Source organism: Mercenaria mercenaria, chromosome 1 (assembly GCF_021730395.1).
Source record: "Mercenaria mercenaria strain notata chromosome 1, MADL_Memer_1, whole genome shotgun sequence".
NCBI lineage: Eukaryota > Metazoa > Mollusca > Bivalvia > Venerida > Veneridae > Mercenaria > Mercenaria mercenaria.
In genome coordinates, this window is record NC_069361.1 from 106,577,577 (window position 1) to 106,634,011 (window position 56,435).

The 56,435-nt window shown below is 34.7% G+C and overlaps 2 protein-coding genes across 13 annotated transcripts; one reads left to right on the top strand and one right to left on the bottom strand.

The window, feature by feature from the left end:
* The first annotated feature begins 6,585 nt into the window (after nucleotides 1–6,585).
* LOC123527582 (homeobox protein OTX2-like) lies at nucleotides 6,586–18,508 on the top strand. 3 transcript variants are annotated; one of them, XM_045307162.2, is made up of 5 exons: nucleotides 6,586–6,890; nucleotides 10,795–10,948; nucleotides 12,426–12,665; nucleotides 14,791–14,960; nucleotides 16,628–18,508. In XM_045307162.2, the coding sequence occupies exons 2-5, from the start codon at nucleotides 10,795–10,797 to the stop codon at nucleotides 17,153–17,155; spliced, it is 1,092 nt and encodes a 363-aa protein (XP_045163097.1). In that variant the 5' UTR covers nucleotides 6,586–6,890; the 3' UTR covers nucleotides 17,156–18,508. The 3 variants fall into 3 exon arrangements, with proteins under 3 accessions (XP_045163097.1, XP_045163103.1, XP_045163088.1); XM_045307168.2 differs by lacking the exon at nucleotides 6,586–6,890 and adding an exon at nucleotides 7,309–7,564 and having other exon boundaries at nucleotides 10,877–10,948; XM_045307153.2 differs by lacking the exon at nucleotides 6,586–6,890 and adding an exon at nucleotides 7,311–7,564.
* LOC123527552 (serine--tRNA ligase, mitochondrial-like) lies at nucleotides 18,418–55,525 on the bottom strand. Of its 10 annotated transcripts, none has more exons than XM_045307091.2 (17): nucleotides 55,444–55,525; nucleotides 52,250–52,447; nucleotides 51,272–51,372; nucleotides 49,048–49,083; nucleotides 47,146–47,223; nucleotides 43,908–43,962; nucleotides 40,776–40,848; nucleotides 38,559–38,664; nucleotides 37,949–37,996; nucleotides 35,899–36,007; nucleotides 35,231–35,276; nucleotides 34,962–35,049; nucleotides 33,948–34,060; nucleotides 30,372–30,465; nucleotides 26,806–26,898; nucleotides 26,431–26,496; nucleotides 18,418–20,567 (listed from the first exon to the last, which is right to left on the bottom strand). In XM_045307091.2, exons 2-17 carry the CDS (start codon nucleotides 52,410–52,412, stop codon nucleotides 20,448–20,450), a joined length of 1,389 nt encoding a protein of 462 aa, XP_045163026.2. In that variant the 5' UTR covers nucleotides 52,413–52,447; nucleotides 55,444–55,525; the 3' UTR covers nucleotides 18,418–20,447. The 10 variants fall into 10 exon arrangements, 9 of the variants coding, with proteins under 9 accessions (XP_045163026.2, XP_045163016.2, XP_045163035.2 ...); XM_045307081.2 differs by having other exon boundaries at nucleotides 52,250–52,661; nucleotides 55,444–55,495; XM_045307100.2 differs by having other exon boundaries at nucleotides 52,250–52,450; nucleotides 55,444–55,492.
* Nucleotides 55,526–56,435: the final 910 nt, after the last annotated feature.

Genomic DNA, 56,435 nt, shown 5'->3' on the forward strand with positions numbered 1-56,435 from the left:
GTTATGGCATAATCTTATGTAGATTTACAACTGATTTGCATTTTTGGTAATAGTAATACCCACGGTTGAGTGTTCATTTAAATCTTTTGTGAAACTGTTGAATAGAATTGCTAATGTGTTTCCCACATTGATAGAAAAATATCTATTAGAAAACTCATGTGTGAGGAGTCACACTATTTTAGAAATAGCGACATGTACAAACTTACGAGTGGCAGCTCGAAACAAGAAACCCGAAGCCTGGCTGAAACTGTTTTTTTTCTTCTAGTGTTTGCCTTAAATGCGCTTCTTTATTGGAACTGGACAATGTCCCTATTTGTCCACTGTATCCAACAAATTTTTCTGACACACGTGTGTATATAAATTTACCCGGGTTACCAATATTGGCGACTCTATACTAAGACTATTAGTTACTTTAGGTTATCTTTCTTCTTTTTTTCAGAGTAGCTGAGGTACTGGAGATGATCCAGTTCCAAAAGGTTCGCCTGCAAAATGTAAATCACCCACGAGGGACCTTGACTTGAGACTGCATTGATTGTTCCGTTAAATAATGCCCATGCTCTGATCCTTGTTGTATTTGATAGCTATATAGAGAAATCATGTCGTACATGGTATTTACATAAAGGGAAAGCGAGTGGGAGTTTTGATTGATTTATTTCAACATATAATGTATCAATATAACAAGATACAGTATATGTTGAAATAAATCAATCAAAACTCAAAAAAATCAAGTTTGATTCTGTTTAGTATCGACGGCGTCTCGAAACTTGCGTAAGCGATGTAAATGATATATTCCATCATAGAGCCATATGTTGTTTCTTTTTTAAGGTGTGGTGGGTGGGGAGGAGTATTTTGAATTTTGAAGTTTGTTGACCTTTAGGATTTTTAAAATCGATTCTCTTTTATGAAGATATATCTTAATTTCTACATGGAATAACATCCCCAAAGCGCTTGAAAGGTTGAACGTTCATTGTAGTTGTTAAGTATATTCGTGCACTGTACTGGCAGACTGAACATTCAAGAAGAACTTACACGAGCATTTCTATGAAAAGACAGCGATGGAAAAGATGTCCTATCCGATTGACAAACATGTGACCTCAGATTTTAGAAAATGATGCAAAACATTTCTTTTTATTTAAAAACTAAGTAGTTTCCATCATTTAGCTTAAGAATTATTTCTGTTAAATCTATTTCTGTAGTTTTTTCCTCAGATCTGCATAGCAAACAAATTACTAGTAAGCAGGTTAGCATTTAGATTTTTTTGTTTCAGACAAGACAGCTAATTCTATACATCTGCCCTTAAGATCCTAACCCCTGGAATTGACCCCCGGAGTCCCGAGGTCATGCAGCGAGAAAAACTCCAAGAACGATACATTAAGGTCGCAGATGTCCGTGGCGCTAGAAAATCCTGGAAAATTGAAAAGACAGCGTGCGGCTTGAATTATTTTCAAGTGCTTGGGAAAACTTTTAAATGATCTTAACAAAGATTGAATGTGGCAAATTTAAGTCTGAGCATATTGACTGAGCCTCGTATTTTCATGAAACCACATCCAGGGTCAATATTTTAATATTTGGAATTATACTCGGGTTAAAGGCCGAGTGATTCTGGGGACGCCTAATCAGTAGGGATTTTAACACTTTTCTGCCGCCACAGTGTTTGATCTTCCTCTATATTTTCCGTGTTAGATAACGGTACTTTTTCAGTCGTCACTTTGTAATCAAATTAATTACGACCGCCATATTTGTCAAATCCGTGGCAGTCAGGTGCACCGTAATTTTTGTTTCCGATTAGAATCACAAATTGTGTAAAACTCTGTAAAATCAATGTAATTTCTGCTTTGTAGTCGCCGTCGGTTCATCAACGAGGTAATGAAGTGAAGGAATATTCTAATTAAGTCCAGCATCTTACAGATACGATGAAACCTTGTTCATTTAGATATAACCCCACGTGACTTCAACTTTCTTGGAAAAAAAATAAATTCACCAAGAACTACACAAACACTTGCAGACTGTGTACCTTAACAGATTCTGCGCAAACACTGATGGATCATCGGTGTAAAAAAGTAATATATAGAAAAAGGGCATCAAAAGCAGTTATTCAAATATAAGAATTAAACAATTTATAGGTTTGCAATATAGAGATGGTAAACATCGATTTTCATATATGAGGAATTGATTAATGGGGTGTCCAGATTGTTGGGACATACAGAGAGTAAGACGATGTCCAGTAGTGTACGTCGTTCTACAGATAAAAAGTTCACATTTCATACAAATAGCTAACTTACTATTTCAGTCATCTTATTTTTATATAAGTTATTTATAGTCGCCATCGGCAACCCATATGGGCGACTCCTCCAGAAGACTGTTAGTAATGTTAGTGGGAGGATAGTGCAAGATACAGACAGCTTCCCTGGTTCTTAAGTGTACCAGGTGTAAAGCACCCATACACGGGACTCTTATCCCAATGTTAGAAATTTTTAGTTGGAGAAGCAGGGCCTCGGACTCACGACCCCTTGTTTCGTAGTCAAACAGTGTTACCACTGGTCATCTTGCATTCTAATGATTATCGTGTTCAAATGTTATCATGTTATCAAAATTTTGTACATAATTTGTGTAAAGCCATTCCACGCTATACATACACTTTGTTTTGTAATGTCATCTTTGCTGGCTTCATGTGATGATAGCACAGAAGACAGCTCTTACCTTATCCCAGACATGAAGGGTTATTCATATAGGTTGAATTACTCTGTCACTTCCAAAATAGGTGTTCTTATCTCTTGATGTATCTATGTATACCGCATTCTCGCATCCAGACGTCTACCATGGTTCGTCTCGGGATTTTGACGAACCTCTGATGGCTGAGAATGTGTATACCGTTAATTGACTTGAACTTGAAAACTTAGCAAAACTCAAAATTGGAGTGTTTTGTGTAATAGGAATAGATAGTCTAAAAACTTTTGATCAGAAGGACCGAAATAAATGCGTTCTTTATACGCATTCATTAGACATGCTGCAAAAAAAAATTGTGCATTGATCATATTTATGTAATAATTTTGTTGCCAAATAAAAAGAACGATGTAATATTATAACTCAAACATAACTAATTTGCAGAACATATATATCGGCGTAAAAGTCAATAAAATACTTCAAAAACTGGCACCAAACTTTATATAATTTGATATTAAAAATGGGAAAATTTGGGGACACATTTATTTAGCAACGAATATATATAAATGTTCATGAGCCAGAAATGGCTTAAAACCGAAATAAAAGTTATATTATTTTACGCTTAACAAAATTGTTACTATTTTGAACGTTTTCTGTACAAAAATTTCATTTCCATACCAATATAGACCCTGTTTTCCATTATTTTCTTCCATTTATAGAACCGCTTTCTGGTGTCCCCCATTTTAGTTGTAATTCAAGCTCAAGAAATAAAAGAAGAACAAAATGACAAAGTTGAAACATGACGGCAACTATAAATATACATGACATCTCCCGTCGCAAATTGTAAAGTCTGTTAACTTGTTACCATTTTTGTACCTCAGAATATATATTTATAAAGTTATACTTTATTTAATAAAGTTGAGATGGATATTTCTTCCAACTACAAAATTAGCAGCATGGACGTTCTTTGCTAGAACAGAACAGAACAGAAGAACACATGAGGGAAACTATTTCCATTAATCAAATTACACTTCTTCTTTAGTGCTTACTATAACAAATTTACAAAAGTAAAAAAAAATACACGTTTTTTCGTCAAGCACGGGGAGAGGGGATTTTGTCTTGCTTTTTTCCAGATTGTATATCGGCTGGAAATTTTTGCGGTCAGATGAAACACAAGCCGACAAGATGCAGCATGTGCCGACATTTTTTGTCCGTGCTTAACAACTAATTTTTAATTGTAACTTTGTCTGTTAATACGCTTATTAAAATGATAACGTAATCCTCAATGAAGAAAAAATAGTGTTGACGACCACGTATCTAGTGCGGATAATATCTTGACGATAATCCGCCAATAATCCAGTGATAATCCGACGGCAGACCTATGGATTATCTGAGTAACATGTAGGGCGCGGTACTTTATGGAATAAAACATATTCGAATTGTCTTAATTGGTAAAAGGACATGAAAAAACTTGCTGTCAAAAGACAACCTGCAGATTTTGGAAATTTATTATCCACATTTCTTTGATTTAGTTCACATTCTTATTCGTTTTGCCCCCCCCTCCCCCCCCCCCCCCCCCCCCCCCCCCTCTCTCTCTCTCTCTCTCTCTCTACCCTCCCCCCTCTCTCTCCCCTTTGGTTTTCACATAATGTATATAATATGTGCATGAAAGGTTCATTGAAAAAGAAATACAACAAAATATGTAATACGAGACCCAAAACAATAGATTTTGACAAATATTTGTTTCTTGATCTTATCATCAGTTTTACGGCAAAACATGAAATTCCTTTTTATTTCTTCCTAATCAAAGGTGAGAACATATAACATAACAACCAAACAATACGAAATTTAGCACCTTCAGTCTGAGCTCTGGGCTTCGCAATGTTGATATGTTTCGTCACCTTTAGAAGAATATAATTACGTATCGTTTTCAAACTTTTGTAAAAATATTTGCAAACCACGCGTTCAGATTGCAAACTAAGTCGGCAAATTTGCAATCAGCTTTTGGTCGTTTAGTACGGGCGAATGTTTACTCTCCAAGTGATGATTGGTGAAGATGGAGACCTAAAAGCGGTACCCAGTCGGCGTGTTTACAGTCTGTACGTGTTAAAATCTTGTTGAGAACCACTCATCTAATATGTCTGTTCTGTTTTCACAGGAATTGTTACGCATTTTTTTAATCTACGAATCTTTGTCGGTGTATGATGTACCTGACAAATAGTCCAATACACTAATAATTAATCATCAAACATTACTCTTTGATGTTCCGCTTTATGGGCTTTCAAAGAAGTCAATATTTTGGTACCTGTAGCGCTACTCAAATTTTGTAACGGTGCATTGAATAATAAACAGATAAAGATAATTTTAATAGAAGCAATATGAACAAATAAGGAAACTCTCCCACATCTCACACAAAAAAAGTAATAACGAAATCAAGCGCGTAACATTTCGCTACCATTTTCACCGCTCTCCCTCCCCACCCCCATCCTCTACCACAGCCCAGCTTATCATGATTAACTTTTAATACACCAGAAAATGGACATTCCCAGTGAAATATGTTTTCTTTATTTTGTATGATCTGTATAGATTTAGGCAATGTCACCTTAAAATTCTCCCTACCAGTTGTATAACAAATGCTTTCTCATATTTTTTTCAGAAGCTAATAAAAATTCTTAGATACTCTAGAAAGCAATTCTAAACGGGCGTTTCCATTGTCCTTGCCCATACATCGTATTGTTACAGTGGACAGTTTCCCGACAGTCTCTTCAAGGACCACAGCGACTGCAGGGAATCAACGCTCTCCACACTCCGGTTTTGTCCATCCCTTTCAGTATTTTTACCCATTTTTCGGAGGAAATTGAAATTACAATTGCCATTATTATGTTAATACCACTTCACTTTTTCCATTTTTGAAACATTTTCTTTCATCAGAGAATGTCAAGATGTGATCTGCAGTGAAAAGGGTTTCATACACTTTCCTCTCTGCATCCATGGGAAAACTAAATTGATGCACTTTTTAAAGTTTAGAATCCGTATTAATTTGTTTTATAGATTAAATAGTGTCTTCTTATAAATGAACCATGTCTATATAGTAAAATATTTTCACTTATTACTTGCAGTATGTTACTAGAATATGTCAATGAATATTTGTTTAGAATACGACTTAGATGATGGATTTTTTTTAAAATATATATATGATCAAATGTCTTCTTTAATAATTACCAGGTAAATATCGGATGCCCTTTGCAAGAAAATGTTACCCATTTCAACAGAAAGGATCACATACAAAAAGAGATCAATCCTGTGGATATGCTATCAGAATGTTCGCTTAAAAAAAAATAAAATCCATTTTTAGAAAAAATATCCATATGAAACGAAAAGAAATTAATTAACAATATATGTTCACTTCGCGTTTGATGCAGATAGCAATGAACAATATTAGCTGAAAATGGCTTTATATATTCGGGTAAATCTTCTAAACATATTTATATGATTTATTAAAATCTCTAAATATCCTAATGCGTATTTACTTTAATACTTCCAAAGACGACTTTCGTGATTTACTTGTAAAATGCAAAGTTATAAGAAGTGATTTAAGATTGATTTAAATTCATTTGTACAGCCCCATCTTTAAATCGGATCAAAAACTTTAAACATCATTACGTGTTATTAAGTGGCTTATTAAAATTTGTCGTTTAATATTTATTCAAATCATTTTACCGATTTAACATTATAGTAACTTCGGAATAAAAAAAGGAAGAAATTATCTCTGTCATGCGATTGTTTGTTTATCGCGCTAATCAAGGATTCACCATTGATTTTTTGCCGTCGCTTTAACCAGTTATCACTGAGTTCTCTGGCAACGCAGCTTTTTCATTGGACAGCGGCCTGTCAAAGAGGCCGTCCCGATTATTTATTCTACCGTACTTAGGAGCTTAAACCATATTGTGATCTATCAAAAATTGTAGTAACATTTTTGAAGACATAAGCTTTCTTAAGCCGTTATTCCAGGACTAAGGTAATTCTCTATAGAGTTACAGAAGAATTTGCGGATCAAAAATCCAGGAATAAGACGTTCTGAGAAGCTTAGTATTAAACAAAAAGCCGAAAATACTTAATAAATACGCTGCTAAATAGTTTTAACTATCTAAGTGTAGAAAAGACACGGATTAAGCAAAGCTCATTAGCAGACAAGATAAGAAGAATATAAATCAGAAGTTAATAAGGTAAGCTTCTACTTTCTAAAATTATCTGATCAAGCAATTGTGTATTGCATGTTGTCGTTTGTAATATCAAATTCTAGTTAAATCAGCCGAAAATAAATTAATTTATATCCATCCAACATATATTTAATAAAATTAAAATTATTTTATTCTTTATTATCATATCTAGTTGAAAATGCACAAGCCGTCGCATTTGCACGAGAAAATCAAAGCGACGATAACGGTAATTCGCCTAATTTGAAAAGAATTCGATTTATTTCTACTGTTATACCGTATCATTTACACTCAATTTTCGTCAGCTGATAAAATTGAAACCACTCAATTAGGATAAATCATAAATGCCGTTATTTGAATTATATTCTATTTACAAAAAAGGCAAGAACACGTTTTTTGATAAAAAGGCCTTGGGGAGAAATTTTGAATGAAACGAGAACAAATGGTTGAAAATGAATCATATATTGTCAACACAGTCATATCATTATCAATTGGTCAGTTGTTGAATTGACCCTAATTTTCGCATCGTGAAATTCGAGTGACCACTTGTATAGCCTACACATTTTGTCCACATATTACCTAAAGTTCACATCCAAAACGGAAAATGCCTGTCGAGGTCGTGAATGATTGTGATGATATTAAATATACATCAATAAAACTCGAAAGGAGTTGTTCGGATTCTGGTATGTTGTGATTTTTGTTACTAACTTCTCATTTTTCATAATTTTGTTTTCATACGAGCGTAGCATGGGCACTTTTTGAATAGGGAAATGTATCTGTTTGCACCTGTGCTATGTAAATTTTCATCAGAAGGCGTGTTTGTTATTACAACTATACATGGTTATGATTTCATAGCGTGAAACGGGTTTCGTTTGAAGTTGCCTTCTTTAAAATTCAAATCAGACTTTGGTAGTCGAAGTTTGTTTATTTTTCTTGATGAGGTATAGTGAAAAAAAGAAAGACTGAACTGAAGAAATTGCTTGATTTTGGAGTACCATCTCATGTGTTAATTTTATATAATATTGCACCCGTTTGTCTCTTTAACATAAAAGAAATGTAAATTGACTGGCAAAATAAGTAAACGTGACTATTTGTAGGTTATGAAAACTATCTTTTACATTTTTAAATTCTTTCACCTTCGAAATTATTTTGTTTTCTTCCATAGTCCTTTCATGAAAAATACCTCTAGTTCAAAGAATTGAAGTCTAATTTATTGTTCTTAATTTCGTAATGTGCACGTGCCGTAAATCCCAGAGATACTCCTGTCCTATCAAAAGAAGACACTGAGACAGGCCTGTCGTGTAAAACAGGTGATACACACCTTTTAAATTAGCGAAATGATCCAAATCTCCTAATCCGAGAATTAAAATAGCAAGTAGTTGAGTAAATATCATACAGCAATTGACATTTCTTCCTAAATCATTTTTAATAACTAGTTACAACAGCTTAATGTAATCTTAAAATATAAACATCGTAGTGTGTTTCCCTAAAGATAAACTAGTGTGTTTGATTACTATACTTGATAGTAATTAAATCATTAAATAGTTTAGCCTATTTAAAATAAATTTCATTTTAAACTGATTATCTCTATCTGACCCTATTCGATGATATCCTTATCTGAATTTTTATTTGACTTATGCTTAAATTTTATTTGATTGTTTTTCTTAAGTCTATAAATGCGGGGTACAGCCTCATCTGCTTAAAACAACACTGCCCTGCTTGCTTGATACTGATACGTATATAAAGTGATTTTATTGAACATGTACTCTTTTCATTTCTACATATATGATATACATATTTCGATAAAAATGGAAGTTCTGTAGACGTTATTAACACAGCTTTTTAGATTATATTAAACGAATGTTTCAGTCATATTTTCGAATAAGAATTATATTCGATTTGTAAAGTTTTATTGAGAAACTAGTGCCCCCAATAATCTTGGGTGGAGGAACGTGCCAAATTAACCGAAAACTCCTCAGAAATTTATATGATATCTTACAATGATAGTTAAATTACCAAATAACTTCGATTTTTAAAACTGTATTCTCAACAAACTCGATCGAAAACAGACAGAAACACCCCTCTTGTTTGACATACAAAGATAATTTGCCCCATCTGACCATTTGAAATGTAGTTTTAACCATTTGTCCGAATGCGTCTAATCGAAAATTATGTCACTACGTTTGCATTGCAAAGTTTTTATCAGATGTGTTTATAGAAATTTAGTCGTAAGCAAATACCATCGCCTCTTCAAATTATCTAAATATCTACAATTGTTTTTACAATGAATTTGTTCGATACCATACATTTGCTTAGATAAGTGGTTTCAAAATTTATCAGCTCTGACTTAATTGTTGTCTAAAAAATGGTATCTTTTTAGAGTAAGTTCGGTGTGAAAAATAGATATGAACGGACTACGTTTGATATGACATTTAACCAGCCTAATAATAATAATAATAATAATAGTAGTTGTAATTTTTACAATTCTAACTGGAAAATAGTTACTATTGATGGTCGAAAATCTAATCTGAGAAAACAATATATATTATCCTACATATGGGAATGCGTAAATAAGGAAAGACATGAAGATACTCAAGCGTAATATAACCTTACGTCATAGCTGGCTGTCTGAAACTTATCAAATATTTACCCTTGAATTAATAAATCGTCACGTATCTAATTGATTCTAACGCCATATGTAACCGATTCTCACTAAATATTTGAACAATTTAGACAAATATGACACCATTGACTGTCAAAACTAAGGATAATTTTCAAAATCAGAAACAAACATTGTTAATTTTGATGGCACAGTTTTATTTATCCAGTTTTGTAATAGTTGAAGTATAGTTTCCGGAAGTCAGCTACGCCTAATTTATTTTTCTATATTTGCAGTTTGTAATTTTTTTTATTTTATAAATTTGAATTTTGCATAAAAGCACTATATTTTCCTTGTTTTGCAGTATTTTCGAAATTTCTTACATCAAATTATTTTATAAGAATGAATTTAGTGTGGATCTACAATTTCATTCATTTGAAATCAAGAACGTTTATTGGTATATTTGATTTAGGACAGAAAGTGTTTTCTTTTCTTTCAAACAAATTTGACTCAGGATATCCTTATAAAAATACACAGACTGGATAAACAAACTAAATATTTCCGATCCAATTTTGTAGCGCAAACATATTTGGTCAGACCAAAACTACAGAGTGTGTAAAATGTTGTTCAGCCCAATTTTTCTGCCGCCAATCTTATGCTAACATTATAAAACAAATACAAAATTCGTGACACAAATAGAATATTGAAAGCATTTCAAATAGATCTCTTCATTTATTCGTGGGGGTGTATTGTCGAAAAATTCACTCAAAATGTAAAAAGTAACCGGGGAATTTTTCATCTAAATTTTCATGTGCTTTATTATTCTTAACGAAAATCAATGTATTTTGAACGGTATCTGTAATACTGGACAAATGTGCGGCATATCAAAAACATTTGTGTTTGAAATGATCTCACTTTCAGAGGTCAAAGTTTGAAAACTTTTTTACAAGCCTGAAACTGTTTTGTAACAATGTGACAAACAATAATGACCAAACTGCCAATTAGTGGGTGGGATTGTGGGCGGAGCAAAATTCTACCCGTATAACTGCGCATGCGTATGACTATTTCCCTTACTGTTTTAACTACGGATTATCGTATGTAAACACGAAACCACGTGTTGGGATTATCATAAATCCAGGGATTTAGAATAGAAACGGTCACTTCTAAATCTTACATTACACTTTGCGAATTAAACATTCTTAACATTATTTTTTCTGTTCGTAAAGTCAGGCTTTAAGAGTTTACTCAAATAACTTCGGTGATCATAATATAAGAGATTAAAATTGCTAATTTCTAAAATTACCCGGATTCAAGATGCTGGATACTGAATCAAGACCGGGAAACGGTGAAATGATGATGGGGTACATGTATAATCAACAACTCTTGTCAACTTCAGAGGACGTGGACAAGGACGTTAACTCTGTGGAGGCGCTGCATCACGTGGATAAATCCCCAGCCAGCAGCCCAGGTAAGCTAAAACTTCCATATTCTCTTGCGGATTTAATGTATGTCATATACTTAAATCACAAACTGGTATACTGCTAAATTTATATAGAAAATGATGAAGAAAAAAATATTTGTTCAATCGTTTAAAATTGGAGTATACTTCATATATGAAGCGATGATAAAATTATTTTATATTCATATATTTTTGTACTTTACACATATATTTACATAATTATTTAAAAATAAAATCGATAATTTCAAATGTCAATTGATACAAAATCTTCAGATCAATTTTCACCACAGTTTGCCAGAACCAGTAGTGAATCTATGTTACAAGTGCCGGCTAAAATGATAACAAATATCTTCAAAAAGTTTGAATAAATTCTTAAATTTCAGTTAGTTCCTTGTATTAACTATAGATTTAGACCTGTAATCAGCTTTATTTTATTTGTTCTTAAGATTACACAGAAAAATATGAAGGTAATAGATTAGTGCTTTAACACATTACCTGAAGTGCTCCAAGTATATAACTTTAAATCAAAAACAAATATAACAAGAAGTGCTGAGGCAATATGGATTCCTCCTTTGTCAAGCTTTTTCCCAGTTATTAACATTAACTAATTTTATTACATGTAAATAAGCGATGTATCCAGAAAGTAAGTAAGTTTTAAATTCACTTCATTGCGCTTGAATATTTTTCACAATTTTGTTTCTTCACATTCTTTCAATGATAAGATTTTTTTTTTGGCTTCTTTTGGATTTACTTTTTTATTTCCAAACAAGAAAATATTCTTCAAATGCACTTTGTAAATATTTTTTCAGGCATGAAAAAAAAAAAACCCCAAAAAACCGTGGCTAAGTTGAACATGCTTTTCAAATTTGACACAGCTAATTTTATAATAATTAGAAATAAGATGTAAGATCTAGGGAAAGACTTATGTTTTTCAGTTGAAGATAATTCCACATTAAGTATAATTTTTAAGGGAAGTGTTTAAATGAAAGATAATTAAAAAATATATATATATAATGCTAATAAGGAAATAAATTTTTTGGAATCGATAAGACACATCGCTCATTTTCTCATGTTTTGTCTCCCTCACGTCACCGCATATTTTTCCATCAAAGAACACGAAGTGCCAATCACCTCGACTTGATTGTTCCATTAACACGTCTTTAGAAACACACTGCTATGGTGTTTCTACATGAATAGGAAAGTCATTGCTGTCAAATGAAATATGCTAATGAGAATAATACAGAGAATGCATACATTTTTACACATAATAAATATGTTTATTTAGTTCCATAAACATGCGTTATTATTTCGTCTTAGCGACACGCTGTTTATTTTGGTAATTCATCACCTAGTAAAAAAAAGATGTCATATTGTGTGCAATACTTTTTAAGTAAAAATAGTAGTATTTTTCATATTTACAGTTATTTATATCATTTGAATTTTAAGTACTTGAAAAAATGCAACTAAGAACATTTTTTAAATTCAGATACTGGCATCGGCCTTCAAGAATCGCCCTATTCGAAACAAGATTACGGAAAACCAGATTACATCAAGCCAGAGTACCCAACTCCATCCGAACATCACCAAATACCACAACTTCATCCGGATATGACGTCAATGGCATACCCACCCGTCAGCTCGCACAAGCCCGGGGCCTACAGTGTAAACGGCATAAGCCTGTCCTCGCCCAATGTAGACATGATGCATCCAGCTATGGGTTATCAAAGTAAGTTCATTTTGCCAAACTTCTACCACAGATAACGGTTATGTGGAAATTTCGGCGATATAAGCACATGATTTATGTGTACGAAGGATAACAATAACTCAATTCTCAATAACTGAAGCCCATTTACGATTATAAACTAACGTTTTTCGGGTAGATAAAATGAAAAATATAAGGTGTGTCTTATGACAATGTATATATGATGAGAAACTATGATGATTTTTCATATATCCCACACACCTGGTACCGGGGGAATGTATGTTACGAGCGCACGACCAACCACGCTGATAAAGTACATCACAACCCTTTTTACAGCGGGATGCCGTACTACCGAGCGCTTGGCCAACCACCGTGAATACCCGGTTTTGTGAGACACGGTTGGAAGTCGTACCCAATTAATTGTATTTCACTAATGTCACGCTGGGACTCTTGTACGATTTAGGTTAATCAAAAACATTTTCGTTTTTATTAAACATAGTGAAATTGTCGCGTTCATTTAAATACAGCAACATTCAGTAAATTTTCAGATTGAAAATAAATGTTTTCTTCATACTCCCTCAGTCCTAACGAACGCCCGGTGTAAAAGGACAGAAAAATTATCATTCTAATGGAAATTAGCTCGCCAGCGTTTTTCTTTTAACAGTTTCCATTTCGTATTTACATTTTATGTCAGTCTTGTAAATGAAGCGTATGAGAGAAACCACATTTCAATAATAAAACTCTAACATTTTATTTTATGTACGCCGATAAAGTTGAAAATTTAAATATTGAAATGATAGAAAATCAAACAAGCTCGTTTCCGTTAACAGTTAAAGTTTTCACTAAATGGCTTCTAGTTCACATAGACACAACCCAACATCATTCTCAAACATGAACATAAATAAGTTTGTCTGACATTAAACTGTCAAAAACACATTATTTCTGCCCGATGTTGCTCCTCTAAAGACATCCCTTTGATGGTAAAACTGTCGTCTGCTGAAAGTCAAAGGAAGGAAAGACTTGAGGAAAATATCGCTATGGTCACAATGTTAAGATGGGTGGGCGAAAGTAATGGATTTTTAGTGGTGACAATGAATCGAAGGGGATGGGTCAAATACTATGGAACTGGGAACGATTTTTTTTTTTTTTGCGGTATCTGAGGGAACAAAATCGCTCTTGTAGTCAAAAGTTTAAGAACCCGACCAGTTTTCATGCGAATAATCTTGTACAGCTTTAGGTTATCTTTTGTCACTCGAAAATTGAGACGTGAACATCGTGTTCATCACTTACCCTAAATACAAAATAATTCTGTCATTTCCCGAACGCAACCTTTTCATTTAGTCACGCTCCGTTCGCATTTTGTGAACATCGACCATGCTCTACACTGACCTTTATGTTTTGCACTTAAATGAAAATTCATGTAGTATGTGCATTGAATTATTTATACGTAGCTGTTTATATGTTATACAGGTTTATGAATTATTCACTACAATATTCACATACTTTCGATTTTTCATAGTGTGGGTATTTTTAATAGAAATACATGCAGTTACAATACAGAGCAATCCTTCATAAAGGTCTTATCATTTTTAAAGAAAGTGGCACACTTTGTTGACAAATAAGTTTTTTTAAAAGCTATTATGAAGTAAAATATTTTGTATAGGGTACATAGTGGAATTTTATCCTTTAAGAAGATTAGCGACGATTTCTAACTTTAATACTTATTAATTCTTTGTGATCCATATGTATTTCTGTAATGAAAGTTCATTAGTATGGTCATATTCCACCTCTGACAAAACAATTTCCCACTTGACATGTCAACGTTTTTTCTTGACCAGGCATGTTTTTATACATTTATGTTAACTTTTTTTTCTTTTATACAAATGTACAATATGTAGTTATGCACCTTATATTGGCGCGGCGTATTCGAATTTGTTGTTCAAAAGCTTGCTTCACCTTTCTCATCCCCAACTATGTATATGAAATATATTAACTTTGTTTTGGCGAATAGTTCTTATTTTTATATACTCTAATAGTAATATATGATTCTCAGTTTCAAGGGAGACAAAATATTGACCTGTCATTGTTTTCTCCCGCAGATATTTCTTTGCTGAATTTATTTCATTATTAATATATTTCATATTTTCAGTGTCCCCATACTCTTCTGGCAACCCAAGAAAACAAAGAAGGGAAAGAACTACTTTTACACGCGCACAGCTAGATGTGATGGAATCACTGTTTCAGAAAACTAGGTACCCAGACATCTTCATGCGCGAGGAAGTTGCGCTGAAAATTAACCTCCCGGAATCAAGAGTACAGGTAATTTATATTTTCTTGGAGAATAACCTATTTTGACAATTTTCGTAAAACGATATATGCAGCTAAATGACTTAAGAATATTTCCAAAACTCGTTGAAAACGATCGATTACAGCAAATGAAAAGAAACCTTCGCACAAAATCAAGGTATGCACACTCAATTATAGGGAATTAAACAAACTCTAATGAAGTGGCTAATGGAGGTATTTTCTGCGGCTATTTGAATTCATTATTCGAATCAATAATGTGAAGGAATTTTGCGTCTTAATTCCAAAGAAATACAAAATGAACGCCATCATGGTACCTTTTGAAATATCCTTGCGAACCGTACTTGGTTATGAAAACATCGCATATTTGGAAAGAAAATATTTTCATTGGCTATTAATACGAGACTTTTTTAAGAAATTGTAAGAACTTTGCCAGCGGCTGTTTTTGTTCTCTTGTTGACATAACGGGTAAACAATATGGTGACACGCTGTAAAAGAAAAACCAAACGACATTTTCTCCTCACTTTTTTAATGATTTACAATTGATACTTCCGAAATTGGGCATATTACCGTCTATTTCATATTTTTCTTTTGCAACCAAGAAATGAAAACAAACTAGGGACTTGGATAAAAAGACTTCAGTTATATATAATTATATTGCAGACCAATTCTGTATCAGTATCATAATTACTCGCGGGTGAAACATCTCCGCATGAAATTGAGAATCTTTTCGATTCTGTTGCTTTTATCTATTAATTAAGTTGAAAATTATCGGGAAATTAACTCCCGATTTTAATCCCAAATCCATTAGCTACGATCTTTAAGTGAAGCAGTGTCGTGGCCATGTCTCTATTCAATAGAAAAAAGTAAACGCTGGGCTAATGAAAGAAGTTCATATGCCTGTTCACAAAACAGTTGTTTCGAGCAGACGAACATCTCGCGTTGTGATAAAAGCAGACGGAGGAAATGCCGCCATTGACATCCACCGCTCTTCCGATCTTTTCATGTTTCAGTAAAAACAAAGTCAACGCCAGGCGTTCGTTTACATCGAATGCCAATTTACGAAACTAAGGTAGCGAAAATTCGCGCCAATTATATTGCAGTAGCATTTCTAAGACACGGAAACATGCAAAGAAAATATAACTTCTTTCTGAATGGAATTAGTTATAGATTGTTTCACTTTTTACAAAAATAATTAATTTTCAAGTCATTCAAAAACACTAATACATTTTTGATAGCCCGTTATCACACAGGTGCGTTTTTTAACCAGATGACATTTCAAAAAAAGTCAAGCGGTACACGCTCTAGGTGGTTAGACAATATTATATTCCATAGGAAATGATACAGAAAAATCGATTTCCACATAAATTATGAATCAATATTAAATGATATTTCAATTTCAAATACCCCAGATAGATTTGGGAAAGTGACGTAAATTACTTCTGATTCACATTTATATGCAAATTAAGGCCACATAGAGGTCGACTGGTTTCAGAAACAGTTTTTTAGGAGCAAGAAAATCGATTCAAAATATCTCGGACTTTACAACTTTACAATACAAGCAGTGAACGATATTAATTAATTAATACCTTAACTGACTGCGTTGAATTAATCCATTCAGTCACAATGCATCCATCACAGACGGAAATAAATTATTAATACGACTATCATTTCATTTTCAGGTCTGGTTCAAAAACAGACGTGCCAAATGTAGGCAACAACAAAAGGCCAAGGAGGGAAACAACAACAAATCGCCAACACCAAAGAAGGCTAAAAGCCCACCCCCTCCTCCATCCATATCTCCCGTCGGAAGTTACACGAAACCAACGCCGGTATCCAGCCCACTAACAAATGGAAGTATGAACGCACCGACTTCAATCTGGAGCCCGGCTTCTATCTCGCCAATGAATGATCTAATGTACCAGAACAGTTGTATGCAGAGAGCCGGCAGTTACCCAATGAGCAACATGCACACCGGATATTCTCATCAAAATTATGGACCATCTTCATATTACGGAAACTCGGATTACTTGTCACCAATGCAACTTCCTGTTATGCATTCTAACCAAGCCAATACAATGTCCAACTCATATTCTAACCAGTATTCATCATTGCCGACGGCGCAGGGCCTGTCCCGACCACCTGTGGCCGGCGGCGACTGTTTAGAATACAAAGACACTTCATCATGGCCAAAATTTCAAGTTTTGTAATAGTGACATCATATGTGTGATGCAACAATCACTGTGATTATTTATTACCGCCGGAGGATGGAATAGTCAACAGACATTCGGTATATTCCGTGTAAGAGCGCGTGCAATTCCGGAAAGTGCCGATTCTGGGAAAACTGTCGTCTGCAGACTGTTTGACATTACATAGGCAAAGAAAAATGTATGAAGCGCCAAGAGGGGCTGGCATTCAAGGTGCAACATAATATTTGCATGACATTCGAAAGTGCTTGAGCAGTTGTGAAGCAGAGGAAAGAAGACATTTACAAATTTATGACAATCAATAGTTGTTGTTGTTTATTAGTCACGATGTTGTACAGAATACAACAAAGTTACGGAGGTATACTCGAGATAAACTGTAAATTATATTTCTCCACATTCCAAAAATTGTTCAAATTTTTATATTTCAACGTCATTCCTTACATTGAAACTTTCATTGTATCACCTTTTCGTTTATTTTCTATCTAAAACTGAAGTTACTTGCCAAAAAAAAACCTACATTATTTTGTATTCATTTTTTTTTTCAAAAAAAAAAAAAAGTCCAGTTTGATATATATAAAATACTGAAAAAAATCTCTGGTCATTTTTCGTTTGTTTCATTCCATTACTCAAAATCATTGTCACATATTGATTGGCAAAAACGCAATATAAAAGGATCTTATTATTTGAAGGATTCAGTGGCATTAAAAGTGTGTTTAAATATTTGATTTTTTTTTTCTAAGTGATAAATATATTTAAATTGTTTAAAAGAATATTTATTAAACAGCAGTTTTCTGAACAAGGTAATTGCTTTTAAAGCAATACTTTAACTGTGGAATAAAGTCTTCAGCATTTTTTTTCCTTGATTATATAAGTTTGTGGTAACTTCCTTTTTGACTTGACTTCTTTTGAATGGCATTTACTACTTTCACTTTGAGATTTTAAAAAGGAAGTATATGATATTAAGTATTCAAAATTTGAGGATATATTAACTCAGTATAGGAACAGGTATATTAAAGATAATGAGATTGTAGTATAGATTAAATAACTTAATTTTTGTACAAAGTGTAAATTCATGTAAATGTTTAAGTTCACTTGTTGTTGTTTTGAAGATGAATTTGTTTTGCACTGTATACAAATGTTGTAAAATGTACATGTATATCTAAATACAAATTATCAGTTTAAATGTACAGTAAATTCAGTCAGACATGTTTTGAATATTCTGTTATGTATAATTATTTCATAGAAAGTATCACAAAACGCCAAAACAAGTCTAATATAGATTTATTATTGACAAATTTTATGTTCACAAAATATTGCAAAATATTGAACATATTGGGAATAAATGCAATAATTTCACTAATGTTTTCTTTTTTCACTATATTGCCTATGGTTATCATCTATAGATGGAATACAGAAATAAAGTAACAGTTTTGCTATAATCCCTCGAACCTCTCCAAAATGTTTTTCAAACAATTTCAGTTTTATCTCGTATGACATATGTAACTTTTACCTACAGACTTGTTTCCTTTCATGCCATGCCAGGCTAAGCCTCTCATCAACCAGAACTTCAGAATGAGTGAGGCTTGAATCTATGACCTTCCATTCCCGAGGTGGATGCCTAAACCACGAGGCCAAGGTGTACAATATATTTGGATGAACACGTTTGGAAGACTTGTTTGTTAACATAATGTAGCATACTTTAAACCGCTTCAATTTACCTGCATTTCCATCTATGCTTAAAATGATTCCAGATGCATGAAGACCCAGTCAAAAATTTATTTCTGAAGGGCTTATATTCTTTTCCTATTATTTGACTCATCTGAATTTCATGACCGTAAGCTAAAAAATATGGCTAGTTTTTTCAAGCAGATTTAGTAAACATGTGGCCCCGGATTTCACCCAGTCTTTTTTTCTTTTTACTCCAGATGATCAAGTTTTAAAACTGAAAGACAAAGATTTGTTTAGGTTTCATGTAAATTAGGTAAAAACGAGACTATTTGGGCATTAACAACAATCAATTATGACTGGACCTAGTGACTTATCTTTTTACCCAAGATGATTCAGCTTGGAACTTTACGCAGACAAAAAATCTGCCGTGTTTTCATTGTCATAAAATTATGGTTAACAAGAATGCCACTGTCACAAAATACGCCCGTCATTGAACTTGGCCTAATTCAAGGACAATAATCTAAGAGTGCCTGGGGCGATTTGGCTGGTTATCGAACTTGTCCAAGATATTATGCCCACAAACATCATCTGCAAGTTTGGTGAAGATTGGATGAAAACTGTTCGACTTAGAGAGTGGACAAGGCTAAATTTGCAGATTTCTAGTAATTCAAGAGCCATAATCCAAGAGTGCATTCTACTAAAATAGCAAACCATAATTAGTTTGGTATGGCAAGTTTTTATTTTAATATTGTCATCCCTACTGAAAAGAATAGCACTTTTGATATATGAATTCTTCACTTTGTAGACATACAACATTTACTTACAGAATCATTTCTTTTCATGCCATGCCAGGCAGGAATTCAATCTGTACTAGAAAGCCTCTCAACAACCAGCACTTCAGAATGGGTGAGGTGTTAATGAACATAGATGATTTTTACATACCATAAAGAACAGTACATGTGTATATATAAAAACAAATTGCATAACTTGTGTCTACATCACATTTTCGATTAATTTCATTTTTCTGCTAGAGGTTACAAGTCACGAGAGTACAGAGAGGCAGCAATAGTAAGTTACTGAATGTCACAAAGCAACTAACAGAAGTACTTATGTGTAAACTTTTTGAATACTTTTATTTTCTTTACAGCTATGTGTTTTCTGTAAGCTTCCAATTCTGTTTATAAGGTTTGAACAACTTCAGTTTATGGTGTCCATAATGTAACACTCATGACAACATGGAAGGTTTAGCCTAAACTCAGCCTGCAGGGTAATTAGCACAATCTTGAAAGCACAGAATCAAACCTCTATACTTTGTTGGCTTAGTTGACCTGTTTATTTTGATGCACCAACAGCATAACATCTAGAGTGTAACTTCAGTTATGTGTTCATTCTGTCGTACCAAGAGAGTAACATCCAGAGTTTAACTCCATTTAAAAGTTCGTCATGTTGTACCAACAGTATATGATCCACAGTGTAAATTCATTTATGTATTCACCTTTTCATCAGCCTGTGTCTAGAGTGTAACATCCAGAAATTCAATAGGAAGGAACAATCAACTTTATTGATCCACTTTTTGTGTCCAGATTGTAACATCCATAATGTAACTGGAAGGTATAATCCCAACTATCTACTTCTTCAGCTTATTTGACTTGATCCAGGATAACTTTGGAACACAATCTGATTTAATTATAACTTGTAACCCATCCATACATTTCTGTAATACTGATGGAATATTTATACTGCCATCCTGTAAAAAGAGAACAAAAAGTTACAGTTTATACTGGTTTAGGAAGTTAATGTAACCCTAGTTGTAATGCAATAATAATCTATGCTAGTATTGCAGTAAAAGACTGTATATCACTCATGCAAGTAACTAGTCTGTGTAACATTTTCAGTAAAGAGTCTGTATAACTCGTACAAACGACCAGTCTCTATAATACTGGCAAGTAACAAGTCTGTATAACTAATGCAAGTAACTGGTCTGTATAACTCATGTGAGTAACCAGTCTCTATAACTTTTGCAAGTACCCTGCCTGTATAACTAATGCTAGTAACCAGTTTCTATAATTCATGCAAGTAACAAGTCTGCCTAACTTAGTTTCATCATATATTATTGCATATATATATACATACATTCTATTCACATACAAGCATACATTAATACATTATTATTAGTATTATTATTATACCAGATTTATATAGCGCCCTTTTCATGATCAATTTCACGTTCAAAGGCGCTTTACATAGTTCAAATGCAGCCACACAGGGCGCATAATTCATCCTCTACTAGTACAGACACAGAGCGATCTGACCAGAGGGACAGAGTGAGACAAAGCCCCCACAGAGAGATCAGAAATACATCAATGTAAATATACAAAGGGGTTGGGCCAGAAGTTATAACAACATTATCAGGGGCCCTCCCCTGTCTAACTCAAACAAATAACCAGTCTGTACAGCTAATGGAAGTAACAAGTCTGTATAATTCATAAAAATAACCAGTCTGCAAGAAAATAAAACTCAAGGAAGCAACAAGCCTGTAAACCTCATGGAGATAACCTGTCTGTATAACACATGGAAGTAACCAGGCTTAATAACTCCAGGAATAGACAAGTCTGCATAATATATTGAAGTAACAAAATTGAATGTACCCAGATTGTTCAACTAATGGAAATGACAACAGTGTACAACTGAGTAAAGTGACCTGACTGTAATACACTAAAGTAACCACAGTGTACAACTCATGGAAGTAACCTGACTGTATAACACATGGTAGTAACCTGACTGTACAATTCATGGAAGTAACCTGAATGTACAACTCATGGAAGTAACCTGACTGTATAACACATGGTAGTAACCTGACTGTACAATTCATGGAAGTAATCTGACTGTATAACACATGGTAGTAACCTGTACAAAATTCATGGAAGTAACCTGAATGTACAATTCATGGAAGTAACCTGAATGTATAACTCGTGGAAGGAACATGACTGTATAACACATGGTAGTAACCTGACTGTATAACACAGGGAAGTAATCTGACTGTACAATTCATGGAAGTAACCTGACTATACAACTGAAGGAAGTAACCTGACTGTATAACACATTGAAGTAACCTGACTGTATAACAGATGGAAGTAACCTGACTGTGTAACACACGGAAGTAACCTGGCTGTATTACACATGGTAGTAACTTGTCTGTTTAACAAATCGTAGTAACTTGACAGTAACACATGGTAGTAACTTGACTGTATAACATATGGAAGTAACCTGACTGTATAACACAGTGAAGTAACCTGACTGTATAACATATGGAAGTAACCAGACTTTTTAACACATGGAAGTAACCTGACTGTATAACACATGGAAGTAACCTGACTGTATAACACACAGAAGTAACCAGACTGTATAACACATGGAAGTAACCTGACTGTATAACACATAGAAGTAACCAGACTTTTTAACACATGGAAGTAACCTGGCTGTACAATTAATTAAAGTAACCTGACTGTATAACAAATGGAATAACCTGAATGTACAACTGATGGAAGTAACCTGACTGAAAAGCACATGAAAATAACCTAACTGTACAACAAATGGAAGTAACCTGACTGTATAACACATGGAGGTATCCTGATTGCACAACTCATGGCAGTAAACTGACTGTATAACGCATGAAAGTAAGGTGACTGTACAACTCATGGAAGTAACCTGACTGTTTAACACATGGAAGTAACCTGACTACCACTCATGGAAGTAATTTGTCTGCATAACAGATGAGAATAACCAGACTGTACAACTCATGGAAAGGACCTGACTGTACAATACGGCGAAGTAACCAGAGTTTACAACACAAGTAAGTGACTTGACTGTAACACATAGTCATAACCAATTTGTATAACTCATGGAAGTAACCTGAATGTATAACACACAGAAGTTACTTGACTGTATAACACAAGGGAACAAGGCAGTCTGAAAGACAGCTAAATCCCCCGCCACTGCTATGGATAGTGAAAGGGTAAACCTTTGATTTTAGCTGTGATCTTGACCTTGAACTGACATGGCTGACTCATGAATTCTGCACAACGTCTTGATGAGGTGATCATTTGACCCAAGTTTCATGAAAATCCTTCAAGGGGTTTAGGAGATACAGAGCTGAAACCTTTGTGACCTTGACCTTGAGTTGACATGGCTGACTCATGAGTTCTTGATGAGGTGTTCAGTTGACCCAAGTTTGATGAAAATCCTTCAAGGGGTTTAGGAGATCTACAGAGTGGATACCAAATGGAAGGCTCAAACCATCTACCCTTAGCTGTGACCTTGACCTTGAGCTGGCATGGTTGACTCATAATTTCTGCACATCGTTCGGATGAGGTAATCATTTGACCCAAGTTTTATAAAATTCTTTCAAGGGGTTTAGGAGATATAGAGCGGACACGAAATGGAAGGCTCAAACCTTTGACCTTCAGTTGTGACCTTGACCTTGAGCCGACATGGCTGACTCATAAATTCTGCACATCGCCTTGATGAAGTGATCGTTTGATCCAAGTTTGATGAAAATCCTTCAAGGGGTTTAAGAGATATAGAGCGGACACAAAATGGAAGGCTCAAACCTTTGACCCTAAGTTGTGACCTTGACCTTGAGCCAGCATGACTGACTCATGGGTTCTGCACATCGTCTTGATGAGGTGATCATTTGACCCAAGTTTTAAAAAAATTCCTTCAAGGGGTTTATGAGATATAGAGCGGACACAAAATGGCAGGCTCAAACCTTTGACCCTAAGTTGTGACCTTGACCTTGAGCCAGCATGACTGACTCATGGGTTCTGCACATCGTCTTGATGAGGTGATCATTTGACCCAAGTTTTAAAAAAATTCCTTCAAGGGGTTTATGAGATATAGAGCGGACACAAAATGGCAGGCTCAAACCTTTGACCTTGAGTTGTGACCTTGACCTTGAGCCGCCATGGCTGACTCATGGGTTCTGCACATCGTCTTGATGAGGTGATCATTTGACCCAAGTTTTATAAAATTCCTTCAAGGGGTTTAGGAGATATAGAGCGGACACAAAATGGCAGGCTCAAACTTTTGACCTTGAGTTGTGACCTTGACCTTGAACCAACGATTACGATTTTGTTACGGACGGACGGAAGCAGACCATTCCTATAATCCCTCCGCCACGGCGGGGGATTAATAACATGACTGTACAACTCATGGAAGTGACCTGACTGTACAACACAGGGAAGTAACCGGACTATATAACACAAGGAAGTAATCTGACTGTTTAACACATGGAAGTAACCAGACTGTTCAACTCAGAGAAGTAACCCGACTGTTCAACTCATGGAAGTAAACTGACTGTATAACACATGGAAGTGACCTGACTGTATAACACATGTAAGTAACATGACTGTATAACACATGGCAGTAACCTGACTGTATAACTGATGGGAGTTACCTGACTGCAAAGCACATGGAACACATGGAAGTAACCTGACTATATAACACATGGAGGTATCCTGACTGCACAATGCATGGTAGTAAACCGACTATTTACACATGAAAGTAAACAGATTGTACAACTCATAGAAGTAGCCTTACTGTACAACTCATGGAAATAAACTGACTAACACATGGAAGTAACTAATCTTCAACTCAAGGAAGTAACTTGACTGTATAACAGATGGGAATTACCTGACTATACAACTAATGGAAGTGACCTGACTGTATAACACAGTGAAGTAACCTGATTGTACAAATCAGGAAAATAACCTTACTGTAACACATAGAAGCAACCAGACTTTACAACAGATGGAAGTGACTTGACTGTAACACATGGTAGTAACCAGATTGTATAACTCAGGGAAGTGACTTGACTGTATAACACATGGAGGTAACTTGACTTTACAACTCAGGGAAGTAACCCGACTGTATAACACACGGAAGTAAACTGAATGTATAACACAATGAAGTAACCTGACTGATAACACATGGAAGTAACTTGACTGTATAACACATGGAAAGACTGTATAACACATGGAAGTAACCCAACTGTACAACACATGGAAGTAATCTGACTGTATAACACATGGAAGTAACCCAACTGTACAACACATGGAAGTAACCTGACTGTATAACACATGGAAGTAACCCAACTGTATAATACATGGAAGTAACTTGACTGTATAACACATGGAAGTAACCTGACTGTATAACACACAGAAGTAACCTGACTGTATAATGCATGGAAGTAATATGACTGTATAACATTATAACACATGGAAGTAACCAATCCATAGGAAAGGAATTTGATGACCTACAAAGGGAACTGTGGTGAGCTGCTACATAGTACAAGGCTGACATAATGGTAACTACAAGACTTTAAGACTATCAGTACTGCCTGGAAAGTTTTCCTGTTCTAACTGTAGTTATGCATTTGGTTTAGTAACATTTTTCAACAACATTCAAATGCATGTGTTGGTTTCTGCACTATACGAAATGTACAAACTCCTTCCAAAAACTTCTCCAATAAAATATACAATTTTGTAGACTATTTAGCCGTAACATGAACTTAAATCTGTCTAACAACTACTAGAACATAATCTTGAGATTTACATTTTTGCTAAAAGTAGGACAAGTGTAATTACACAGAGAGTAAATACTTCTCTAAAATGGCTCAGGATTTCTGTTTGTTTTGCCTGGATGTATACCATTTCTAACAGCTTTTCAATTATATAAGGTGATCAGTCAATTTACCCAGAAACTGAAGCTACTGGGTAATCTCTGCAAGCAAATGACAACTTCTCCACAATAGAGAGAAGTGGAGAATATTTGACTTTAGACAGTCTGTCACTAATCATTATAGAGAATACTTGTCCCTCCAGAGGGTCAGACATGTGATCTTTGTCAAGTTAATACCTCCAAAAAAAAAGCATACTTCTTATTCAGACCATATTCTTCATTAATACAACTTGCCTTAAACCTCTGTACAACAAACAAAATGAATTTCTCTGGGCAGAGTTGCTCTTCAAGGACTGCAGAGTGTATTTCCTACCATCACATAGAACCTTCCAAAAGAAGAATTCATCAGCCCACTTGAGTTCTGTGTCAGGTTCAAACATCTATGCAGGTAAAATAGGACAACAGAATACCTCCTTGTGCTATTACAGCTGAGAAACAATAGGAACTCTGTCAAGCTGAAATTCTTGAACTTGTCTCCTATATTTTCAAATATTGTCTCCTCTATTTTTACACATTGTTATTTGTTTTCTTTTGAAAGAATTTGGAATACACAAGTGTAGTTCATGAAACATCTGGCTGATACATTTCAAGAGCAGACAAATTTGTGATCTGATTTCATAAAAAATCATTGAGGAGCGTGTGTTTATTTAATGTCTATTCTAACAAAATTTTGTAGTTCCCAACACTGCAATTTTTAAAATGATACTCTGTTTCAAAAGTTTATGAGTGACAGACCTTTGACAAATAAAAAGCACTTCAGTGTAAGGGAGACAATGTGATATTGACCAAGTGTACTACATGTTTTGCCACATTAGTTGTCTCCCTTATTTCAAAATCGGTGAACAATCCAGTTACCACTTAAATGTGAATACCTGATTTTGATGTGTTTCACAAACTGCCATGAGAGTCCTGGGAACTGCACATGCTGTGCCATTTACCTGCAACAGAAATAACTTCATTCAGTCGCCTAAAATCAAGGTTTTCACAATCAACTATCAGATATAAAAGGAAAGTTTCTGCATAGTTAAAGATTAAATACTGACAGTAATCACACTGTCAGATGTAATTTACATGGTTTTGCAAAAACAACATTATTTTGTCAGTCTTCCTTATAATATATTGATACAGCAGCACAAATGATAAAATATTAAAGGTGCTTACTGAGGTACTCTGAGCTCTCCACAACTGTACTGTATTTCTGTATAGAGTCTTCTACTCTGGTATTCTATTCAGTTAAACGTACTTACTGTGGTACAATGATTGAGATCCCCACTATCTGTGCTATATTTTATACTGAGTCTTCTGCTCTGGTAGTCTGTACAGTTAGAGGCACTAGATATCTGAAAACATTAAACAATTCCACATACTCTTAACCTTGACTAGATACATAGCTACTAAACATGGGTGTCCCAACCACTTTAAATAGCAGTCTGTCTGTAAAGATAGATATGAGCCGCACCATGAGAAAACCAACATAGTGCATTTACAACCAGCATGGATCAAGACCAGCCTGCCCATCCGTGCAGTCTGGTCAGGATCCATGCTGTTCATTAACGGCTTCTCTAATTGCAATAGGCTTTGAAAGTAAACAACATGGATGTACAGGCTGATCTTGGTCTGCACTGGTCAAAAAGGCAAAATCACTTGTTGTCAGCAGGCTAAAGGTTAAATTTGAAGTATTTTCTAAGGAAGAATACAGGTACTGACAAATTAAGGCAAATCTTGCAATAATCATTTATGGGTTATAGGTGTGGTTGGGAATATAAAGTTTGAAGGTAACTGTTCAGGCTGTATTACAGTAACTAGGCTTTAAATTAAGTGGTTTTTATGTAACTGGCCAGGCTCTGTTTCCTTAACACCACACCAATTACCCAAGAGCAGGACACTCCCATCCTTACCAACAACCAGTGTTGGATTAGTTTTCTTGAATACACAGTATTCTACAAAACACAGAAAATATAGTATGCTTTAGCACTTGTTTCTTATTGTAAAATATGAATAATTTACATTCATTCTTAAACATTTCTCTTTAGTTTAAGGCAAAATTTACAGCAAAAAGGTCATCAAACAATATGATGTGTAAGTCAAGCTTTGCCAGTTCAGTTGAAAAGACAGGAAACTCCTGTCTGGTGTCTGGTATGCTATAAATATTCCATCCAATTTTGAGGAAGGCATGAAAAAACCTTTGAACTCACATATAACACTTGTGAAATACCTTTCTGCACTTTTAAATGAAACTCTTGAATTTTTGATCTCTATGCTTTAAGCCAATTATATTTAAAAAGGTTTTGGTTAATTTGATAAATACACGGACTAAAAATTACAAACAAGAGGGTCATGATGACCCTGGATTGCTCACCTGAGTAATATGAGCCACATGTTTCAAATGGCAAACTGATGCTAAAATATTAAGAAGGTAGATCAGTAGGTCACATTCATGGTTTATACTGAAAGTCAGTTTTAAGAACGGTAAGCAAAACTGTACATGTCATCCAAATTTCAAGGCTGTATCTTAAAAAACAAGAAAGGTAAGTAGGTCAAGGTCACAGTGGCGCAATCCCTAATTGCTTTGGGTCACCAGTTAATTATAATTAAACAGTCTAGGAAATATGACCTGACAATTTTTGAAGTATTTTTTCCTATATAACTTATAATTTTAACAAGTGACCCCCATGGCGGGGCCTCTTTTCACCCCAGGGGCATAATTTGAACAAACTTGTTAGAGATCCACCAGGCAATGATACATACCAAATATCTAAGGCCTAGGCCTTGTACTTTCAAACAAGAAGATGTTTATTTTTTTCTTCCTATAGAAGTCTCTGTTAAACTTGGGACCAAAGGGGCGGGGCCATATTTGAACCTAGAAGGATAATTTGAACAATCTTGGTAGAGCACCACTAGATGATGCTACATACCAAATATCAAAGCCCTAGGCCATGTGGTTTTGTACAAGATTTTCAAAGTTTTCCCTATATAAGTCTATATAAACCATGTGACCCCCGGGGCCGGGCCATATTTGACCCTAGGGGGATAATTTGAATAATCTTGGTAGAGGACCACAAGATGATGCTACATACCAAATATCAAAGCCCTAGGCCATGTGGTCTTGTACAAGAAAATTTTCAAAGTTTTCCCTATATAAGTCTATATAAACCATGTGACCCCCGGGCGGGGCCATACTTGACCCTAGGGGGATAATTTGAACAATTTTGGTAGAGGACCACTAGATGATGCTACATACCAGATATCAAAGCCCTAGGCCCTGTGGTTTCGGACAAGAAGATTTTTAAAGTTTTTCCTTTCAGTTGCCATGGCAACCAGAGTTCTGCATGGAATTCAATTCATTGAACAACTTTGAAAGGGGGCCACCCAAGGCTCATTCCTGGGAAGTTTGGTGTTATTCTGCCCAGTGGTTTTCAAGAAGAAGATTTTTTTAGAAATTGTTGACGGATGACACACGACAGACGATGGACATCAAGTGGTCACAATAGCTCACCTTGTCACTTCGTGACATGGGAGCTAAAAAAATCAACATTAGTTATAAAACATAATTACCGAGGCATTAATATGAGCGAATTTTTATAAGTAGAATTAGTTTTAAAGAATGACTGTAAATGCATCAATTTCAAACTAGTACATACTGCTTAAAAATCCCCCTCTTGAAAGAAAATTTGAAAAAGAAATGGCACATGTGTTTTGTTACAGCATCAGGAAGAAAACTGCCTACACCCTGGACCACAGCTGTCAACCTTGGAGATGTTTGAATTTTAAGTTGGACTGTCCAGTTAGTGGAAATACTATCACTTCAAATGTCTACTACAGTAGAATTCCACTATTAAGACCACCCATGGTTCTTTGTAAAACTGGTCTTATTAGCGGTCTGGTCTGATAAGAGGACAAGGCTATACGGGGAAGGTCTGGAGATAATAACACATTGGAATACAAGATGCAATAATGGCAAATGCAGTGTTCAATTTAGATGTAGTTCAGCTTTTTCTTTCAAACTTAATTCTTTCGGTTTTCGTTTTTCCATGGCTATGTTAGTATCAGATACTAAAGAAGACTGATAAAGATAAGCATTTCATTAGCCTTAAATACCTGATCACTGTGTTAATCAAAGAATTACGGATCAAACTATATATTAATTAAGGACGCACTTAACTGATAATGATTTGAATTTTGTTAAATTAAAGACAATTACAACAATATCAAACCTTTTCAAACTTCATTCTCTTCTTATTCCCAAACGTATTTACATTATAACAAACAAACACCGTTTAGATCTAATTAAATCCGTTTAATCCAGTCAATTCGATCAGCGGGCATTCGTCTAATTACAAACAAATTAATTATTTCAACAATTTCTTATGTTAAAATAGCGATGTAAAACACCAAACATCTTTAAATAACAATTTCAGACAATCAAACAGTTTGATACGTTGTTTTGATAAGGTTTAAAAGACTTGATAGCAATTAACGGATAAAAACACAATGTACACGCTTAACGTGTTAACACGATGTCGCACGTGTTAATTCCCGCGGCAATTCGCGGTAACATACAGAAAAATTTGAGTGGTTGTAATTACGGTGATTAATTAAGTGTGAAAAAAAAACAAACAGTTCTGAAACTGGTGGTCGCATTAGTGGATTAGCGGTCTGGTCACATTTTCGGACAAACGACCATTGGTTTTAAGAAGGAAATATTCCGTTCTTTGTAAAATCGGTCGTATTAGCGGTGCGGTCGTAATTTCGGCGTGGTCGTAAGTAGGAATTTTACTGTATATTTACTATTTCATAACTAACTAATGCTTACCTCACCCCAGAACTGTTTGGCTGGCATCCAAGCTTCAATATCAAACTTTCTATGAGCAGGAGCTCCTAACTCTGTTGTTGGCATTTCTAGTACCCTGAAAACAGAGATATTTTTAATATATTAAAGTTAGAAAACAAGTACTAGCCTCATACACGGAGTTATCATAACAAAAGCAGATCTAAACAAGGACACGGCCTTGCAGGTGCTGACCACTCATCTGATTTTTTTGTATAATAGAAAAATTGTCCTACCTAAGTCCAAAAGGGGCCATAAGTCTTGCAAAAAGCAGGATGGAGTTATGTTTCTTGATGTACAGAGTCAGCTAATGATGGTGAACAACAGTTGCAAGTTTTAAAGCAATAGCTTTGATAGTTTATGAGAAAAGCTGACCTAAACATAAAACTTAACCAATAAATCTGATATTTTCTAAGTCCAAAAGGGGCAATAGTTCTTGCAAAAAGCAGGACAGAGTTATGTTTCTTAATGTACAGGGTCAGCTTATGATGGTGAACGACTGTTGCAAGTTTCAAAGCAATAGCTCTGATAGCTTAGGAGAAAAGTTTACCTAAACATAAAACTTAACCAAGAAATCTGATATTTTCTAAGTCCAAAAGAGGCCATAATTCTTGCAAAAAGCAGGATGAAGTTATGTTTCTTGCTGTTCAGGGTCAGCTATTGATGGTGAACAAGTGTTGCAAGTTTTAAAGCAATACCTTTGATAGTTTAGGAGAGAAGCTGACCTAAACTTAAAACTTAACCAGGCAACGCGATGCCGACGCCGATCAAGTGACGACAATAACTCATCATTTTTTTTTTTTAAATCTGATGAGCTAAAAAGCATAACCTGCAAGTTGAGCCACCCATAATTTATCTGTTAAACAACAGTCCTGATTTAAAGATTGTTCACTTCTCTTTTGGCGGAATTCAAGTCAAAATAGCAAAAAACTGTGGTATATACTGGTAATAAGTAATTCTCTCATAGCAACAGGTGTAACACAAAGAGTTAGGTCCATATCTTTACAAGAGTTTTCAACATCAGAAAATAGAGTTTTTCTTACAATGAAAACTAAAAAGTATATAAAACATGTTTATTATTCCTTGAATTTCAGAAAAGAACAATAGGAAGGGGCCACACTTCTATGTAATGCCTTTAAAATCTCACTAATTTCAAAGTACTATTACACACTCTTGTTTTGATGCATTTGTAATAATGTCACAGTGCTGATAAATCACATAACTAGGTTTAACATCCATTTCAGGAATTGTGAAAACTGTTTATTTTTATTTTTTTACTAAGGCAATTTTGTTTAAAAGGGAGTCACCATCTGAGAACAGATTAAGCATCCAGTTGAATAGAACAGTATTAGTGACAATTAGGTAAAACATTTTATTATACCTCACTTTTGTCTACAATGGTAAAATCCCATTACCCGAAAAAGAGATATTTTGACTATCAGAAACATTTTCAAACTTTTGACACATGACCAAGTGAAAGTTACTGTCAGGTCATTTGACCGCCCTAATATTTTGAATGTCATATAAGGGCAAATAACTGCTTCAATCTTTTAGCCAAATGATTACCTCCCTTGCACACAATGTCATATTGTAATGACGTCACTATTCAATGTGTACACAGGTAATTACCGCGATAAAGATGAAACTGTTGATTTAAATGAATTAAAAACATTTTAAAAACTTTTTATGTGCTTAATTTTGTTCGGTAACATTCTGCCCCCGGGTTGATAATATCAATGTCACACACGCTGCCATATGATATTTATATAGTATTAGACTGGCAAACTGTTGGTAAAAATGTTGTCTATCAATAATTGTGGTACTTCCATTTTACGATATATATTCTCTTTCTTTATGGACAAATCATTATTTCCCTTAGATTTAATTGTATATGGCAAAAATGCAAATCGACTATTAATTATAAACAAGGAGTGCGTTCAATAAACGCTTGATGCCCCCGGTGGTATCCTTGGTGGCATCCTTGTCAATACAAAGCAACCTAAGTCCAAAACGAGGTCAAGTTCAAGGTCAAGGTCAAACTGAGGTCAGGTGATGTCTGAAGATGAGGAATGTAAACAGGTAACATCTGCATTAGTATCAAGTCATTCTAGTAAGGGATATTGATGCTAGACGAAACGGTCCCATTTGGTTATCCAAAAGATGGCCCATATAAAGCAACTTAAGTCCAAAATGAGGTCAAGGTCAAGGTCAAACTGAGCTCAGGTGATGTCTGAAGATGAGGAATGGTCACAGATTAAATCTGCGTTAGTATCAAGTCATTCTAGTAAGGGGTATTGATGCTAGACGAAACGGTCCTATTTGGTTAACCTCGTACGGCCGGACGAACGGACAGGACAATCACTACCGTATATGCCTCCTGCATCAGTAGATGCCGGGTGCATAAAAAAGATTAAATCAACAAACAAACTCACTTATTTATCAAATTTAGGGCCTGGGCATTAATGCAAATGTATAACAAGAGCACAGCATTGTGGGTGCAGACACTAATCTGATTTTTTTGTCTGTATAATAGAAATATTGTCCTACCCATGATTTTCTAAGTCCAAAAAGGACCATAATTCATGCAAAAAGCAGGATGGAGTTATGTCTCTTGCTGTACAGAGTCAGCTTATGATGGTAAACAACTGTTGCAAGTTTCAAAGCAATAGCTTTGATAGTTTAGGAGAAAAGTTTACCTAAACATAAAACTTAACCAATAAATCTGATATTTTCTAAGTCAAAAAGGGGCCATTATTCTTGCAAAAAGCAGGACAGAGTTATGTTTCTTGCTGTACAGGGTCAGCTTATGATGGTGAACAAGCGTTGCAAGTTTTGAAGCAATAGCTTTGATAGTTTAGGAGAAAACTTTACCTAAACATAATACTTAACCTAGAAATCTGATATTTTCTAAGTCCAAAAGGGGCCATAATTCTTGCAAAAAGCAGGATGGAGGTATGTTTCTTGCTGTACAGGGTCAGCTATTGATGGTGAACAAGTGTTGCAAGTTTTAAAGCAATACCTTTGATATGTTTAGGTCAGCTTTTCTCCTAAACTAAAACTTATCCAGGCAACGCCAACGCCGATCAAGTAATGACAATAACTCATAATTTTTTTTCCCAAAAATCAGATGAGCTAAAAAATGTGCATTTTACAGTTCTAAGACTGCAGTATTGTATTTAAAACTTTTCATACAAACACTACTTTCTTTATATGATTTTGTTCTGTTTATTCTAATACTCATAAACCTGAATCTAAGCCTAAAAGCAACTTGCTTACAAATTTTTTATAAAATTTACATATTTTTTTCTGCAACTCCAGTTTTGTGAATGCAGCTATTGCTAAAATATTCTGACATGTAACTTTTTACAAAGTTTCTTTTCACAGAACAAATACATAATTCAAAAGGGCTAAAAGTTGCATCCATTTTGGGTGATGAAGAAAATCAATTTTGTGCATGTTCATTATCAATGTAAGATACACATTTTTCACAAAACAGCAACAAGGACACTGAAATTTTGAAAAAGTCTGAACTACTTTTGTAAAAGTATTAAAGGTATTTACCTAAAATGTAAACCTAACTGACTAAACAATGTTTTCTCAATGTCTATAAGTTCCATGAGCAGGTCATTGCCTTCTTCTCCACTGCTATTGCTTGTTACCCCAAACATTTCTACCTGTAAATTACAGTTTTAAGCCTGTCACAGTACTACTAGCACTGAATCTTACATACCATACCAGTGGTTATTTTTTCATGTGGAAATATTTGCAATTTTCATGAAAAGAAAGTAATCACAAAATAAAACTAGAATTGTGTCCATAAGACATAGATGACCCCACATACTGTGTTATCATCCATATTGCAAAAACTATCAAAGGGTCATAACTGCAGTAAAAATATTCACAGAATATTCCTTTATAGTCATCTGCACATCAAGCTGGTTCATATGTAGAAGTTTGAAGCAAATCAGGCTTATAGTGTGGGAGGAGTTGAACACACAAAATGTCTGAATGTACGTACGGACAGCAGCAACAGTACATGCTTCCCCGCCCACACATAAATGTGTGGGGACATATTCATGCGTAAAGTAATGCCAATCACAGATTTTACTATTTTTGCACAAACGCTCCTAAATAAAAAATCAGTCTAAAACAGAGAATCTTGCAATTACCTTACCTCTACTAAAATTGTTAAATTTGATTGTGTATGTTTGGGTTTTTCATTTTTTTCAAACAATTTTTCAGTCATATAAACAACATGTCTACTTGTAGCAGTAAGCACTATGCCAAACTTTATTGTGCTGCCTCACTAGAATATCATGCCACAGACATGTGACAATTTTGGTTAACTGGTGTAGAATAAATTGTTTAACTGGTTTAGAACTTACCCTGATTAACTAGTGTAGAACTTACCATGGCAAATGGTGTCAAGGTTGCCCAAGTAAACTGGTGTTAAACTTACTTTGGTAAACTGATCTGGAACTTGATATGGTGAAATGGTACAAAGCATACCTGTATAAAATGGTACCTTGGTAATCTGGTGCATTACTTATCTTAGAAAACTAGTACAGAACTTACTTTGGTAAATTGGTGTACTCTGTACAGACCCAGATCATCTTCCATATGGGACGTCTCTGCTCTGTAGCACCTACTGACTGCAGCAAACCTGTTTGACACATGCATAAAATAACAATAGACAGAAAAACATAATGTTTTATGGTCTGAACAAATAAGTTTAAAAAATATTTTAAAGATGAATGCTGTTTACTGTGATTTCTAAGGTAACCAAGACCTAAAATACATTTAGGGCAAAGAGAACAAATTCAGAACTAGGTAATTTAACTTACTTAATTGGTAAGTCTTTTATCTTTTGAACTTCATCTGTAAAATAACCTAGAAAACAAAATGAATCCTATACATGACATACAAAAGTTTAGATATGTAGGTGAAAGGTAAATGTCAGTTCATGATGAGGTCAATCTGGCCCAGTAATTGTAACCTCATTTCTTTAACTTGCCACTGAATACAAGTAGTCGCACTATAACTAATTCTAATTTTTCAACGGTCTATAATAAGAAAGATTGCAAGAACTATTTATCAAATATGGCTGCTTGAAACACTTTCTTTAACCCTTAGCCTGCTGGCAGCAAGTGATTTTGTCTTTGCGACCAGTGCAGACCAAGATCAGCCTGCACATCCCCTTTGAATAATAAATGGTACTGTCCAAATTGAATGATGGACCATTCCATTTTAGAAACTTAGCAGGGTAAAGGTTAAAACACTTTCTTTAAACTTTTACAACCATTCTAAATTTTTTAGATTATCATTTCTTTAACAATGGTAAATCATCTTTGAAATAATGGGAAATTGTAAAACATCCTTTCAATTCCAGCTCTCTACAGCATTCATTGTGGAGTAGAAAGGATAAATTGCTCCCTTAAATTCCTCAAGCTTATCTACATATCTTATCTGTGCTGCACATTTCAAACAATAACATTATGAGCCTTTAAGTTACCTGCTAAAGACATTTCTGAAGTTCCAATCAAACACAGATCAGGATGTCTAGCTGTATCTAGTCTGTACACTTGAGCAACATCTCCTGTTGTCTTGAAACCACAACTCTCCTAAAACGAGAATAGGAAAAGTTCACAAATATTTATTTAGCTATTATAACATTTTCCATGGACTTTTGTTAATAATGAATTTCTGAAAATAAAGTTAACAAAAAATCATCATTTGTAAAATCCCAGTTTCAAGTGGATAATCAAAGCACCCATACATCCTAAGAGTCATCTACCAAGCAGGTACCACCCGTACATCCTAACAGTCATCTATCAAGCAGGTACCATGACACACTGGTCTAGTGGTAGCTTGAGTACCTGGGTTAACTCTAGCAATTAATATTGTCCTTCATCATTTTCCTTAATATATATTTTCTAAGTTTGGGTCACTCAAAACCCCTGGACAACTTGATCTCTTGTCACCTCAATTGATCAGTGTTTTATTGTAGTCAAGGCAACTTAAATCTGTGGGCTAAGACAGCTTGAGAGATTTATTTCTATCATAGAAATATGTGAGTCTAATTTGCTTTAAACATCAAGTCCTTTAACTTCATCTTTCATGATTTCAAGTTTTAATATTTAAGTTATCATTTAGGATCAATGCACACTTAAAAAGCCAAGGCGTCAAAATTGCATTAAAAAAAAAAAAACAAGAGCTCGTCGAACACGAAATGCCCCCCTTGATGCATTTAGTAATTGCACAAGCAACAGAAATTATATGCTCACTGTAAACAAAAGTTATACCATTCTGGTTTAATCTGACCTTGACATTTAACCTATTGACACTAGGCCAAAGCGTTCTTGAGTTATTGCCTGGAAACCATTTTACTGTTCCTGGTCACTGTGACCTTGACCTTTGACATACTGACCTCAGAATCAATAGGGGTCATCTGCTGGTCATTACCAACCTCCCTATCAATGATCCTAGGCCCAAGTGTTCTTGAGTTATCATCCGGAAACCGTTTTACTGTTCAGGGTCACTGTGACCTTGACCTTTCACATACTGACCTCAAAATCAATAGGTGTCATCTGCTGGTCATGGCCAACCTAACTATCAATTTTCCTGACACTAGGCCAAAGCGTTCTTGAGTTATTGCCTGGAAACCATTTTACTGTTCCTGGTCACTGTGACCTTGACCTTAAACATACTGATCTCAAAATCAATAGGGGTCATCTGCTGGTCATTACCAACCTCCCTATCAATTTTCATGATCCTAGGCCCAAGTGTTCTTGAGTTATCATCCGGAAACTGTTTTACTGTTCAGGGTCACTGTGACCTTGACCTTTAACATACTGACCTCAAAATCAATAGGGGTCATCTGCTGGTCATTACCAACCTGCCTATCAACTTTCATGATCCTAGGCCCAAGTGTTCTTGAGTTATCATCCGGAAACCGTTTTACTATTCAGGGTCACTGTGACCTTGACCTTTCACATACTGACCTCAAAATCAATAGGGGTCATCTACTGGTGGTGACCAACCTCCCTATCAACTTTCATGATCCTAGGCCCAAGCGTTCTTGAGTTATCATCTGGAAACGGATAGGTCTACATTCCGACCGACCGACCGACCGACAGACCGACCGACCGACATCTGCAAAACAATATACCCCTCCTTTTTCAAAGGGGGGCATAAAAAAAATAGACCCAAACTTTTTGCAATCAATCTCCAATCTTCGGACAGGTCCATGTATCCTAACATCTCCAGTACTCCACACTTACGTGACTCATAAAAATCGCCAGTCTTTAGTTTGTATAACCAGTCTATATTTAACACATTTCTATTGGGCTAATATGTCAAACACTTTGAAATAAAACTGTGATGTTATTTTGTGATGTCATGTAATAATCACTTCCTGAATGACTTTTCGGTCAATAATCAAAACTATAGGCCTTTGGTTCTTCAGACCTTTGACAACAGTTTTGACTATTGACTAGGAAGACATTCATTCATTAAATATATACTAGATCTAACACAATGTTTGTAGAAGAAATTATACTTACAATGATTTCTGGATGTAACAGATCGGGTACAGACACTAACTGGAACCCCTGAAACAAATACCATTTCTTGTAAAAATTAGGAATATATTTATACACCATACAAATTTATTCTATTTCAAAACAGTTCTTTTTTTAGGTTTATCTTACAATGATTACCAAATAAGTCATGTTTCTTATACAAACTGATCCAAAAGTGTTGTTTATCAAGGAAAAATTTGTCTGCAACATCAAGGTTTTTAATTTAACACAATAATGGACATAACTATTTGCTGACATGCTTTCTTGTATTGTGTCTGACTGTCTGTTACTATGTCTCACACTGGCATATGAATGTGACTAAGGTAGCAAAATAGTCAAGCTGAAAACACTTATTTCAAGTATGCTGTCTTGGCCATGTTGGTTATTGTTTAGGTACCATCAGTTAATTAAATTGCAATTAGTGAAAGCAATTTAGCAGAATGTTTCAATGCAACAGTCCATTGCATAGGTAAACATAATCATCCTAACTGTAACAAGTTGGTTTATTATCATTAACAATCAACTGTCAGTGAACAGTAGCTAGAAAATATCAAGGAAATCTTTAATCTAGTTGATATCAATTTATCTTTACCTTTTGAAGCAAATAATCCACTGTATATTTAACAAGAGCTTGCTCTAACATAGCCAGTTGGTCAAGAAAGTAGTATGTTGTGTGGCCTGTTGTCAAACTCACATTGCTGAAATATATAGTTATCACCACTGAATGAAAAAACAAGAGCTTTCTCCATAGGATGACAGATGCCCCCGATGGCACTTTGAATGAATAGTTATGGCCGATGTTAGAGTTTAGGACCTTTGACCTACGGACCTGGGTCTTGCGCGCGACACGTTGTCTTACTGTGCCACACATTCATGCGTAGTTATTTTAAAATCCATGCATGAATGACAAAGATATGGACCGGACACGCCCATCATTGCACTATCATGAAATATGACCTTTAACGTCTAAGTGTGACCTTGACTTTTGAGCTACGAACCTGGGTCTTGCGCGTAACATGTCGTCTTACTGTGGTACACATTCATGCCCAATAATTTTAAAATCCATGCATGAATGACAAAGATATGGACCGGACACGCCCATCAATGCACTATCAAGAAATATGACCTTTAACGTCTAAGTGTGACCTTGACCTCTGAGCTACAGACCTGGTTCTTGCCACGACACGTCGTCTTACTGTGCCACACATTTATGCGTAGTTACTCGAAAATCCATTCATGGATGACAAAGATATGGACTGGACACGCCCATCGATGTACTATCATGAAAAATGACCTTTAACGTCTAAGTGTGACCTTGACCTTTGAGCTACGGACCTGGGTCTTGCACGCGACACGTCGTCTTACTGTGGTACACATTCATGCCAAGTTATTTGAAAATCCATCCATGGACGACAAAGATATGGACCGGACACAAAAATTGCGGACAGACCGACAGACGGTTCAAAAACTATATGCCTCCCTTCGGGGGCATAAAAAGCAAATATTTAACTGTATACCTAAAAAAATCTATTCTGCCATAGTCAACTGTTCTAGCAAACAGTAGTAGTATGGCATAGTGTAAAACTTACATCACTGAAGTAGAGTAGCACTTCTGTTTCAAAAATCTCTAAAGACTAAACAGATACTTTCTTTCTCATTAAGTAATTTTTTTATCCTAAAATGGCTAAATTTTTTATTGTTTAAACAGAGAAGGAAGTCAAGCCTTGTATATTCTGTGATAAACAACAGCTGACACGAAGACCAGAGAGAAAACATTATGATGTCAATTATGACATCAAATAGCTGCATGACATCCGATTCATTAATACTAAGTATTGTTAGATTTGTTTTATCATGTTTTAATGAGCATTTAAGAATGAAAATAAACAAGACTTTTTTGTGGTTTATTGTCTGATTTACCTTGGATCATCATTCACAGGCTTTGATATTTAATCATCTTGTGGTTCAATTCTTGTGCATCTGAACTCTGAAACAATCTCTAATTAACTTACAATATTCCCTCAGACTTCGTTGTAGACAGATTGAACCTTATAAACATTGAAACACATCAGAAACAAATTTGTAAAATGCAACTTAACAAACAATATCAATACCAAGAGCAAAAGACTGTAACAGGGCAGGAGACCTTTATATAGCAAGTGACCTAGTATTGCACTGGCAATACAGAAGTCCCCTACTGGTATAAAACTCAATGCACATAAAAGCTATGAAGCCGAAGCAATTTTAATTGACTTTCAATAGTGACCTTGACCTTTGACTGACAACCATGGGTCATGTGAGCAACACATAGTCTAATCATAGGGATCATTTTTTTGTAGTAATAAAAAATCCTTCAATGCAATTAGAAGTTATGGGGCAGGAACAAATTTTTACTTGACTTTAAACAGTGACTTTGACCTTTAACCGACAAGCATTCATAGTTCATGTGTTGACACATGTCTCATCATGGGGAATGTTTGTGTTTACCACTAACATAATCCATAATTGAATATAAAAGTTTTTGAACAGAAACAATTTTTACTTGACCTTCAATAGTGACCTTGACCTTTGACCTACAAGCATAAGTCATGTATGTGCATAATCTACATATTGCCCTCTGTTCACATACCAAGTTTTATGAATCTAGCTTGAATACTTTTTGAGTAATTGCAGAATCCAGACTTGTGGATGGACAGACGGACGGACATTCTAGATTTTGAAGAATACTGGCCAATGTTTCAATGCTCTCTTAATCATCATTATGTTTCCAATGAGTCACCGTATCTAAGTATTTACACATGTCAGATACCTTGTTCTCAACATGCCAAGATGTTCTCCAAGTTCCAACATGGTTTTCAACTGTGGCTGATCTCCTGATGTTTCTGATAATATAAAAAATTTCAATATATCATGATCATACATATAACAAGAGCTGTCCGTAAGACAGCCAAGCTCAACTATTCGAAATATTGTCCCAGAAGCAGGAAAATATTACCCAAAAAGGTTAAATATCAAAAGAGTTTTAAGTTCAAAAGGAGGAATAATTTGACCAAAATGCATATCAGTTATGGGACTTGCTGCTCTTAACTAGTTTTATAACCTCGAAGGCACATGTGAAGTTTCAATTCAATATCTGCATTAGTTTTGGAGATAGAAACTTGCATGTAAAACTTTAACCAAAATTTTCTAAGTCTAAAAGGGGGCATAATTTGCCCAAAATACATGCCAGAGTTATGGGACTTGATCCAGTGAGGTTAGTAATTGATCTAGAAAAAGAAAAAATAAGTTTCAAATCTATATGCCTTTTAGAAATAGCTGTATGTACTTGCACGCAAAACTTTAACCAGAATTTGCTTAGTCCAAATTGGGGCATAATTTGGCCAAAATGAAGATCAGAGTTATGGGACTTGCTGCTATCAACTAGTTTTATAACCCCGAAGGCACATATGAAGTTTCAAATCAATATCTGCATCAGTTTTGGAGATAATAACTTGCATGTAAAACTTTAACCAAAATTTTCTAAGTCTAAAAGGGGGCATAATTTGCTCGAAAAACATGTAAGAGTTATGGGACTTGACCCAGTGAGGTTGGTAATTGAGCTAGAAAAAGAAAAAATAAGTTTCAAATCTATATGCCTTTTAGAAATAGGTGTATGTACTTGCACGCAAAACTTCAACCAGAATTTTCTAAGTCTAAAAGGGGGCATACTTTGGCCAAAATGAAGGTCAGAGTTATGGGACTTGGTGCTATCAACTAGTTTTATAACCCCGAAGACACGTGTGAAGTTTCAAATCAATATCTGCATTAGTTTTGAAGATAGTCACTTGCATGTAAAACTTTAACCAAAATTTTCTTAGTCTAAAAGGGGGCATAATTTGCTCAAAATTCATGTCAGAGTTATGGGTCTTGACCCATTGAGGTTGGTAATTGATCTAGAAAAAGAAAAAATAAGTTTCAAATCTATATGCCTTTTAGAAATAGCTGTATGTACTTGCACGCAAAACTTTAACCAGAATTTTCTAAGTCCAAAAGGGGGCATAATTTGGCCAAAATGAAAGTCAGAGTTATGGGACTTGCTGCTTTCAACTAGTTCTATAACCCCGAAGACACATGTGAAGTTTCAAATCAATATCTGCATTAGTTCTGGAGATAGTAATTTGCATGTAAAACTTTAACCAAAATTTTCTAAGTCCAAAAGGGGGCATAATTTGCTCAAAATACATGTCAGAGTTATGGGACTTGACCCAGAGAGGTTGGTAATTGACCTAGAAAAAGAAAAAATAAGTTTCAAAGCTATATGCCTTTAATTGATGGCTGTATGTACTTGCATGCAAAACTTAACCAAGGTGTGACGCCGACGCCGACGCCAGGGTGAGTAGAATAGCTAGACTATTCTTCGAATAGTCGAGCTAAAAATACTTCTACAAATATGTCTGTAGTTTCATCTGTCATTTCCAAACAAACAGAAATTTACCATGTTATTAAACCACAGGCGCTTGAAGCTCTATCAATAAATGTATTCATTATCATATCCCACCACTTAATAAACCAAGAGATCTAACCTGCATATACATTTTTATTGACTGAGCTTCAAACACATGTGATTAAATTAATTTCTGTTTTGATCTCTTTCAAACCAACATATCTAAAGGAAAAAAGTCTCACACTTGCATATACAGTGAAATACCGCTCGCTCGAGCACTGATGACTCGAGCACCTGGGCTCACTCGAGCAATTCATGTGGTCCCGGCGGATTTACTTCTGTTTTCTATGTGAAATTACCATGGCTGGGTCGAGCATCGATAACTCGATCGCTCGAGCATGACACCTGGTCCCTGTGTATTAATTTACTCTTTATTGCTTCTGGAAAACTCGAGCAGATTTGTCAAAATCGGCGGTCAGAATGTATCGGTTAATTAAAAATTTTCACACGCCGTGAGAATTGCTTGGTCTATCTTAAATGCTTGTTGTCGGTATATTTGATCTGATAATGAGATTAATTATTGATAAAGGTTGAAGAAAAGTTTTATTGATCAGATATCGAACAATTACTGATTACTTAAAACATCTTTTCTGCGGGATTGAGAAGATAGTTATGAGATCTTAGTATTTTAATCAGCATTTGTTTGCATGCAAATGAAGGAAATAATATAGCATTTTCATAAAATTGAGACGATAATTTTGATATGCACTTGTTGATGAAGTCTTAGTTGTTTCTTCACATGTGTCATTTACAAATTACATATTGAAACGTCTATCATAGATAACGCTTGTAATACGTTTTTAGAAAATGTCACAAGTATATTTTTATTACGCAACACCGTTTACTCTGCAAATGGTCCCGATGACAATTAGTATAACAAATTTCAATTTTCTTTATATGTTGGTCAATGTTTGGGTCGCTCGAAACCATGGATAACTCGAGCATTTTGCTCATCCCCTTGCGACCTCGAGCGAGCGGTGTTTTACTGTAGAACTTGTTTTTAGGGAAATTAAAAATATTTGAAGAGAATCCGTAACTCCAGGGTGATTTTATTATTCCAAACAGTATCAGTAATGAGACCAACAGAAAAGCTGCATGTCCTGTCAATAAATACAGCTACTTCCTATCTGCCTGTCAATTTATTTTTAAGTAAGTCAGTGCTTGTACATACAGTCAGTGCTTGTACATATGAAAGTGACAGACTGATCTTAGGGGATCATAACAATAATTATCTTGAAAATACATTCCTGAACTGTATAGAAATTATCTTTATCTCTTTATTCGTAAATAAGAATTGGAGAGTTTTAGGTGTCTTCTGTAAGTTACAGCAAAACTATCCACTAGAGTCAGCATCATTTACAATTGTTTAATACTATATGTTTTCAGACATTCCTAAGACAATGACAGTTGGTCATGAATTTTAAGGTGAGTGTATTTATTAAGCAAAATGAACAGTACCTCTTTTATGCCCAACAAGATCTACAAGTATAGCTGCATCTTCCTCCCCTACTGGCTGAAATGTGACAAATATTCTTTGAGTAAAATACTGTAACAATATCACTAGAAATGCAACAACATCATGAATCCAATTAGTTCAATCCCTGGATAAGGCTTATGTTTTCTTTGAAAGTTTGACAGGAGATGATGTAGCTAGCGTAACTGGTCCTCCACTCTTGATTTACAATGGGAAGTTGATAGTTATTTGAAGAAGGTAAGTACTGACACAAAAACCAATGTAAGATTCACTGGCCACTGTTACGTAATTGCTAAGAAAACGTTTTGAAATCGAACAAACTATCGGTACTGTGAAATACAATTTCACAGGAGACTAACTTTTGTGAATTTTGTAGATGCATAAATACACAAAATTCCCATCTATAGTGTGAAAGCATCATTTTCATTAATAAATTCAGGTTACCATGAAACAGCTGTTTTTGTAGAAAACACTAAATTTCATGCAAATTCTTTTGTGATTTCACAGAATTTTACTGTACAGACTGAAAGAAAATACTTCGGTTTTGTCTCTTACAATTACCTTTTAGCATTTAAAAAGTAGAAAAACTAGAATTCACATTAGGTTTTGTATTTCTTTTGTTGAGTTTTAGGTCACAACAACACATGCAAGGTTACAATGTATATGGTGACTTTCCAGCATCTGATGGTGGAATAAAAGCCCCAGTGCCCTTCCTTGCATTATTACATCACAGGCTGGCAACTGGGTAGAACCACTGACTTTCCTTAAACCAGCTGGATAGCTTCCTCACATGAAGAATTCAACACCAAAAGTGAGACTTAAACCCACATCGGTGAGGGCAAGTAATCTGAATTCAGCGACCGTAACCACTCGGCAACTTGGGCCATCCCCCACTCCATCCATTTTCTTATGGAACTGTCTTGTAAGACTGAAACTCTCAAATAAATTTATAAAAGTGTTGGCATTTCAAAGCTTTTGAACTTTCTATATTTCAGGATGAAAAATAATAATTTCAACACATTTTATTTCAGGCATGAAAAGGCACCAGGTAAAACCACCAACCTTTTGTAAGCCAACTGGATGGCTTCCTCACATGAAAGAATTCTGCATTCTAAGTAGGGTTTCAATCCCTTAAGTTAAATGTGAGAGGCAAGTGACATTAACCGCTCGACCCCCATCACCAGGTAGTTGCCTACCTGATATTGAAAATATTTGATGGTGTATTGACAGAGAGACAAGAAGGCAACAATTTAACAAGCACAGACAGACACATGCTACACATCATGTTCAGTGTTCCCTGTCTGCTTTAGCAGACTTCCCATAATAAGACTACATTTTTGTCCTTGAAAATATTACTAACTGAATGCCATCATGTTGCCAATTTTGTTATTTCATTTCAAAATATAACAATCCATTCTTTTCTTTGAAAAAGAAACTGGATTTTGTTTCGTTCCTTTAAAAGTAACCAAAATATTTCTTTCTCTAATTAATGTTACCAGCTCTTCCAATTTGTCTTGAAGATGTAGAACAAAATGCTGTTTTCACTCAGACAAAAAGAACAAGAGGGCCATGATGGCCCTATATATCACTCACCAGAGTTGATCTGGCCTACTGACCTAGTTTTTGACCCCACATGAGCCAGTTGCGAATTTAACCTAGAGATCATCAAGACAAACATTCTGACAAAGTTTCATAAAGATTGAGTCACAACTGTAGTCTTTAGAGTGTTCACAAAATTTTCCTTTGATTTGACCATGTGACCTTGTTTTTGACCTAAATGATCCAGATTAAATCTTGACCTAGAGATCATCAAGACAAACATTCTGACAAAGTTTCATAAAGATTGAGTCACAACTGTGGCCTATAGAGCGTTCACAAGCTTTCCCTTTGATCTGGCCTACTGACCTACTTTTTGACCCTGCATGACCCAGATTCGAACTTGACCTAAAGATCATTAAGGCAAACATTCTGACCAAGTTTCATAAAGATTGGGTCACAAATGTGGCGTCTAGAGTGTTCACAAGCTTTTCCTTTGATCTTGCCTGCTGACCTAGTGTTTGACCCCACATGACCCAAATTCAAACTTGACCTAAAGATCATCAAGACTAACATTCACCAGAGTTGATCTGGCCTACTGACCTAGTTTTTGACCCCACATGAGCCAGTTGCGAATTTAACCTAGAGATCATCAAGACAAACATTCTGACAAAGTTTCATAAAGATTGAGTCACAACTGTAGTCTTTAGAGTGTTCACAAAATTTTCCTTTGATTTGACCATGTGACCTTGTTTTTGACCTAAATGATCCAGATTAAATCTTGACCTAGAGATCATCAAGACAAACATTCTGACAAAGTTTCATACAGATTGGGTCACAAATGTGGCCTCTAGAGTGTTCACAAGCTTTTCCTTTGATCTGACCTACTGACCTAGTTTTTGACCCCACATGAGCCAGTTTCGACCTTGACCTAGAGATCATCAAGACAAACATTCTGACCAAGTTTCATAAAAATTGGGTCACAAATGTGGCTTCTGGAGTGTTCACAAGCTTTTCCTTTGATCTGGCCTACTGACCTAGTTTTTGACCCAACATGACTCAGTTTCAAATCTGACCTAAAGATCATAAAGACGAACATTCTGACCAAGTTCCATACAGATTGGGTCAAAAATGTGGCCTCTAGAGTGTTAACAAGCTTTTCCTTTGATCTGGCCTACTGACCTAGTTTTTGACCCCACATGATCCAGTTTCGAACTTGACCTAGGGATTATCAAGACCAACATTCTGACCAAGTTTCATAAAGATTGGGTCACAAATGTAGCCTCTAGAGTGTTCACAAGCTTTTCCTTTGACCTGGCCTACTGACCTAGTTTTTGAACCCACATGAATCAGTTTCAAACTTGACCTACAGATCATCAAGACAAACATTCTGACCAAGTTTCATTAAGATTGGGTCACAAATGTGGCCTCTAGAGTGTTCACAAGCTTTTCCTTTGATTTGGCCTACTGACCTAGTTTTTGAACCCACATGACCCAGTTTCGAACTTGACCTAGAGATCATCAAGACTAACATTCTGACCAAGTTTTATAAAGATTGGGCAAAAAATGTGCCCTCTAGAGTGTTCACAAGGCAAATGTTGACGGACGCCGGACAATGACCGGTCACAATAGCTCACCTTGAGCACTTTGTGCTCTAGTGAGCTAAAAATATATAATTATACATACTGACTGTGGATGGGAAGTGTTTGGCATTTCTCCAACTGCTTTGAGAAATTGTCTTTTAACAGTCTCTTTTTCATCTGGCTGAAGCAAAAATATTTTTATCTTTTAGAAACAGTTCCTATTAGCTAAATTGGTACAGCACAAGACTTTCCAGTAAAATCCCTGAGTTCTTTAAAAAATTGACAGAAAACAACTTAGAACTATCAACCCTTAGCCTGCTGGCAGCAAGTGATTCTGCCTTTGCAACCAGTGCAGACCAAGATCAGCTGCACATCCGTGCAGTCCGATCATGGTCTGCACTGTTCGCTATTCAGTTAGTAAATTTTCAGTGAACACCCCATGGCATTGCCCAAACTGAATTATGGACCAGTCTGTTTTAGAAATTTAGCAGGCAAAGGGTTAAAGGTGATATATAACTCCTCTAAAAGCGTTTTTTTTAAAAGGTTATTATGGTGACAAGACCTGTCTAATGACGTGCTTGACAATTAGAAACCTTTTTATATAATACTAGCTTACATACAAAAGCTTTACCAAAGCTGAAAAAGGAGCATAATTTTGTAAACATAGATTGCAAGGTGAAAATGTGAATTTTTAACTATTTCAGGGGCCATAACTCTAGAAATAGGGGGCGGACCCAGATGAAAAATAGGAGGTACGCAAGTTCATATCATGATAAAGACTCAAGCAATGTTTCATCAATTTAAATCAAATACCTTTTGAGCTACGCGCGTCGCGAACTTTGGATCGACGCACAGACACACAGACAAGACTAAATCTATATGCCCCCACCACTCACGGTAAAAACAAGAGTAATGCATTTTGTTATGTTTTGATGCCAATAATCTGTGTGAAGTCTGAAAGCATTAAACATTTTGGCAAACTAGTTTTTTAAACTTTTGAACAAAATTGGTAGAGGTCCACTAGGCAATGCTTCACACCAAATATCTAAGCTGTAGAGCTTCTGGTTTTTGAGAAGAAGATTTTTGAAGATTTTCCTTTCTGTTGCCATGGCAACCAGAGTTCTGCATGGAATTCAATTCTTTGAACAATTTTTGTAGAGCTTCACCCAAGGAACATTCCTGTGAAGTTTCAAGTAAATCTGCCCAGTGGTTTTGAAGAAGAAGATTTTTTTAGAAATTGTTGACGGACGACGCACTACGCACGACGGACATCAAGCGGTCACAATAGCTCACCTTGTCACTTCATGACAGGTGACCTAAAAAACGCCAATGAAAAAGTGACAAAAATTTTTAAAGTCAACTTTCCGTTCGATTGTAAAACACCTTCAAATAAAAAAACATTTCACAGTTTTTATTCAAAATGCTGTTAAATCTAGTGAAATCTCATAATTATAGTTAAGACATACAAAATTTAACTTTTTATCTGTATTCTCAGAAAAAAATAGTTAAAGCAATAATATAAAGTTCTTTTTGAAATTTTGGTGTCAAATTTTGGAAAGAATTTTCCCAATGATGCCATTTTGTTATTGTTTTTTTGTTAACAATGTCTGATTGCTTGTGCAATCTTGGGGAGAGGGCCTTCCTTGATATCATTACACCAATTCTGTTCATAAAAAAATAAATGCCTTTTACACTTGCTCATAAAATATATAGTTATTATAATGTAAATATTTTATCATTATAGTAAATCTTGTGGTACTTATTATCAAAATGTGAAAAATTACACATGAAAAAATGAGTTTCATGACAGAACTATATAATTCTTCTGCTCTTCATATCCAGTCACTGTCTTCTTTCATTGTCTAAAAACTGAAGTTGGTTCTTGTACCAAGGTTGTTGCACGTAACTTACTATAAAACTGACCTAGACTGAAAGAAATTACAATATATGTATGCAAAACAGTTGCTTAAACTGATCTGAGGAATCTCAAAAAATATTTACTTACATCTCTTGTGTTTTCAAATTTCCTATATAAATCAACCTGAAGAATAACAACTGAGATATAAAACAATCAAAAGTAAGATACAGCTTCTATATACAATAAAACTTGAAGAAAAAAAAAACACAGCTGTTATTAGTCACTACATATTTTCCTGCCTTTATTTTGCATCTCTACAAAGCATAAGTGAACAACAGTGAAAGTTGATATTAAATTATATTTGAGACAATATTATTTTGCCAGATATATATAATTATGCCATAAACACCTACAACCATTTTATGTGGAGCCACAAACAATAATGCCCTCAACACCTACATCCACTTTATGTCAAGCTACAAACCCAAGAATATGGATCCACAAACCAAGTATTGCCCTCAACACCTACACCCAATACATGTGGATCCACAAACATAAGTATGCCCTCAAGGCGTACATCCATTTTATGTGGATCCACAAACATATGCATGTCCTCAAGACCTACATCCATTTTATGTGGATCCACAAACAAAAGAATACCCTCAAAACTTACACCCATTTTATGTGGATCCACAAACACAAATATACCCTCAAAACCTACACCCAGTTTATGTAGATTCACAAACACAATATACCCTAAAACCTACACCATTTATGTAATTCACAAACAATATACCTCAAAACCTATACCCCAATTTATGTAGTTCCACAAACAATCAATACTATACCATTTAAAAATATTACACCCAATTTATGTAGATTCACATAAACATATACCCTAAAAAACTATACCAATTATAGATCACAACACAAGTATACCCTAAACCTACCATTTAGTCAATCACAAACAATAGTATGTCTCAATTATCCCACTTTATGTGTGCCACAAACATATTTTGACAGAAATTACATGCATCTTGTATAATTTTTTTCAGGTGTTTATTTAAATATAATTTTTACTGACCTGCATTTGAATGCTTATGAATATGAATTATAAATTACAATAGTTGGAAATACTTTCCAAAATATACATCAATAAAGATGCAGATGTAAATAAACACCTAAAAAAGTAAACATATGTGCATTGCATAAAAATGTGAAAGAAATCTAAATATCTTCAAGAATAATGCAACTTTATTTTAACAGCAACATAACAACCTCACAAGTGTGCTTATGATGGTGCCCAATGCATTTAACATTGCACAGGTAAAACTGGCATAGTTTGGTAACTAAACATTGAAAAGATACAAAATAAAAAGAAAATTTGTTTATATGGAAATACCTATCACTTATCAACACCAGAATTGAAATTTTCACTTGCGAGCCACATGTGAAACTATTGCACCTAATATTCACTTGCTGAAAGAAATTTTGATCTTACAATGAAACAAACAAGTATGATCCTCTATCTATTTATTACGTAACTCAAGAAAACATCTTAAAGGGTCATGCCCCTATACAATATTTAAATTTTACAAAAGATGGAAAAATAAAATTCTATAAAATATAAAATATAATAAACAGTTGTTTAGCAATCAAGTTGATATTTCTAGAGCAAGAGTATGATATTAGGTATAGCTAATTAAATCCTTATATCGGATCTTAAAATTCTCCTTTGTGAAATGTTGCAGAGGTTTTTTCTTCATATTTTACAAACTATTTTTTCCTATATATATACTGCCTAGAACTCAAAGAATCACATTTCTGTTTACAATTATTAACAAGAGTGCCAGACTGTCACAAAATACGCCTGTCTAAGTATTCAGTTACGTATCATAAAGGTAATAATGTTGATATTGTATGCCTTGTTAACCAAAAAAAGAGTAACATAAAGAAGGAATCAAGGTGTTTGTGAGGTTCCATGTGGGATGAAATTGACAATCGGATCAAAACTGTTTGAATGGACAAGGCTAAATCGCAGTTTTTTTAGTTATTCAAGGCCCATAATCCAGGAGTGCTTGGGGCAATTTGGGTGGTTATCGAACGAGGCTGAGATATTATACCCACAAACATTGTCAGCAAGCCTGGTGAAGATCGGATGAAAACTGTTTGACTCAGAGAGTGGATATGCCTTGGATGCCGACTGTCCGCCTGCTACGGGTGTTCACATAATACGCCCCACTCTTTCAGAGACTGGCGTATAAAAATGAAAATTCTTTCTAAATTTCGAAAAATTCGTCATTAACCTGAGGACATAACCGTTTAAAAGCCAGGTATTTCAATGTTTTTCTTCCTGTTTTGTTATACATACCACAAGATCAATATTTCCTACACCTTTCCTGTTAGCAATGTTTTCGCTGATCGCAGCATGATTTGCTGGATTCAGTATATAGTCCAAATCATACTCTGGGTCTGTAAAGAAGATATTTATATACTCAGGTCTGAATTTATTTTCATACCAAAATGAGGCTGTAAAACTTAAAAGGAATAACTTTTACAGAAATACAGCTTAACTCAGAAAATTCCTATTCAGTGACAGTAACGGAAGACTATTGTCCTTTTTACAGTTAAACAATACAGCAAAAATCAAATTCTGATATATAAATTGTAATTTAGCAAACTTAATGACTATAATATACATCTCAAAATCCATGAATTATGTCTTCCAAAGGATATTATTATAGATTTTATTAAATCAGTTTGCTCTTCACATCTTCTTGTATGAGGGGAAGCTGTCAGTTAGTTGTGGAGAACTTTGATCATACTTGCCATAGTGACCAGTAAGCCATATAATAGATATAGATAATATCCTGTGAATATATGACTTGTCTCTATAAAATAAATATAGTATCATACTTTTGACAGATAATTTCTACCATGAAAGAAACATTATTTTGACAGGGTGTGTTTTGTTGATATTGTAACATTGATTGTGGTACTTGTGGATGAATAATTTTCATGGATTTCCTGGTTACACAGTTCTACGAAATGTAATCCTGACAAACAAATAATATTCTCAATCATTTTATCTTCAAAATTTGAAATGCACGAAAACAAACTTGAAATTCATGAATACAAAGCTTGAAATCCACAAATACATGACCAAATGACATAGCCATTTTAGCCAAAACCTCGATATTTCATGCGTGCTCCCTCTCTACAACAACAACCTTTGGGAGACGGAAAATTTGGTTGTTGGAGTCAGTAGCAAGTGTTGTTGCAAGGAGGGAATTGTTGTTCAGAAGGCCGCTGTAGAGAGGGAGCACTGTACATGCATTTTTTCTCTTACCTTTTAATTTAAATGGCACTGTCCACTGATTATATTTATTCTGCTGAGTCTCTGCCATGCAAACTCTACTGATATGAAAATGTTTTATTTCTGTCCTCAATCTGGACCATGTTAAGGTGTTAGTCCCCCTCAGCACTGAACATACACTCTTTGCCATCCTCATTGCTGCCCAAACTTACACATCAATAAATCTGAACTCTGCTTGTAATGAAAGAAAGCTGCCATATTCATTCTAATATCTGTGTTTGAAACTTCAAATACTTATCTGTTTTAACTGCTAGTATATGAAAGAATAAACTGTTTTCTTTTTCATGTGTCTAACCATACTGCAATGCTGTCCACACCTCAGAGAAATTATTTTATATTGCAACATTATTTTGCAAATGGCACTGAATGTATACTGTATATGACACTGAAAAATGATAAAGTGGGTGTAAATGAAAGTAAGTTATTGATAAATATGCAAGAAGAATGTAGATTTTCTGCATATTTTCAAAATCATTGCAACGATTTATTACTTTCTGCAAAATAAATTTTGGTCATTTGTAACTGGGAAGAAGATATCATTGCTCCAGTTTGTAAGAATACCTTGCAAAAATCTTATGTCGATAAGGTTGTACCACTGGTCACTTCAGAGTACTCACTTTTTATAAATGTTTGAGAGAAATCATTTTTCGCCTAAAATCTGTGGGTTAGTTCCTTTAAACTGAAACAAACAAATACTTTTTATGTATTCAATTAAATACAAACGAAACAGAACCACATGATACTTTTCCTTTTGTTTTTTTGCCTATTATTATGTATTGAGTTTGCCATGTTTTTTGTAGCTTATTAATATGATATCGTCTCTGCTTACCTTGTTGGCTGATTGCTTAGTATGTGCTATATGTTTGCTTGTATGCTTCTGTGCTTATTTTTGTATTACACACTGTCTGTATATATGACATGCTTTCTTTCATGTTGTTTGGCATTTGCTACTGTGAGGAAGTTGCTGATCAGTTCTTTCCAAATCTGATTTGTGGGGGATACAGTTTTAATCACCATTTCTTAAGCATACACTTTTGTGTTGTTTTTTGTATTGCAGATCTTATTTTCCTCTCTTATGGCAGTTTTTAGACAGCAATGTCTAGATCAGCAGCTTCAACACAGATTTTAACACTTGTATTATTACACATGCTCAACTAGTTCTATTTAAATTTGTGTGCTTAATAATTTCTCTTTTGTAGCTCTTTTATAACTCTGTTAAACTTGTTTTAATTTGTTGTATAGTCGGTTCAAAAGCTCTTCAGAGCTTATGTTTTGTAATGTTGCCTTCTTGTCGACTCAAAATAAAACTTATTGTATTGTATTGCCAGGGGCTGTGTGTGTATCGTTCGGTTTATTTAACAAGAAAGTGTCTAGGGGTACGGATCCGTACCTCTAGAATCTGATTCTAGAGGTACGGATCCATACCCCTTTCATTTAACAACCCGTTATATGCTCTGAGCATTTCATTGGTTACACGTTTATGCATTTCAAATTTTTAATAGCAGAGCTACCGGCGCCGCGAAGCGGCGCCGACAGCGTCGCATTACGGTTAAACGTGTGAAAAAGAAAATGAATAGAGAGATCTAACTGTGTATACTATCGAGTTGAAATTCCGTGGTACTTTTTGGAATCGGTGTTGTTCGGATTTTTTCGAGTACACTATGCACATAGTAATTAATCAATAAAGACGTCAGTAGACGCTTACTGTTTACGGTTGACAAAAGCGTCTCGCTTACTGCTTTGAAATTGAATAAAAATGTAAATGCGCGTTTGATAATAAAAATTAGAGCTAATACATTTTGTACGAAGAAAAAAGAAATAAAATACAATATTTTCATTTTGAAACGACTTTCCTCACGCTGCCATTACCGAACTTTATTATATATACTTATGTTCGTCTTGATGACGTCATAACTCCACATGGTGTAGTGGTTATTGAGTTCGCGTTGAAAACTGAGGTCGTGAGTTCGAACCTCACCTGGACCGGTTTTTTTTTTCAATTCCTTTTTTTATTTCAGCTTTTTTTTCTATTATTATGAGTTTTGAAAATATTGTATAACTAAAGTCATTCATGTGAAAAATTTAACAAGTGTTTAGTTTTTGATGTCAGCTCCAGTGTAGTGCCTGTGCAGTAGTCAGTAGACAATAACTTAAAAACAAAAACAACTTTAGGATCAAAATATACAGCATTGAACTGTGAAAAGCAAATAATGCTCTTCTCCCCGTTCGCATATATTTCATCCGTTAGCTTTAAAGGCACTGACCAGAGTTATCTAAAAAAACTAAAAGTATTGGCGATGAATTATCAATAATCAAAAAAGTTCTTACTATCATCCCTAATTTCATAGTACCAAAAGATAACCATAAAAAGCCATAGAAATAAAGTTAACTTAGAGTTTAGTAAATAAACAGGTTTTTCGAGAATTTCGGCTTACACTATTTTTCTCAGGTAAAATTTGATCATTAACTTTTAAAAATTGCTAGTCTTTTGGGTTTAAAACAAGCTTTGTACAGTCATGTAAATGAAGCTTTTTCAATTTGAAGGGTTATCATTTGTGACTGGTTTCCAGTACAATGTATAATAATAATTTAATATGTAAAATTGTTGATGCAGTACGTTTTAATAATGATAACGAAAATTATTCAAATACGTTTTCTCTTATTTTGGTGCAGATTTTAATCTATATCGAACTTTCTTTTAATTACATGCAGAATATCTTACGAGTATTTCACATGTGATGCAGTCTAAACATGCATTCAGAAATCATGAATTATCATTAATACTTATAATTTTAATAGATCTAATAGAACATAAACGTCCTAAACGAATCCATAATTCCAGACAATTCCAACACCACTCCTTTAATTTTAAAGGGGCACTGTGATTTTTCAGGGAGCTCTGCCTTTTAGGTAGCACCTAATTTCATATTATGTATACGGAAGGTGTCATGGTAGGTTTAACATGTCATTTTTTTAACTTTTGAAAATTTGTTTTATCTTTAGGTTCGAAATGACTAGGGTACGATTCGAGTCGAATTTCCTTTGGCATACGGCCGTCTTGAGGCCTGGTAGAAGGACCATTTCTTAAAACACAAAAAGTAAGGGACTCAACAGTAACACTACAACTTTCTCATCAAATACAATATGCACAGCTACTTCTAATCTACCAAAAATTACGAGGAAGTCATTGACACATGGGCGCAGACATCTTGTTTTATGCTAATTACCGACACAAATTATCAATATGCGACCCCTTTGCAAGTACACTGCTTAATTCAAGTCAAGTCAAGTAATATTTATTTACAAAGTTGGAGAGTATCAACAAGTAACATAAGCTTTAATGAGCTTTTTACATCGGCTTTTGCAGTCGGTTATAAAAGCTCTTCTCGAGCTTATGGTTTCTGTTATGATGTCTTGCCGACTTTAAATAAAATTTACTGTATTGTATTGTATTGTATTGACTTACAAAACATATACATGAAATTATAAAGCAGTGTTATTAAAAGTACAACACTAATTAAAACTGTGTTTACAAGAGCAAACTAGCTATGAGATCTAAACTAACTGACTATCGTATCCGTTTGTTTTTATTTATTGACTGATTTATTAATTGATCTATTTTGCAATAAGCTATTTATTTATAATTCGCATGATTATTTATTCCGAGCGATCAAAGAAAGTTTACTTTACTAATCATAGATCTCAAACAATCTCGATAAAAACAAAGCAACGCAAATTGTATTTATTTATTTATTTATTTATTTACATTTAGGTCACATCATAAAAGAACACATTACAATACATAAATATCACAGACATGACTTCATAGAACATATTTTCTGAAAAGAAAACACCATTCTTTACATTAAAAATAGCACAGTATCACAATTATGCCTAGCATACTTTTGATAAGATAAAACCAAATGTCATTACTAAAAATTACATGTGTTATTAAAATGCTAGGGATTTATGGATAACCCATTAAGTTAAAAGCTTAATTCCAATGGGGTCATTTTACACAAAAAATGACATAGGATAAGATTACTGGGTGTCAAGACTTAGGTGGAAAACGGAATTATTAAAAGTATGCTTAAAAATATTATATCACTGACGCATGTATTCCAACAGAGATTAATAGTACACAAAATCACTGTTACAT

What these genes read in the sequence shown, in the direction of transcription:
- LOC123527552 (XM_045307091.2), bottom strand. Translation starts at nt 52,412, where the DNA reads ATGAGGATGGCAAAGAGTGTATGTTCAGTGCTGAGGGGGACTAACACC. An exon ending in TAGGAAATATTGATCTTGTG is followed by an intron (nt 49,084 to 51,271) that starts GTATGTATAACA and finishes GTTATTCTTCAG; the next exon opens with GTTGATTTATATAGGAAATT. An exon ending in GTGAAACACATCAAAATCAG is followed by an intron (nt 20,568 to 26,430) that starts GTATTCACATTT and finishes CTCTTTTTACAG; the next exon opens with GATGGCAGTATAAATATTCC.
- LOC123527582 (XM_045307162.2), top strand. Translation starts at nt 10,795, where the DNA reads ATGCTGGATACTGAATCAAGACCGGGAAACGGTGAAATGATGATGGGG. An exon ending in TCCAGCTATGGGTTATCAAA is followed by an intron (nt 12,666 to 14,790) that starts GTAAGTTCATTT and finishes TCATATTTTCAG; the next exon opens with TGTCCCCATACTCTTCTGGC. An exon ending in TCCCGGAATCAAGAGTACAG is followed by an intron (nt 14,961 to 16,627) that starts GTAATTTATATT and finishes TTTCATTTTCAG; the next exon opens with GTCTGGTTCAAAAACAGACG.